This window comes from the organism of the source record quoted next, unplaced genomic scaffold, assembly GCF_019419815.1.
Source record: "Pyrus x bretschneideri cultivar Hongxiangsu unplaced genomic scaffold, Pyrus_bretschneideri_v1 Contig201, whole genome shotgun sequence".
Taxonomy (NCBI): domain Eukaryota; kingdom Viridiplantae; phylum Streptophyta; class Magnoliopsida; order Rosales; family Rosaceae; genus Pyrus; species Pyrus x bretschneideri.
In genome coordinates, this window is record NW_025999504.1 from 395,275 (window position 1) to 467,363 (window position 72,089).

At 38.6% G+C, this 72,089-nt stretch overlaps 2 protein-coding genes across 2 annotated transcripts; both read left to right on the forward strand.

The window, feature by feature from the left end:
• The first annotated feature begins 24,174 nt into the window (after positions 1 to 24,174).
• LOC125477231 (flavonoid 3'-monooxygenase CYP75B137-like) lies at positions 24,175 to 32,736 on the forward strand. Its single transcript, XM_048584185.1, has 2 exons — positions 24,175 to 25,432; positions 31,990 to 32,736. Exons 1-2 carry the CDS (start codon positions 24,479 to 24,481, stop codon positions 32,608 to 32,610), a joined length of 1,575 nt encoding a protein of 524 aa, XP_048440142.1. The 5' UTR covers positions 24,175 to 24,478; the 3' UTR covers positions 32,611 to 32,736.
• Positions 32,737 to 43,049: 10,313 nt separating this feature from the next.
• On the forward strand, positions 43,050 to 44,383 carry LOC125477230 (flavonoid 3',5'-hydroxylase 1-like). The gene has a single exon (XM_048584184.1). It carries the CDS (start codon positions 43,520 to 43,522, stop codon positions 44,066 to 44,068), a length of 549 nt encoding a protein of 182 aa, XP_048440141.1. The 5' UTR covers positions 43,050 to 43,519; the 3' UTR covers positions 44,069 to 44,383.
• Positions 44,384 to 72,089: the final 27,706 nt, after the last annotated feature.

The window sequence follows — 72,089 nt, forward strand, 5'->3', positions numbered from 1 at the left end:
GGCAAAACTCTAGAAGCGGAAGGCATCGGAGCGGAAGGCATCGGAGCGGAAGGCATCGGAGCGGAAGGCATCGGAGCAGAAGGCATCAGAGCAGGAGGCATCGGAGCGGAAGGCATTGGAGATAGAGCATTCGAGGCCTCAAAACTTGGCAGAACGCTGGATGACCCAGGAAAAAGGTGCCTCTGGAAGAAAGACGCAAGCCGTTGACGGTCACTTTGCATTCGACCTTGAGATTCTTGCATCTCATCAAGCTTCCTCTTCATGCCCGACGAATAGTTATTTGCAAGCACATGCAAACTTCTATTCTCGTACTTAAGCTGTTTGATCTCCTGCTTAAGATTTTCCACCTCCGCCATCAATGATTCAACCTGACGGGAGCGAGCAAGTAGGCGTTGGCCCATGTTGGACACAGAGCCAGCGCACTGAACACTGAGAGCCAGGGACTCTTGAACGGCCAACTCATCGGACCGTCCTGAAAGCAGCTGACTATCTTTGGGAGTGAGGAGGTTCCGAGCTACTATCATAGCTGTTGTTGCATCCGTCATCATGGAGTCTTCACCTGAAAGAGGACCGTTAGAAGATAAGAAGGAAGGGCGCCATACATTACCTTGACGGGGCGCAACTGGATCGCTGCTGAGACTCAAATCTAGGCACAGGTTTGATGAGTTAGTCATTTTTCAAAGGTGTTCAAAGAGAAGGGTTGGATGGAGTAAATTTTCAAAGGGCCGGAGACGATTTTCAAGAATGGGCAATCTTCAGAGTGTGTATGTTGGTGGTGATCGATACCTCTATAAAAAGCCAAGGCAACACGACCACCGATTCGAAGAGCCGGATTTTTTCTGCGTAAAGTTCGGCGACGATCTCTCGGCTTTTCAGAAAACGTGTTCAACTTTGTCAAAAGTTCTCTGACAAAGTTGAAAACACGTGGAGGCCATCATCGCAACTACACACTTTTACCGACAAGCGCAAAGTTCGGCGACGCTTTCTCTGCTTTTCAGAAAACGCGTGCAACTTTGTCAAAAGATCTTTGACAGAGCCACATCCGCACTACTACGTGTCGTTCAGAAAGCGAAGGGGCGTCGTTCAGAAATCGAAGGGGCGCCTGCTCAGAAACCGAAGAGGCGCATTCAAAGATCGAAGAGTTGTCACTATTTCAAAAAGCCGGATTTGCGGGATCAAAACGTTTGTCGACAACGGTAAAAGAACAGTACTACCACTTGCTATTGGGAAATCCCTATATATGTCGACCTTCATCTTTTATGGCAAGGCAAACCTGAAGATAATGCCTGATGCGAGAATTACTTGACACTCAAATTAAACCCTCGTTTGACAATTGTAGTAGAATGGATAAGTGAGGGATCGTTCTAGACCGGGGATTAGGAGGGCTTGCTAAAACCTTCTAAATTGACTTAAAAACATAAAAACACAATATAAAACACTATTTAATGCTCGAAGAAAGCAAAACTAAAAATAAGAAAGATTAAGACTAAGACTTCAACGAAATAGGGGGGAATTGGATTTGGACGAATTTAAACTAAAACGTAAAAACAATATAAAACGTTAAACTAGACTCAAAGAATGTGAAACTAAACGTTAAAACATTAAGACAAACCAAAAGACTCAAAATTCTTTTAAAAACACAAACTAAATTGATTTCTAACTAATTTGACAATAAAGTAAAGGGGGGATTGTGTTTGGACGAGATTAAATTAAATGGACAAATTGTAATTAAAGGAAAAACGTAAATATGAATGAGATGAAAATATGGATGATGGAATAGCCAAGGGGTTCTTCTCCACACATGTTACACTTGCATACAAGATTGATTCTCAGTTGGTCTTTCGATAAATTATGATTTCTCAACACCCCGGGTTAATTAGGTCCGCTTAAATTAACCGTCAAGTTTTCCTTAAGTTAATGAATTGGATGACATCATACTACAACCCAAAGCATTCTTCAAAAGTTCCTTACATGACATCATAATAAAGATACAATCAAAGATCATTACGTTCAATGAAAACTATAAGTGTTGACGAGGCATTCGTTACTATGATTGCATGAAACTTATGCCAAGAATTTGTTTAACGCGATTGTTTATAAGCAACCTCCACTACTTGTGAATATAAGTTCATAACGATTAGGTGAAATTCACTTATATTCTAGCGTCATATTCATGCATGAAAATTAAGCGCGCATTCTTAATAAACATACATAAATAAGTTATCAATCAAACGGTTAAACAAATTGAATCCACAACTTATGAAATTCCAACGAAAGTTAATCAATTCATATTGCAAACATAAACATAGTTTCGAATCACCCCCTAGCTAAAGGGGGTTTAGTTCCTCATAACTTTGAAATCAAAGAAACACCTAAACATTCCAACAACTCAAACTTGAATTGTATGAACGTTTAGGCACTCTTCTCTTCCATTACTCATATTACAAAACAAAGAGAATTGAATTTAAACATTGAAATCAAAGAAACGCGTAAACATTCCAACAACTCAAACGTGAATTGTATGAACGTTTAGGCCCTCTTATCTTCCTCTTTATTGTGGCACAAGGACTAAGGGATGTTGTTGGTGTGTTGAATGGATTGGGGGATTATGGAAATGGAAGAAATGGAGGAGAAATGGAAGGGAAACTCACGGCCAAAGGGGGAAGAATGGATGATTTTGAAGAGTGTTGTGTTGTGAATGAGATGATGAATGAATGAATGAATGCAAGGGTATTTATAGGAGTAGTGGAGGGAACATATAGGGAGAGAATGGATGGGAGAGCATGTGAATGATAGCTAGGAGAATGATTAAAGGGGTGTGAATGGTTGGAAATGCATGTGGGTGAATTGGTGGTGCAATGATGAAAGAATAAGTGCATGTGTGTGTTTTGTGTTGGAATGAATGTGGATGCATGATGAAAAGTTAATAAATAATGCATGTAGGGTTAGGAAATAAAATCATAATTTAAAGGGGGGATGATTAAAGGATGTGGCTAGGTTGGAAAGGTGTGGAAGATGGATGGAATTAGGGGGAATGCATGGCAATGATGGGGAGTTCTTTGGTGATGAATGCAATGATGAAGAGTGAATAAATAATGCATGTAGGGTTAGCTAGGTTGGCTTTGTTTGGGTGCATGTGAGTTAAAGAGGGAGAATGTGGTGAAATGATGAAGTAGGAAGGTGGAAATGCATGTGAATGCATGTGAGTGCATGTGTGTGTGAATGGGTGTTTCTTGATGGTTTTGGGGTTGTGATGCATGTGAATGCATGTGGCTAAGGCTTGTTTATTGGGCTAGAGGTTTTGCATGGCTCAAAGGATTGTTTGATTGGGCTAGGCCCTTTGTTTTATGTCCAAAGTGCATACAAGGCTTTCAAATTCGTCCAACACTTTGGCTCCAAAAATATGCTATCCATTCCAAGCCCAATTTTGCTCCAAAATGCTCCAAAATGCATCTTTTTGCTTCCTTAGCCATATGAACCTAAAAACACACGAAAATGGCTTAAACTACTAAAACAACTATGAATTAACAACATAGATGCACGAAAACAAGCTAAGTAAGTCGCCTAAATATGCTCCTATCAAATTCCCCCACACTTAGTTTTTGCTAGTCCTCGAGCAAAACAAAATAATAACAAACAAACAAAACGACACTAAACAAGTAAAACACAACCTAAACCTTCCAACAACCATCTTAGGGATTTCCAATGCACATGACATGTTAAAAATCATCATTCCCACAGATTTTAGTCATCTTCACACTTAAGTACATTCTTAATCATAGTCACCACATACTATTTCACAATTAAGCATTTAAAACCATGTTTTGAATGTAGTAACATGCCTTAGAGAATTTGCTCAATTCCTTACAAGATATGCACTCGATTTTCACTCAGATTTTCTAACTACACACCCTAATCTAGTCATATGTGAGAAGATTGATGTAAACATGAAAACGAACACTCACATATATGTATCACAAAGAACGCAATTTCTGGAGTTAATAAGCATGTTTAGATATGATCTCATGAATGGAATGCTACTACTTAGACGCGAGAACCAGTGACACCATATGCTCATACCAAATTCAAACTCCACAATTGAAATGCACAACACTCAAGATAGAAGTCAAGGGTTGTAACGGGGCTTGGAATATTGGCTCACAAGGAAAGGTAGGGATAAACAAAAGTTCTTTAAACAATAGCAAGCAAAGTAATGAAATTAAGGCTTAGAATTCACTTGGCATGCAGAAATCAACTTTTAGACATAAGGGGGAGATTCAACAACTCTTAGGGCCTAATTTATTGTTTTGGGCCCTTACTTCAACCAACAATACTTTTCAACTCTTTTTTTTTTTTTTTTTTTTTTTTTTTTCTTTTTTTCTTTCTTTCTTTTTGGCCGTGCCTATGGCACATCAACTCACATAAACACTCTTTCCCCCACACTTATTTTCTGCAATACCTTAATCAAAAGGAATTCATTGCTTACTATGCTTCAAGAACAAGGGTAATGACGGTCATATTCTAGGTTAGGTGAGGATAAAGTGGGTTAACAAAGAACATGGGCTAACATGGCTCAACGGGGGTAAAACTTACAACATATACGAAATATGGGAAGTGAGGCTATTTGGCTATGGTGGCAACTACACAACTTCATCTTGATATATGTTATGCAAATCAATAACATGCTTTGAATGAAATGGGCATGAGTTCTAGCATTTGGAACTATATGATGAAACGCTTTCTAAGTAGTAACCAAGCAAAGAATAATGAGATCATGCAACGACTTTGGAAAACAATAATGCACAGATTTTAACTCTCCAAAGAACGTTATAGGCTCAAGTCTTTCAGGGCTGTAGCGTTTGTTTGAGTTCCTTCCTTCAGGCATGTTACAAAAACGAATTTTTCTTTTATGATTGCATGTGAAGTCATACATTATAACCATAACCAAGCATATACCAAGAGTAAATCAAACTTTTCTCTATGTTTATAACTCTTTTTAACAGTCATGCAATTAGAAACCAAATCCTTATCATTGTGTTGGAAGGTGACCTACGACACAAAAACGACTTAAAACACTCTTTTTAGGCTTTTCAAAACATGTTTTTCAAATTTTTATGTGATTTTCAAATTTTTAAGTCAAAACACACTAAACACACTTAAAAACAGCGAGAAACAACATTTGAAGTTATGGTGGATAAAATCCTACGAATTTGCATTAAAACACTTTAGTAACTCCCCCACACTTAAATCAAACATTGTCCTCAATGTTAAAAACCACACTAAACACAAACAAACAACAATTAAACATACTAAACATGGCAGAATGTATTTAACAAAGAGAAGAGTTTAGAGATGCAAATCTGGTTATGGAGTTTTCGTTCCATCTTCTCCTTGGTGATTGCAGTGAGGCTTGGATCTTTGTGATTCCACAGGCTTACTCTTGAACTGCGCTGCTCCCATCGTTGATTTTCCTTTGTGCTACTCTTGAACTGGGCAGCAGGCTTCCTTTGGTCTCCCCCGAAGGTCTGAGCTTCCTTCTCTTATCTGTTTCTTTGTTCAATCTCTCCAATTCGTATTGAAGAGGGTTAGAGGATAGCTCAGCAAAGCTAGGTAAGCAACCAGGGAATAGAGTCTAGATAGACTCCAAGTGCCGGCTGATTGCTTCTTTCACTTTGCTATGCGATTAATAACAAAGACAAAGGAAAAGACAGGGAAAGAGCATGATATGGGATACTTTTGCTTTTGACCTTGATGATATGAGATACCTTTGCTTTTGAAGAAGCGGTGAATGAATCAGCACATGTATTTGTTGTGTTGCTTCCTCCTGGGTCATCTGTACTCCAGGCATCTGGTATCATCTTTGGGGAAGAAGAAAGAAGTGAGTGTTTCGAAAGGCTTTGCTGGGAGTGCGCCCTCAGAGGTGAGAAAGAGTTGGGCATTTTCTTCAGGTTTGCCTTGCCATAAAAGATGAAAGTCGACAAATATAGGGATAGCAAGTGGTGGTACTGTTCTCTTACCCTTGTCGACAAACGTTTTGATCCCGCAAATCCGACTTTTTGAAATAGTGACGACTCTTCGATATTTGAAGACGCCTCTTCGATTTCTGAGCAGGCGCTTTCTGAAAAGCAGAGAAAGCGTCGCCGAACTTTGCGCTTGTCGGCTAAAGATGTGTAGCTGCGATGATGGCCTCCACGTGTTGAACGCGTTTTCTGAAAAGCTGAGGGAGCGTCGCCGAACTTTACGCCTCAAATTCCGGCTTTTTGAATCGGTGGACGCGTTGCCTTGGCTTTTTATAGAGCTATCGATCACCGCCAACTTACACACTCTGAAGATTTCCCATTCTTGAAACTCGTTTCCGGCCCTTTGAAAATTTACTCCGTCCACCCCTTCTCTTTGAACACTTTTTTAAAAAAAATGGCAAACCCATCGAACCTTAGCTTAGAATTGAGTCTCCGCAGTGATACGGGCGTGCCGCTTCAAGGTAACGTATGGCGCCCTTCTTTCTTATCTTCTAACGGTCCTCTTACAGGTGAAGATTCCGTGATGCAGGACGCCACAACAGCTACGATAGTAGCTCGGAACCTCCTCACTCCCAGAGATAGTCAGCTGCTTTCAGGACGGTCCAATGAGTTGGCCGTTCAAGAGTCCCTGGCTCTCAGCGTTCAGTGCGCTGGTTCTGTGTCAAACATGGGCCAACGCCTCCTTGCTCGCTCCCGTCAGGTTGAATCATTGATGGCGGAGGTGGAGAACCTGAAGCAAGAGATAAAACAACTTAAGCACGAGAATAGAACTTTGCACGTGCTTGCAAATAATTATTCATCAGGCATGAAGAGGAAGCTTGATGAGCTTGATGACCGTCAACGGTTTGCAGCTTTCTTCCAGAGGCACCTCTTTCCTGGGTCATCCAGCGTTCCACCAAGGTTTGGGGCCTTGAATGATCTATCCTCGGTGCCTCCCGCTCCTATGCCTCCTGCTCCGATGCCTCCTGCTCCGAGACCTCTTGCTCCGAGAGTGTTGCCACGTAGTGGGGCCTCACGTACACAACCTTTGTAAAGGCTCCATCTTTCTGCCATGTTTAGATACAATTGTAATTTATCGAAAAAAATCAATGAACAAGCAAAAGTTTTATTTACTGTATTGGGTTGCCTCCCAAGTAGCGCTTGCTTTTACGTCTTGTAGCCGGACGAAGAACACAATCATGCCTTAATGGAACCCACGACATGGAGTTGATCATTGAATGGATGATGATACTTGAAATGTTCCGGCAATGGTTGAATTTCAAGAGTGGGTGCCCTAATCATTGACATCAACAACATATTAGTCAAAAACGACTTTGGATTTTGAGTTGGTGGCTTACCTATGGGCTGCAATATTGGCTCTAAAGTCGCAGCACATTCAACAAATGCACAAGGGATGTTTTCATTCAGATTGGACATTTTGAAGGTTGTGGCTATGTGATCCACTCCAATTTCCTCCTTGATGAATTCAAGATGCTCCTCAACCACTTTTTCCTCGTGAATTGTTGGAAAGGTGTCCAAGATGTCTTTCTTCCCCTCATCTTTCATGGATTGCATGAACCTGCCAGGGAAGGGTGCATTTGGGGGAACAAAGTTAGAAATAATTAAATTTGGAACAACCTTACTTGAATGGGGTGGTGTAGGAATATTGGGAGGTTGCGGCAAGGGTTGTTCTTCCCTTGCCGTGCCTTGTGCATCCTCCTCCTCTTCGAGCAATAGCAATTCATCCATGGGCTCATCTTCAACCATTTGTTCTTGAATTTGTTCCATGCATTCTGCATTCTGCCTAAATTGACTGTTCCACTGAGCCAACTTTTTTGCTTGATAGAAATCCTCAATTGGTCGCCAAAATGCGTCTTGTTGAAATGGTTGAGCTTCCCTGCCCTGCTCCACAGAATTCAGTTGTTGAATAACTTCATTATAATAATTTGATATACCTGAATTTGGATGTGAAGATTGAGGGGAAGGCTATGGTGGTGCATATGAATCCTCATATGGTTGCCAATATGTTTCTTGGTGAGTCTCCTTAGCTTGATTTTGTGAACCCTGCACCAAAGAGTTTAATTCATTAAGAATTTGATTATAATCTATTGACGAATTTGAGTTTGGTTGGGCATATTGAATATGAGGTGGCTCCCAATATCTTTCTTGTTGAACATTTTGAGGTTCCCACCACATAGAAGTTGAATGATCACTCCAATCCGAATTGTAAGTATTGGAAAACACGTTATTCCTTGATTGAAGATCAACTATATCAACGTTTTGCATTTGGGACCTTTCCATGAGCTGTGACAAAAGATAAGCATTATCAAATGCCATGTTGTGCTTCTAAAATCAACAAAATAAAACTAAAAATATATACACACAAACGAAAATAAAACAATCCAAGGGATTAGCAAAGTTGCTAATCCCCGGCAACGGCGCCAAAATTTGATGCGAGAATTACTTGACACTCAAATTAAACCCTCGTTTGACAATTGTAGTAGAATGGATAAGTGAGGGATCGTTCTAGACCGGGGATTAGGAGGGCTTGCTAAAACCTTCTAAATTGACTTAAAAACATAAAAACACAATATAAAACACTATTTAATGCTCGAAGAAAGCAAAACTAAAATAAGAAAGATTAAGACTAAGACTTCAACGAAATAGGGGGGAATTGGATTTGGACGAATTTAAACTAAAACGTAAAAACAATATAAAACGTTAAACTAGACTCAAAGAATGTGAAACTAAACGTTAAAACATTAAGACAAACCAAAAGACTCAAAATTCTTTTAAAAACACAAACTAAATTGATTTCTAACTAATTTGACAATAAAGTAAAGGGGGGATTGTGTTTGGACGAGATTAAATTAAATGGACAAATTGTAATTAAAGGAAAAACGTAAATATGAATGAGATGAAAATATGGATGATGGAATAGCCAAGGGGTTCTTCTCCACACATGTTACACTTGCATACAAGATTGATTCTCAGTTGGTCTTTCGATAAATTATGATTTCTCAACACCCCGGGTTAATTAGGTCCGCTTAAATTAACCGTCAAGTTTTCCTTAAGTTAATGAATTGGATGACATCATACTACAACCCAAAGCATTCTTCAAAAGTTCCTTACATGACATCATAATAAAGATACAATCAAAGATCATTACGTTCAATGAAAACTATAAGTGTTGACGAGGCATTCGTTACTATGATTGCATGAAACTTATGCCAAGAATTTGTTTAACGCGATTGTTTATAAGCAACCTCCACTACTTGTGAATATAAGTTCATAACGATTAGGTGAAATTCACTTATATTCTAGCGTCATATTCATGCATGAAAATTAAGCGCGCATTCTTAATAAACATACATAAATAAGTTATCAATCAAACGGTTAAACAAATTGAATCCACAACTTATGAAATTCCAACGAAAGTTAATCAATTCATATTGCAAACATAAACATAGTTTCGAATCACCCCCTAGCTAAAGGGGGTTTAGTTCCTCATAACTTTGAAATCAAAGAAACACCTAAACATTCCAACAACTCAAACTTGAATTGTATGAACGTTTAGGCACTCTTCTCTTCCATTACTCATATTACAAAACAAAGAGAATTGAATTTAAACATTGAAATCAAAGAAACGCGTAAACATTCCAACAACTCAAACGTGAATTGTATGAACGTTTAGGCCCTCTTATCTTCCTCTTTATTGTGGCACAAGGACTAAGGGATGTTGTTGGTGTGTTGAATGGATTGGGGGATTATGGAAATGGAAGAAATGGAGGAGAAATGGAAGGGAAACTCACGGCCAAAGGGGGAAGAATGGATGATTTTGAAGAGTGTTGTGTTGTGAATGAGATGATGAATGAATGAATGAATGCAAGGGTATTTATAGGAGTAGTGGAGGGAACATATAGGGAGAGAATGGATGGGAGAGCATGTGAATGATAGCTAGGAGAATGATTAAAGGGGTGTGAATGGTTGGAAATGCATGTGGGTGAATTGGTGGTGCAATGATGAAAGAATAAGTGCATGTGTGTGTTTTGTGTTGGAATGAATGTGGATGCATGATGAAAAGTTAATAAATAATGCATGTAGGGTTAGGAAATAAAATCATAATTTAAAGGGGGGATGATTAAAGGATGTGGCTAGGTTGGAAAGGTGTGGAAGATGGATGGAATTAGGGGGAATGCATGGCAATGATGGGGAGTTCTTTGGTGATGAATGCAATGATGAAGAGTGAATAAATAATGCATGTAGGGTTAGCTAGGTTGGCTTTGTTTGGGTGCATGTGAGTTAAAGAGGGAGAATGTGGTGAAATGATGAAGTAGGAAGGTGGAAATGCATGTGAATGCATGTGAGTGCATGTGTGTGTGAATGGGTGTTTCTTGATGGTTTTGGGGTTGTGATGCATGTGAATGCATGTGGCTAAGGCTTGTTTATTGGGCTAGAGGTTTTGCATGGCTCAAAGGATTGTTTGATTGGGCTAGGCCCTTTGTTTTATGTCCAAAGTGCATACAAGGCTTTCAAATTCGTCCAACACTTTGGCTCCAAAAATATGCTATCCATTCCAAGCCCAATTTTGCTCCAAAATGCTCCAAAATGCATCTTTTTGCTTCCTTAGCCATATGAACCTAAAAACACACGAAAATGGCTTAAACTACTAAAACAACTATGAATTAACAACATAGATGCACGAAAACAAGCTAAGTAAGTCGCCTAAATATGCTCCTATCAATGCCCAACTCTTCCTCTCCTATGAGGGCGCACTCCCAGCAAAGCCTTTCGAAATACTCAATTTTTTCTTCTTCCCCAAAGATGATACCAGATGATTGGAGTACAGATGACCCAGGAGGAAACGGTAGATTGAAGCATGTGGAGACAAGCACAACAAATACATGTGCTGATTCATTCACCGCTTCTTCAAAAGCAAAGGTATCTCATATCATCAAAGTCAAAAGCAAAAGTATCTCATATCATGCTCTTTCCCTGTCCTTTTCTTTGTCCTTGTTCTTACTCGCATGGCAAAGTGAAAGAAGCAATCAGCCGGCACTTGTGAAGGAAGATTTGTGAAAAACAAGTTCATTTGAGCAACATCAACAACATGCAATTAACAATTAAAAGGCGGAATCATGTTTATATGCACTCAAAAACAAAACTTAACCCATGAACTTCAAAGCCTAGTAGATAGGTGAACCAAGACTCAACTCAAAACAAAGTGAGTTGAGAAATCAATACCTTTGTAGATTCCTCTTTGCATAAGCAAAGGCTAATCACCCAAAGAGAGGGCCTTCATTCCTTGCATCTTAGATCCATGGATTTGGATGGATGAAAAGGTTTCTCCAAGTTCCCAAAATTGAGAACCTCTAAGTCTCCACACCAAGGCATATTGTAGAAGAAATGAGTGACCTTGAGGAAGTAAGATTGCTAGATGTTTTCCTCAAGGGTGGCCGAAATTTTAGAGAGAAAGGAGAGCTTGTGTTCTCATCCTTTCCCCCAAAAATTACCCTTAATAAATTTTGGCTATTAAGTCACACTTATACCTTAATTCATTTGAGTGGCAAACTTGTAAATAAGTCAAAACCCACTCCTTCTCTAACATGGCCGGCCATATGGATTTATTGGGCTATTTGGGCCTTTGTGAATCATTATTCATTAAGTTGTCACACAACTTAAGTCAATGGACTTGACGTTCGAAGCCCATTGGGCCTTAATGTCCAAAACTATCCCGTGGTCTTTTAACGAACTTATTCGTTTGATTAATAATCATATTAATTAATCCTTGCCATAAATAATTAAACCATTTAATTATTCTTACTCATCTCCATTGAATCTTCAATCTCTACCTTACACGGTGTACGATCCATTAGGTTCCTTTTAGCGAGGCAGTGGGCGATTAAAAACTCTTTCTAATCGATTGTGAATTGAAACTTACTTTCAATTCTCCCGTTAGTGATTATACACGTTTAGGGCTTCCACAAACCATGGTTGACGCCTAGCAGCATGTCATGGTTACCCAAGCTAATCAGAAGAGGTGGAGAACCTATTCAGTTTTAGGATTACAAATGCAATACGGTCTTTCTATAATACAATACTCTTGACCACATTGTTTGGTTTGATAGTTTATTCATGTCTACTATCCAATGTGAATCTTGTACTTATATGATTACTTTGAATGTGATCTGGAACGCATTCCAACATCTCATTCATACTCTGGCCAGAGATTCTAAATCATATCATAGAGTATTCTCCCTCAAACAGTTTGAAGGTTAGAGATCCCTTGTTGCGCATTCACTTGCCTCCATGGCTAAATGGCTTAACCCCGACGATGCCGTGGACACCCTGATAGAGTGACTTTGACATAATCAAAGATCAAGTACCTAACCACAAGACAGCTGTGATGCCTCAGGTCAAAGGACTACTTTGCATTATCCCAACCATGAGTTCTCATGTGACATGAATATGAGAACTCCTCGTTGATCGTGTTCAGTGAACTCATTCTCTATTGAGCACCTACATGCTTGTCTTGGTGTCATTCACACCAATGACTCGAGACTAGTCACTCTCCCTGAGAGAAGACATAGCACGTATTGATCTTAACGGACTGTCAATGCCCAATTGGCAATCCTATGATCAGGAACGTTTAGGATGTGTCTACGAAAGAATGGTCTCATGAATCTAACTTCTTTAGATCGCATTCTCCCAATCACATATTCCTTGGACTTATCGTTTAAGCATATAACATTTATATGAGACGGCTTAAACAATAATGTTTGCCCTTAATATTAAACTAGATTAGTTTAGCATGTGAAATGTCCATAAAGTATCATCATATGATTGGTTTTAGGGCACATTTCCAACAACTTGGAGTCAGTCTTCCGATCTGGTTCCAACTGCCTGGAATCCCTTCCCTGATTGCTTACCTAGCGTTGCTCTCAAATAGTCATCTTCAACGGTTGATACACTTCCAGAAAAGGGACCACTTCTGCAAAGGGGAGCAAGTAAGGCAAGTGAAAATGATATATTGAAGCATGTGGAGACAAGCTACAACTGCATATGCTGAGCTATCCTCTAACCCTCTTTAATACGAATTGGAGAGATTGAACAAAGAAACAGAAAAAAGGAGTAAGCTCAGACCTTCGGGGGAGACCAAAAGAATCCTGCTGCCCAGTTCAAGAGTAGCATAAAGGAAAATCAACGAGTGGAGGAGACCAAAAGAATCCTCCAGCCCAGTTCAAGAGTAAGCCTGTGGAATCACCAAGATCATGCCCATGCATTCAACAAAGGAAGGCCGAGAAAGCACTCCAATTCCAGATTTGCGTACCTAAACTCTTCTCTTTGTTGTTGATTTTGTTTATGCCATGTTAGGTTGTTAGATGTTGTTTTGTTTGTTTGTTTGTTATTTGTGTGAGTCTATGCTTGAAACATTGAGGACAATGTTTGATTTAAGTGTGGGGGGGTAACTAAGTATATTTGATGCAAATTCGTGGGATTTTATCACCCATAACTTCAAATGTTGTTCTTTGTTGTTTTAAGGTGTTTTTAAAGTGTTTTAGTATGTTTTGTTTTATAACTCCGAAAATCACATAAAAATTTGAAAAACATGTTTTGAAAAGCCTAAAAAGAGTGTTTTGAGTTGTTTTTGTGTGTTTGTGTCTTAGGGTACCTTCCAACACAATGATAAGGATTTGGTTTGTAATTGCATGATTGTTAAAAAAAAGTTATAAACATAGAGAAAAGTTTGATTTACTCTTGGTATATGCTTGGTTATGGTTATAATGTATGACTTCACATGCAATCATAAAAGAAAAATTCGTTTTTGTAACATGCTTGAAGAAAGGAACTCAAACAAGCGCTACAACCCTGTGAGACTTGAGCCTAAACGTTATTTGGAGAGTTAAAATCTGTGCATTATTGTTTCTAAAGTCGTTGCATGATCTCATTATTCTTTGCTTGGTCACTACTTAGAAGGCGTTTCATCATATAGTTCCAAATGCTAGAACTCCTGCCCATTTCATTCAAAGCATGTTATTGATTTGCATAACACATATTCAAGATGAAGTTGCGTAGTGACCATCACCAAAGCCAAATTGCCATGTATCCTACTTCATTATTTGTGTAAGTTAACCCCGTTGAGCCTTGTTAAGCCTTTATTCCTTGTTAACCCTCATTATCCTCACCTAGCCTAGTTTAGGACAGTCCACACCGTTGTTCTTAAAAGATAGTGAGCATGACTTAAATGAATTCCTTTTGAATTACATTATGCAAGAAAATGAGTGTGGGGGAAGGAATGCTTGTTCTTAAGTATGTTTTGAGATTCAAAAGAAAAGAAAAACAGAAAAAAAAAAAAAAAAAAAAAAAAAAAAAAAGAAAGAAAGAAAGAAAAAAAAAAAAAAAAAAGCTTGAAAAAAATGAAAGAATGAGTGATTGAAGAAAGGGTCCAAAACACCAATTCTGGCCCTAAATTGTCTAAATTCTCCCTTTTTGTTCAAAAGTTGAGTTTTCATTCAAAAGTGAATTCTAAGTTGATTCAAGTGCTTTGCTCACTATTTCTTTAAGAACCTTTGTTTTCCATATCCCTTCTTTGTTATCCACATGCCCCAAGCCCCATTACAACCCGTGACTTCAATCTTGAGTGTTATGTGTTTCAATTTGTGGAGTTTGAACTTGGTATGAGCTTATGGTGTCACTGGTTCTCGCATCTAAGTAGTAGCATTCCATTCATGAGGTCATACCTAAACATGCTTGTTAACTCCAGAAATTGCTCTCTTTATGATACATATATGTGAGTGTTCGTTTTCATGTTTAGATTAATCTTCTCACATATAACTAGATTAGGGTGTGTAGTTAGAAAATCTGGGTGAAAATTGAGTGCATATCTTGTAAGGAATTGAGCAAATTCTCTAAGGCATGTTAGTACATTCAAAACATGGTTTTAAATGCTTAATTGTGAACTAGTATGTGGTGACTATGATTAAGTATGTACTTAAGTGTAAAGATAACCAAAATCTGTGGAGATAATGAATTTTAACATGTCATGTGCATTGGAAATCCTTGAGGCAACGTTGGAAGGTTTAAGATTGTCTTTGGTTTGTTTTGTTCGTTTCGTTTTGTTTTGTTTTTCTGTTTTGCTCGAGGACTAGCAAAAGCTAAGTGTGGGGGAATTTGATAGGAGCATATTCATGTGACTTAAATGGCTTGTTCTCGTGCATTTACGTTATGTTTCTTTAGTTATTTTAGTCCTTTATGCTTCTTTTGTGTGTTTTCAGGTTCTAAGGGCAATGTATGCAAAAGGATGCATTTTGGAGCCTTTTGGAGCAAATTAGAGATTGGAATGAATATCATATGCTTAAAGCCAAGTAGATGGACGAAATTGAAGACCAAAGGAGGCTAGGAATAAATAAAGAGATGAAGAAATGAAAATGAAGAACAAAGAGTTCACATTCACCACCAATTCAACACATGCACCCATTCACCACAGAAAATTCCTTTTGTGCCGTGCCTAATTCTAGCATTCCACTCCTTCATTTCAGCCACACTCCCACATGCATTCATCATCATTCACCCTAGCTTTAATTCACATGCTTTCCCAACAAATAAAACAGCCATTCCACATGCATTTCCAACCCACATGCACCCTTTAATCATTTAACCTAGCTGTCATTGCACATGCATTCCTTTAATCCACATGCATCTCCATAAACCATCAACACATGCACCCATCACCCAACACTCCCCTTGCCGTGCACATCATCATAAACAATCAGCCATTCCACATGCATTTCCACCCACATGCTTCATAATCATTCAACCAACTTTGCACATGCATTCATCATTTAACCTAGCTGTCATTCCACTTTAATCCACATGCATTCCCTTCATAAATCAGCCACATGCACTCATAATCATTCAACCAACTTTGCACATGCATTCATCATCACAACCTAGCTGTCATATTCCCTCTTTTCTTCCTTCATTCACCTATAAATAAGCATCCATTGCATTCATTCTCATTCATAGACTCTTCCATTTCAGAAAATCATCCATACACACCAACTTGTGTCGTGAGTTCCCTACTAATCCAAACACCACCAGAAATTCAGCCATTCACCACTCCCTATCCTACCACCCCACTCCATTCTACATCATCCATAATCCCCAAAATTCACCTTAGACCTTGTGCTACAACAAAGAGGAAGAGAAGCGGGCCTAAACGTTCATACAATTCAAGTTTGAGTTGTTGGAATGTTTAGGTGTTTCTTTTCCTTTGAATTCAATGTTTAAATTCAATTCTGTTTGTTTTGTACGTATGAGGAACTAAACCCCCCTTAGCTAGGGGGGGATTCGAAATATATGTTTATGCTTGCATTTTGATTTGATTACTTCTAATTGCGTTTCATAAGTTGTGGATTCAATTTGTTTAACTGTTTGATTGATAACTTATTTATGTATGTTTATTGAGAATGCACGCTTAATTTTCATGCATGAATATGACGCTAGAATATAAGTGAGTTTCATCTAATAGTTACGAACTTATATTCACAAGTAGTGGAGGTTGCTTATAAACAATCGCGTTAAACGAATTCTTGGCATAAGTTTCATGCAATCATAGTAACGAATGCCTCGTCAACACTTATAATTTTCATAGAACGTAATGATTCTTGCTTGTATCTCTATTATGCAATCATGTAGGGGACTTGTGGGGAATGTTTTGGGTTGTCGTATGCAATCATCCAATTCAATAACGTTAGGAAGATTTGAAGGTTAATTAGTGCATCACGGTTAACTTGGGGTGTTGAGAATTCATGGTTTATTGAAATGCAATTGGAAATCTTTTTATTATGCAAGTGTAACATGTGTGGAGATGAACCCCTTGGTTAGCATCTATTCATTCCATTTCATCAATTTCATATTTACAATCTGTTTTAATTGCAATTTGTTCATTTAGTTTAATTTCGTCAAAACTCAATCCCCCTTTACTTTATTGTCCAATTTAGTTAGAAAGTGTCTTAGTTTGTGTTTATAAGTGTTTTGATTCAAGTTATTACACAAATTCGTCCAAATTCACCAAAGTGCTTAAAACTGCCCAGAAAGTGTTTTTAAGGCAGTTTTGAGTGTTTTGGGTGATGTTTGAGTCTTTTGATTTGTTTTAGTGTTTTAAAGTTTAGTTTTGCATTCTTTGAGTCTAGTATAGTGTTTTATATTGTGTTTTTACGTTTTTGAGTGAAATCCAAGTGATTAACAATCCCTCCTAATCCCCGGTCCTGAACGATCCCTACTTACATACTTACTACAATTGTCAAAAAGAGGGTTTAATTTGTGTGCGTATAATTCTCGCATCAATGATTTGGAGTTGGGTGCTATTATCTTTGCGTTGAAGTTGTGGAGACACTACCTTTATGGAGAGAAATGTAGGATCTTTACAGATCACAAGAGTCTCCAGTATCTTTTTACTCAGAATGAACTTAATCTTCGTCAATGGAGGTGGATGGAGCTGCTCAGCGATTATGATTGTACGATTGATTATCACCCTGGTCGTGCAAATGTAGTTGCTGATGCACTTAGCAGGAAGTCTCAGGTAGCTGAAGGTCAAGATGTGGCTTTACTTGCTAATTTTCAAGTTAGGCCAATCTTAGTTGATCGGGTGCTTGCAGCTCAGGTAGCTGATGAGCAGACTCAAGAACTAATTCAAGCTCGAGATCGAGGGAGGAGAAGAGACCTCAGAGTTCGGGATTCGGATGGCATGTTGATGCAAGAGGGAAGAATGTTCGTGCCAAATAATTTGGATTTAAAGAAGGAAATTCTCGATGAAGCACATATCTCGGCTTATGCCATGCATCCAGGAGCTACTAAAATGTATCATACCATTCGACCATTTTATTATTGGCCGGGTATGAAGAGGGAGATAGCTGAGTATGTGAATAGGTGCACTGTTTGTCAGCAAGTTAAAGCAGAAAGGAAGAAGTCGTTTGGGTTGTTGCAGCCGCTTCCCGTTCCAGAATGGAAATGGGAAAATATTACCATGGATTTTGTATACAAGCTTCCGCGTACACATAACGGTTTTGATGGCATTTGGTGATCGTTGATCGACTTACTAAGTCGGCGCATTTCATTCCAGTGAGGGAGAAGTATTCCTTGGGCCGATTAGCGGAGTTGTTCATTTCGAAGATTGTGAAGTACCATGGTGTTCCGGTGAGTATTGTCTCGGATCGTGATCCACGATTTACATCTAAGTTTTGGGTGGCTTTTCAAGAAGCTTTGGGTACGAGACTACTTTATAGTACGGCGTATCATCCTCAGACAGATGGACAGTCCGAGAGAACTATTCAGACTTTGAAGGATATGTTGCGAACTTCGGTGTTGCAGTTTGGTGATGCTTGGCACCAACGATTGGATTTGATGGAATTTGCCTATAATAATAGCTTTCATTCGAGTATTGGCATGGCGCCATTTGAGGCATTATATGGTAGAGCTTGTCGCACACCGTTGTGTTGGTCAGAGGTTGGAGAAAGAGTCTTAGTGGGTCCGGAGATTGTTGAGGAGACTACTCAAAATGTTCAGGTAATTAAGTCTAACCTGAAAGCAACCCAGGACAGGCAGAAGAGTTTAGCAGATCAGCATGTTACGGACAGAGTGTATGAGGTTGGCGATTGGGTATTTCTGAAGCTTTCACCGTGGAGAGGTGTTGTGCGGTTTGGTAAGAAAGGCAAGTTGAGTCCCAGGTACATTGGACCTTACATGGTCACAGAGCGAGTTGGTGAGGTAGCTTACAGGTTGGAGTTGCCTCCGGAGTTGGCTAGAGTGCATAACGTTTTTCACGTGTCTATGCTTCGACATTATGTTGCTGATCCGTCTCACGTGATACCTCTGCAACCCTTGGAAATTAATCCGGATTTGACTTATGACGAGGAACCAGTGACGATCTTAGATTGGAAGGAAAAGATTCTAAGGAACAAGACGGTGAGCTTAGTGAAAGTTTTGTGGAGGAATCATTCCGTGGAGGAAGCTACGTGGGAGACGGAAGATCGGATAAGGGATTTGTATCCCAGATTGTTCTTTGGTCACTAGGGGTTGTATTTGGTTGTTTTGAATTTCGAGACGAAATTCTATTAAGGTGGGTAGGCTGTGACATCCCGTCCAGAAATTTATCGAAAGCGTACGTGTGAAAAGACACTTTTACCCCTAGCTTGTTTCGTTACATTATTGGTTGTTTTGGGTGGTGTTGGCATGTGTTGGGCCACACACTCACACTGTCACTCTCCCAGCTCCCCTGTCCCTCTCCCTGTCTCTCTCCCGTGCTCCCATTTCTTCCCTTTCTTTTCGAACACGTACGGACACACACACAACTCACTCAAATTTTCACAGATCGAAGGAACCAAGTGCATCTTCGAGCTCGTGAGGCTCGTGGGAGTGCAGCTGTACCATTTTCAGGTAAGATTATCACCGTTTTCACGTCGATTCGACGAGGTTCGTTTTGGATACTATTCATGCAAACGTAAATACTCACGTTTTAAGGAAAATGGAGCTCGTAGGTAACTTGGTGAGGTCTCAAGGAGTCTCCGTGTGGTTCGTTTGGTGAATTTGGACGTCGAAATCGCCATATTCGAAGTTGGCCGGACTTGGAGTTTGGCGACAGGTAAGATCTTGTAGTTTTTAACCCTTAAAAGTTGTTTGGTCATGTTCCCCTAGTCTTAGGCGTCATTTTGGTACAAAAATCACAAAAATTGGTTGAGAAACGAGAGAGAAATCGAAGTTTGTAGGTTTGACGATTTTCCGGCGCCGACGACGTCGTCGGAGTCTCGTCGGGGAAGGAGACGGAATATTCCGTCAAGTCTGACGGAATATTCCTGACGCCGTTAACGGAATCCGTTAGAACTAACGGAATATTCCTAACGGCGTCAGTTGACGCCGTCAGCGTGCCAGGCACATGCCTGCGCATGGCCGGCGCGTGGGGGCGCGTGCGGCGGTGGAAAATTTTTCTAAAAATTTGGGTGTGATCCTAAGGTTGTGTAGAGCACGTTGGTATATTCAATTGTCCATTTTGAGCAATGTATGAGAAGTTATTACGAAATGAAGGTTATGCGCTTTAAAATTAACATTTTTATAGTTATTTCGCATATAGGTGAGACGTATCCCGAGGACGAGCGTGGTCACTCGAGGCAGGGGGGCTACGACCCTTCCACTTACCAGTGAGTGGGCTTTTGGTTTTCCGTATATACCTATATACTTATATTTTCCCAGAATTAATATGAATGTTTACTCGTTATATGCCATTTTCATATTGTTGGTCGTTATGCATGATTAGTTGCATTCATATATACATATATTTGTTCGTATGCATAATTGGTGCTGTGGATGCACAGGTAAGTGCCAGGTAAGCGTTATTTCATATTTTGCATTCAATAGTGATTAAAGATGCTTAGAGAGCTCATAACCTGCACCCCTGATGCGAGAATTATACGCACACAAATTAAACCCTCTTTTTGTCAATTGTAGTGAAGAATGTAAGTAGGGATCGTTCTGGACCGGGGATTAGGAGGGATTGTTAACCACTTGGATTTTGACTCAAAAACGTAAAAACAAGTTTAAAACACTATACTAAACTCGAAGAATGCAAAACTCAAAATAAGATAGATTAAGACTAAGACTAAACAAATATGGGGGGGGGGGGATTGAGGTTTGGACGAAAGTAAACTAAAATGGATAGATTGCAAGAAAACAAATTGCAAATACGGATTTGACGGAAATGAATGGATGAGATGGCTAGCTAAGGGGTTCATCTCCATACATGTTATACTTGCATATAAAACAAATCTAATTGCTTTTCAATAAACCATGAATTCTCAACGTCCCGGGTTAATTAGGTCCGCTTAAATTAACCGTCAAGTTTTTCTTAAGTTAATGAATTGGATGATTGCATACGACAACCCAAAGCATTCCTCACAAGTTCCCTACATGAATTGCATAATAGAGATACAAGCAAGAATCATTAAGCATCATGAAAACTATAAGTGTTGACGAGGCATTCGTTACTATGATTGCATGAAACTTATGCCAAGAATTTGTTTAACGCGATTGTTTATAAGCAACCTCCACTACTTGTGAATATAAGTTCATAACTATTACGTGAAACTCACTTATATTCTAGCGTCAAATTCATGCATGAAAATTAAGCGTGAACTCTCAATAAACATACATGAATAGGTTATCAATCAAATAGTTAAACAAATTGAATTCACAACTTATGAAACGTAATTAGAAGTACTCAAATCATATTGCAAGCATAAACATATATTTCAAATCACCCCCTAGCTAAGGGGGGTTTAGTTCCTCATACGTACAAAACAAAGAGAATTGAAATTAAACATTGAAATCAAAGAAACGCCTAAACATTCCAACAACTCAAACTTGAATTGTATGAACGTTTAGGCCCTCTTATCTTCCTCTTTATTGTGGCACAAGGTCTAAGGGATGTTGTTGGTGTGTTGAATGGATTGGGGAATTATGGAAATGGATGAGGATTGGTGTTTGGATTTTAAGGGAATGGGGACTCACGGCTAGGAAGAAGAATGGATGTGTTTGAGGGGTGTTGTGTTGTGAATGAGATGATGAATGGAATGAATCAATGGGGAGTGAATGAATGCTTATTTATAGGTAAATGAGAGGGAACATGACAGCTAGGAATAGGTGGAAATGTGGCTACAAGTTTGGTGAATGATTATGAGTGAATGCATGTGAATGTGGCTAGGTTGGAAAGCTGGAATTGCATGTGGAGTGTGCTGAAATGGAGATGTTTTGCACGGCAAAAGGGTGGAATATGTGGCTGTATGTTTGGGTTTGTTTAAAGGGTGCATGTGGGTGAATGTTAGGTTGGAAATGCATGTGCAATTGCATGTGTGTGTGCTGGAAATGGGATGGTAGCCACGGCAATGAGTGGTGTTTGGTGCTGGAAATGGATGTGGCTTCAATCTGAAAATGGGAGAGCATGTGCACGGCAAGGATGTGAATGATTATGGAGGGATGTGGCTGAAATAGCATGTGGAAGGAATGCTGGAAAGGTAAGGTAGGCCACGGTAATACTGATTGTTGTTGTGAAATGTGTATGAATGGAGTTGTGTTGTGTATGGTTTCAATTGAATTAAAAGTCACGGCAAAGGGGAGTTTTTGTGTTGGATGCAATGATGAAAAGTGAATAAATAATGCATGTAGGGTTGGAGAAAAGGTGTGTGAATGGGGTGATTGAATGATTAAAGGGACATGTGGGGTGTAATGCATGTGGCTAGTTTGCTTTCTTGGTGAGAGGATGCACGGCACAAGGGATAGAAAAGGGTTGAGTGGTGTGTGTAATTGCATGTGTGTGCATGTGGAATAAAGAATGAATGGTGGAAATGTGAGTGAATGATGTGCATGTGTGTGAATGCATGTGGAATTAAGAAGAGTATGGAAGTGAATAAATCATAATAGGGCTAGTTTAAAGGGCTAGGGTTTAAGTACATAGAATGGGCCTAAAATAGGTTGGTTTGCATGGCATAGAATGTTTGATTGGGCTAGAGGTTTTCCATGGCTCAAAGGATTTGTTTGATTGGGCTAGGCCCTTTGTTTTATGTCCCCAAAGAGCATACAAGGCTTCAATTTCGTCCATCCTCTTTGCTCCATGATTAAGCTATCCAATCCATGCCTAAAAGTGCCCCAAATAGCCTCAAAATGCACTTTCTTGCTCCCTAAGCCCTTAGAACCTGAAAACAAACAAAAGAAGCATAAAGGACTAAAATAACTAAAGAAACATAACGTAAATGCACGAGAACAAGCCATTTAAGTCGCATGAATATGCTCCTATCAACCCCCGGTGTTAGTGCTCCCGGCTAGAGTAAGGCACAGTCCTTCACGTGATGTTCACCTCCCGCACCACACGCTCAGCTTGGATCCAAGTTAGGTGCACAGCCCTGTCGTACAGACCACTTAGGGTGGTTCCGACTCGTAGGTGACCCGCGATTATTCGCACAGCCTTCACGTGATCGTAGCACTAAAGCGTTTATATGTATTACACCCAGGCCTGTCGTACAGACCACTTTAGGTGGTTCCGACTCGTGGGCAGGTTTAGTTACTGATATCGAGATTTGAGCTCTAGATGCAGCCGTACAGGTCATGTTAGGTGACTCCGGCTGCCAGATTGTATATTATTGATGTGATTTAAACCTGAGCACTTGCATTTTATTCTGAGGTTCCGTTATGGCCTATAGTTGAGCATGATTGGCATATTTATATCTACGTGCATATGCTTATTTTCTGGGAAGTATACAGGTTTTACAGCGAGGAGTTAGAATCTTATTTTTGAAATGGTTTTCGAAAAGCTTTGTTTTTGCCCACTCACGCTTTTGTTTTGCGCCCCTCCAGGTTCTAGCTGTTCAGTTGGTTTGGTGGTTTCCCAGAGGGCTTTCCCGGCATTTCTGACAGACGATCACCAGCGTATTTTCACCTTCGGGTGTACTGTTGTAACGTTATTTTAGTTTGGACTGGTTAGGGTTTTCTGCTCTGAATTTGTGTCTCACTTACGCTAGCACTTCTTACTTTGACCTTATGTATGCTAGTTTTTATTTATTCGTACCTTTACATTACTACTTTATTAGCTTCCGCACTATGCACTTGGCTACGTCACTTCCACGTGACGGCCAGCACGCCCTGATCTCGGTCGGGGTGTGTCACAACATCTTTCTTCACAATGATACAAAATATTGTATGTACCAACAACAAAACTTGCCTAACATAAGTACTTGTACATGGAAAATAATTTACCTATAACAAAAGAAATGCAGTTTGATGTATAAAATCAACAATATTATGTTCCACTCATGTTTATACAACAACAAAACATGTCTAACATATATAACAATACATAGAAAATAATTTACCTACAAGTTAGAGGAATGTTATTTGATTCAAAATATATAATATAGGTGTAGCATTTTTTTTTTAAAATAATTGGAACAAACTAATTTACCTACCAATTAATATGGATAAAATTGCTACAAAATATATCACGGAAAAAAAAAAAATTACTTCTCTAGTTTGACATAGATACGGTTAATGCAAACACTTTTTTCATTTTATTTCACTTTTTCTACTACTTTTAATTTGGCATAAATTTAGGAATTTGGAAAATGGACCATAAAGTATGAGTGGTATGAGTGTAAATAAATTGTATTATTATGTCAATAGTGTTCCTATATGTTTGCAAATTTTAAATTTGGACTTAAACTGAATCTTTAAAGATAGATGGGTTTTTATCTAGAAATAATGAATTGTAAGGGTCAAAATCTAAAGCATCCTATTTTTTATAAGTTTAGTCTTACCATCTAATATACCATGTACGGCCGGCCTGCCAACAAAATATTCCTTCACTTGAATATTATATTAATCCATTCCTGCATTCCCAATCAATTGCCGTTCCCAAACACTGCACCCAGTGTACAGCAATGGCTTCCGGTTCCCATTCCAGCTACCTGTACTCCCTCTGGTCTCAATCCCGCCCATCAAGTACTGACCAAACTTTGCTGACCTTCATCTCCGCCATTTTCCTCGTCTTTCTGTACCTCTGGCTGGTCAAAAAATCTAACAACCCGAACCCGCCGCTGCCACCCGGCCCACGGGCCTTGCCCTTGCTCGGGAACCTCCTCTCCCTCGACCCAGAACTCCACTCCTACTTCGCGGGCCTGGCCCAATCATACGGCCCCATCTTCAAGCTCCGCCTTGGCAACACCATCGGCGTTGTAGTCACCTCCCCTTCCTTAGCTCGCGAGATTCTCAAGGACCATGATATCACCTTCGCCAACCGCGACGTCCCCTCCGCGGGTCGGGCCGCGTCGTACGGGGGATCCGACATCGTGTGGACTCCGTACGGACCGGAGTGGCGGATGCTGAGGAAAGTTTGCGTGCAAAAAATGCTCAGCAACACCACTCTTGACTCTGTGTACGCGCTCCGGCGGAAACAGCTCCGACGGACCGTCGGGTACTTCTACGATCGGATCGGATCGCCGGTCAACGTGGGGGAGCAGATGTTCCTGAACGTGATGAATGTTATTACGAACATGCTGTGGGGCGGGACCGTGCAGGGAGACGAGAAGGCGGGGCTCTCGGCGGAGTATCGGGAAGTGGTGTCGGAGATGACGGTGCTTTTGGGGAAGCCGAATGTTTCGGACTTTTATCCGGGTTTGGCCAGGTTTGATTTGCAAGGGGTGGTGAAGAAGATGGGCTGGTTGGCCCGGAGGTTTGATGGGATATTTGAGAAGATAATAGATCAACGGCTGCGGATTGACAAGGAAGGGGAGGAGGGGAATAAGGATTTTTTGACGTTTTTGTTGAAGTTGAAGGAGGAAGGAGGAGATTCCAAGACGCCCTTCACCATGACTCATCTCAAAGCCTTGCTCATGGTAAGTAAATGTTTGACTTACTTTGAATTTGTAGCAAGCTTTCAGTTTTATTTTTCATATTTTTTTTTTTCACTATAACTTGTTTAGTAATGCATCATCGAATTATTGTTGGAAAAATTACAAAAAAAAATTGATATTTTTCTAAGAAGCAGGTAGACATTAGATTGAGGCGCGAGTATCTCACTCTCTATAAGAAGATTCAAGCTCACTGCAGTTTGACAATAATTCACGAATCGGTTCAGCAAAATGCTACATGATAAATGCACTGACACCATAAAAAAATGCTAGTGGGATGATAAATAAAAATATTATGGAGAAAATGCTACTAATTATAAGTTTATTATCACACCTTAGTGAATAGGGTAATAAACCTATAATTAACTATAAATAGAGTTACAAGAGTTACAATAGGTGAAAGGTTAAACAATTCCACTTAATTCCCTAGTAATAACAAATAATGGAAAATGATCCTCGTCGGATCCTTTTCCTAGGGATCCTAAGAATCCCGTAATCATGTTCATTTATCGTACATCATGCGGTCAGTTTTCGTTAAATACTATTTATATTTGAATTAAGAGAAAACCAAAAAAGAAAAAGGAGAATTTAAATTTACACAGGGAAAAAAAAAAAAGGGGGGGGGGAGGAAATGGAAAGAAGACAAAGAGGATGAGGTAAAGAAAAGAATAAAAAAGAATAGAAGTTTCCAATTTTCAAGGCGTCAAAATGGTTGGGGTGTCTGACCGTCTTGGCTGATGTGAGGCATGGGGACTAGGGTTGGAGGGAAGGGATCACACCACACACGTGGTGTTTTATGAAATGGGGAAGAATGCATATGCACCTTTTCAGAATTCTCTTTATTATGAACCACCCAACCCATGGGATTTTTACTTTTAATTTTTAAAAATTAGATATAGTCATTCAAAATGTTAAGTTATATGGTATATATGCTTAATGTGTTTTTAAATTTTGTACTTGTTGGATATTCTTTTTGCATTTTATCATTTTTTTTATTATCTTATCGATATATTTCATACAAGTATAATTTTTTATAAGTGTCAATATATACTTATTTACAAGATATACAAAAAATTTACCTAAATTCACCTAGGCCCCCTAGACCCCACCTAGCCTAGACGCCAGCCTACCGCCCGACTAACGCCTAACGTTTTTTAGAACATTGAAATAAAACAATGACAATTATAATTAATTAATATTAAAAATGTACATTTGAAAAAAAAAAATTAAAAATGCACCAACAATTATTAACTAAAAGTTGAAAGGTAAAGTTTGAAAACTCAAAAAATATAACTTCTAATTTTTGGTTTTCAGTTTTAGTTTGTCGCTATGAAACAAATATGCAAATAAAGTGGAAACAAAAACAAAGGCGATTCGGTTATCATTTTCTACTTGGAAGTTTATGCCTACCCAATCAACTGCATATGGTCCACCATCATTTTCTCAATGGACACGTGTGCCTACCCAACTTAAGTGCACGTGGTCCATGTGCAAGGATGGAGAACGGTTATAGAGGGTGGGTAACCATAGTTATTTACTCATAATCATTAAGTTCTTACACGTATAACAGTTTATTCATTGGATAATTGCATAAACAGTTATATTAGGTACATTTAACATGCATTTCCGTATTTTAATGTTCCAAGTCCTCAAAAAACTTATACATATTATTGTATCATTGATGAAAAATGTTACGACTGCCGTATGATGTCATGTAGGCCTGGAAAACGGGTCATGTTTGTCATGCTTCATGTTTTTTTGGTGTAACACTTATTATCTTAACATGTTATGTCGTGTACCACCCGTTATCTTAAGAGGTCCTTAATAGGTTATGTCACTTTACTCATCAGGTAAAAGGACCCAACATGTTATGACTCATTAAGAAAAATATTTTTTTTTCCTTAAATTTGCACATACCACGTTGCCACATAAATATTACTTCAAAAAATAAAAACACATTTGTTGTTAAGTACAACATCTATACTCTAAAATGAGAGCCTAATAAAAAAACACCAATACACTACTAGCCTACTACAAAATATCAAATGTGTAAGGATATGCAAAATGAAAGAGTTTTTATTTTCAAGGTTGTGAAGTCTTTCTCAGAATTTAAAACCTTGCCATTGAGGCAAAATGACCCAACCAGTTACATTAACGAGTCCTTAACATGTTTGGTCACTTTACCCATCAGGTAAAACGACCTGACCCATTAAAAAAAATATTTTTTTTTCTTCTTAAATTTGCACATAACAAATTGCCACATAAATATTACTTCAAAACATAAAAACACATTTGTCGTTAAGTACTACATCTACATTCCAAAATAAGAGCCTAATAAAACCAATACACTATTAGTCTACTACAAAATATCAAAATGTGTACGGATATGCAAAATGAAAGAGTTTTTCTTTTCAAGGTTGTAAAGTCTTTCTCAGAAGTTAAAATCTTGCCAATGAAACTCAAAGCTTGCATGATATTCATTTTACAAAAATTTTCAATTTTCCTCAATCTTCATGGGGTTGTATTGGAACTTTGGCTTGGTCTATTGCCTTCAAGAGTTATGTTGATGATGTTTTCAGTAAGATTTTCCACATCAGAACTCTGTTCTGCATAAATTAAGTATAGAAAAACCAAACATTATAAATCATTCAAATTATGAGAAGTTTACCAAAATTATTCTGAAAAGAAATAAAATAATAGTATTGTACCATATAAAAATAGAGTAAACTGTCGATTTACCCCCTGAACTTTCACTTTGCTTTTGATTTTCCCCCTGAATTTTTCTATTGGAAAATTAAGGACTCAAACTTAAGTTTTTTTAGCCGATTTGCCCTCTACCGTTAGTTTTTCATATATTCCATCCATATTTCTGTTAAGTGAGACCATGTGCATAACATGTGAGGGTAGTTACATCATTTCACTCTTAAAAATGATTAAAAAACTGAAAATAAATAAATAAAATAAAACTTTCCCTCTATTTTTGCCCGCTAATTCCTATCCTCAATTTTATTTTTCCCTCTCATTCCTATGTATGAGAAATGACATATGGTGTTATTGTCTTCATAAGTAGCTAAGCTAGTCTTTTTCTTGAAGCATGTACTACCATTTTTATTTTCTCTAACAAATTAATAATTTGACAAATGCTCATAGTGTTACTGTCTCCAAAGCTGTGCATTAATATAAGAAACATGTTCATAGTACTCATAAAAAAATGCTTAAGATAATTACATACTCTTCATAATGTCATAATAATCCCAATACAATTCCACAAATGATCCTTAAAAAGTTGGAAAACATAACACCCTCAACCTCAACCTCAACCTTACTCAGCCATCAGAAATGAAAATAGGCTTAGGTACAAGATTCCAACCAAACGAGGAAGGCCATGGATAGTGTAGTTGATCTCCATGTGTCATGTGTGTTTCGAGCAAATTGTTTGTGCTCTTGTTTTGATAACTAAAACCTTATTTTGCTTGTGTTTGCTTAGTGGAATGCCCATATTTTGTAATCGAGATTCTATGGATTATATACCTTATGGATGATAAAATCTCTTATGTTTTCCAACTTCTTAATAATCATTTTGTGAAATTGTATTAGGATTATTATGACATTATGAAAAGTATGTAATTATCTTGAGTATTTTTTATGAGTATTATGAACATGTTTCTTATATTAATGCACAGCTTTGGAGACAATCACACCATGAACATTTGTCAAATTATTAATTTGTTAGAGAAAATAAAAATGGTAGTACATGCTTCAAGAAAAAGACTAACTAAGCTACTTATGAAGACAATAACACCATATGTCATTTCTCATGCATAGGAATGAGAGGGAAAAATAAAATTGAGGATAGGAATTAGATGGAAAAAATAGAGGAAAAGTTTTGTTTTTTTTTATTTATATTCAGGTTTTTAATCATTTTTAAAAGTGAAATGACTTAACTACCCTCACATATTGTGCACATGGTTTCACTTAACAGAAATATGGATGGAATATATGAAAAACTAACGGTAGGGGGCAAATCGGCTAAAAAAATTAGTTTGAGTCCTTAATTTTCCAATAGAAAAGTACAGGGGAAATCAAAAGTTAGGTGAAAGTTCAGGGGAAAAATCAACAGTTTACTCTATACAAATATATAACCTTATTTTTCCAAATTTTCTAAGTATAATTTAACATATATATATATATATATATATATATATATATATATATATAGGTCTTTTAACAAGAGGGATTCCCATTTTTCTAAAAAAATGGGGATACCCTCTTAACCGTTAGATTGGCTTTAATAAAATTGTGTGGTTGAGATTAAATCACAGGCCACACAATCTCAACCGCACAATTTTATTAAAGTCAAATTCAACGATCAAGAGGATGTCCCCATTTTTTTAGAAGAATGGGGATCCCTTCTGTTAAAGGATTCCTATATATATATATATATATATATATATATATATTATACGTATGGGTTATAATATTATATATTATTATAGTATATAATATTATATATATAATTATTTTAGTATTTTTAGGGTTATAAAATTATAAAATTAATATTTTTCTTATCATGTATCGGTTTACCCATATGTATATCGGGACTAACTCGTTATTTTAATAGGTGCTTATTGAATTACCCGATAACTACCTGATTTGTTATCATGTTAAAAATTGTTAGGTCTAATGTCAAGCAAGTCGATCTCGTTACGAAACTTGTGTGGTTGACAATCAATTAATATCATAAGAAAAAGAGAAAATAAAACAAATACTGAGGCATCAAAATAGAACAAAGTGTGTCCATGAAAATAAATTCGGAAACAGTCTGGGACTCTTGCCTGGAGATTAGCCAGCAGCACCACAAACAATTGGGAGAGGTTGAACAATTTTAGAGCTTTTAGTTTTCTTTTTTAATTTTACATATATTAAAATAACCATAACCATCTATTTAAATTTCACGGTTAAACGATTATACTCATACCTGTTTGTTTGTTTAAACGACTACCTATAATCATAACCGAGAGTTTTAAATAGACGGGTAACCGCAATTACTCATGTTCGTGGGTATTTTCCCCATCCCTACCACGAGAGCCTCAATGGCTTTATTGTTTGTACATGATTGGCCTGCAATGGTTTTGTTGTTTGGTCTATTTTCATGTTTGTACTTACAATGTTGCTGTCCCTTCCAAACTCATCTTTCATCTCATCCATTTATTTTTTTCCCACATCATGCTTTCTTCTTTTCAAAAAGGTTTGTACATGACAAGTTTGTGGATAAACTCAAGTTCCGTATACCCGAGTTTATGAAGAAAAAGGGAAATTCTAAAACCGTCCAATAGTTTTTATTTATTTTTTTATTTTTTAACAAATGCTATTATCTACATTAAGTAGCTTTTTAATTTTTTTAGACAAACTATATCATCTACACTAAATGGGAGGGGACGAGCTTACTCACATTGGGTTAGCAATAATGTGGTTCAAATTCGCATTTGGCGAGAATCAAACCTAAAACAGTGGAAAAGCCATAATTTTTGTTAAGGAGGGTCAATTTTCTTCTTTAGTTCAGGAAAACTTTAGGAGATGGAGAATTTGATCACAAGAATTCGTCTGTAGGATCAAAAGTTCATCATGATTATATTACTTGATTTTTTTTTTTGAAGAACTATTACTTGATACCTACACCGTTAATTTGTTTGATATATTCAGATGACTAAACAATCACTAATTCAAATGATTTTTTCATAGGATGGTCTTCAAATGAAATTAAGAGGTTGAATGGTTTCGATTGTGAAATTTCTGTTTTGAAGATACATTATTTGCAAGTGCATAGATGAACTCATCTCTAAAAGGGAATGCAAGTATTATCCTTTGAATTATATTTTACATTTTAATTTATGGTTCTGAGTTTGGAATGATATAAACATACCATATGATGTCCATGATCCATATATCTTGTCAAATCAGGTTTGATTTAGTTGGAGGAATATAGATAATGTACTGAAGAAATTTATTTGTGAGAATGGTCGGGTTTTATATGGAACCAAATAAGTCTAAAGACAATAAATGATTACAAACTTGGCAAACGGTGAGGAGGGTCAGCTGATCATGCTAGGCATTAATTGGCTCCGCCTATGACCTATGATCCCTCACTTACAAGTACAGAGGAATAACCTTATAGCGTAGTAATAAGTGGCAAAACCGTCCAATAGTTTGATCACCAAATTCGTGAGTTTTCATTCAATGTTTCTGTGTGCATGAGGTTATGTCTTTCCTTGAAACATGATGCGTTGAGACAACCTTAATCTCAAATTCAGTCTCACTTATTGACATGGTTGATTGTTTTACAGGGTACGTTAAGTTTTAGCCTTAAATTGGCGGGCTAATGGCTTAGATTTTAGGTTTCAAGTTTCAGTTTTAGCTAATGGAAACTCTTGTACAAAGTACCTGACCTCCTACCTGTATGAAAGTTACTTTCCACATGAGGATTTGTTTTCCCTGGTTTCCAGAGAGCCAATTAGTATAGTAACACAACTTTCTATGGACAGGATATGGTGGTGGGTGGGACTGACACTTCCTCCAACACAACTGAGTTTGCAATGGCTGAAATCATGAACAAACCAGAGATGATGGAAAAAGTCCAGCAAGAGTTAGAAGACGTAGTTGGCAAGCACAACATTGTAGAAGAATCCCACATCGGCAAATTGCCATACTTACAAGCTGTGATGAAAGAAACTTTGCGCTTGCACCCAGCCCTGCCTCTGTTAGTCCCTCATTGCCCAAGTGAAACATGCATTGTGGGAGAGTACACCATTCCAAAACGATCTCGGATTTTCATCAATGTTTGGGCCATACACAGAGACCCTTCGATTTGGGAAAACCCATTGGAGTTCAATCCAGAGCGGTTCTTGGATAGCAAATGGGACTATAGTGGGAAAGACTTCAGCTATTTTCCATTTGGGTCTGGCAGAAGAATATGTGCTGGAATTGCAATGGCTGAGAGGATGGTGATGCATTCACTTGCTACACTTTTGCATTCTTTTGATTGGAAATTGCCAGAGGGAGAGAAGTTGGATCTTTCTGAGAAGTTTGGGATTGTGTTGAAGAAGAAGATACCTTTGATTGCCATCCCAACTCCAAGGTTATCAGATCCATCACTTTATGAGTAGAACAATGCTGCTATCAAATTCCTTAGAATACTTCACTTGTAATAATTAATACCAACTTAAGCCTAAAAATATTTCTCGAAAACTACATATTTACGATAATGTTCTATTGTGAGATATCGATATATATATATATATATATATATGTAGATTATGAATTTATACCAAACTTATGTTCCTAGAAATTTCTAGGTATAAGAGCATTTGTTATTGAAAACTTCAAGCTGTTGTCCCCTTTCTACGGTTTTCTTTTCTCAAGCATTTCCGGATTTGACTTGTTTTATTCTTCTCTGTTCAAATGATGAAAAGTGATATTTCAAATTGCTCAAGTCCGAAGGATAGGACTAATTCCCAGTGAAATCCGAAACATTACAATAAAATTGTGATATTGAATCGCCTACACATTAGGTTGAGACGTTGGTATCTCACTCTCTGTAAAGAGATTCACGCCCACTATGGTTTGACAAAAATTTTCGAATTGGTGCAACAATATATATCCTAACTTGTCCCCTCCAAAATATAACATGACTAAAACCTAGCTGCACAAAAAGGAAGAGTCCACAAAAACATCCTTCAGTGGCCAGTAAGTAAAAGATGGAAAAGATGGAGGCATGAAGAACAATAGATGTAGAGGAAAATGCTAGTGGGATGATAAATAAAAATATGATGAAGAAAATGCTACTAATTATTGTTTATTCTCACTCTTATTAACAATAATAAGAGCTACAAAAGTTACAACAGGTGAAAGGTTAAAAGACTCCACTCAATTTCGTACTAATAACAAATAACGACAAACAAACTTAACTCCCCCACTAGCAATCAAATAATTATAATTATAATTTATTTATTTAATATTAAAAAGGATTTTTATAACAAATGACCATTAGAATAAGCCCATCCCATCAAGATAGTTCCTGAAATTGAAAATCGATCCATGTCGTCCTTAAATATGGGTGCTGCAAATCAATGTAGTTATTCTGTAGTATTCTGTCAAATAATCTGTTAGTTTGTTGATGTGACACATTTACGGACCCATGTACCCTATTAAATAGCAACATGTGGATTATATCAAGCTATTATTTTTAAGAATGATCAAAATTCTGAAAACAATAAACCTGAGTAAATAGAAAGCAATAAACAAAAGTTTAGTCATTCTGGCTTTTAGGATCTCTCGACTCTCTAGTTCCTTCCACTGTTTTTGATCTTTTGGATCGTACTCGAAGAACCGATTCTCCCTCAGACTTGGTCCATCTTCTCCCGGTTTTGATCATGGTCAATGGAACAAGAGGGGTGATGTCAGCATGTGATTAAAATTTTAATCTCATTTTGTTATGAATCTTATTGATTTTGGTCTTTGTGTCTTATCAGACCAGATTATGCATAGATAACGAAGATTACAGAAAATTGTGGTATCTCTATAGCTATGGGATTACTGGCGATGTCTTTAAAAAAAAAAAAAAAAAAAAAAAAATCTTGAAAATCAAAACTGGAAATTGCGAGTGGGGGGTCGTGGAAGAATGCGGGGCGCCAGGGAAGGGAAGATGGGTGTGCGCAGATGGGAGGTTCGATCGGAGAGGGGGGGAGAAAGAAAGAAAGGGGAAGGCGTGAAAGAGGGAGAGAGAAGTCATCACGTTGTGGGGGACTTCTTTAAGTGGTTGGGGTGGCTGAGGCTTGCTGTTCCTTTTTTTTTTTTTTTTTTTTTTTTTTAAGCTTTGGAAAAAAATAAAAACTTATTTTTATTTAAAAAATAAAACATAATCCACATTAGAACTGATAATTTTTTATACGATCCGCTAACATGACACATAAACGACACAAAAATAACGGGTTTCGAGTTAACATTATAACGAATCGGATCATTATCGGGTCACACGATAATAACCCGTTAATAATGGGTCCTTAACAGGTTTACACGAAAGTGACACACGGGTAACCCATTTCGACACGATAAGAAAAAAGTTATTTTGATAATTTTAATTTTTTAAACTACTAAAAAAACTTACTATAAAATACAATAGATATAATGAATATGTATATATTGTTTATTAATTATTCTTCTATATAAAATTTAAAATTTAAGTTTTATTTATTTTTATAGTATATTATAGGCAAAGATTGAGATTAAAAATCATAAAACATATTAAAAATAAAATATCAAGTAATTTAAAAATACCAAAGACATTAAAAAAATTATAATAATTAATTAACATGTGTGAAAAATATGAAAAAAATATGCGAACACTCATAGTCGTAGTCGCATCCTCTACGCTTTAAGGATGAGTATATGATCGTTTGAATTTTTAAAACCATACAAATTCTCATGAATAGTATTTTTAAGGGAGTTCAAAATAAACAAAATTCATAATTATTAATGTATAAGTTTGAAAGATGTGAAAGCATAATAAACGTTCATAATTGCATCCTCAACGCTTAGACGATGGTTACATAGTCGTTTAGATTTTTAAAACCATGTAACATCTCACGCCGCCTAGGAGAGTGATCCTTAAATGTATATTTCCATCCCTATCTAGCATGAGGCCTTTTGGGGGCGCACTGGCTTCGGGTTCCGTAGGAACTCTGAAGTTAAGTGAGAAGGGGGCTAGAGCAATCCCATGATGGGTGACCCACTGGGAAGTTGCTCGTGAGTTCCCAAAAACAAAACCGTGAGGGAATGGTAAGTCCAAAGCGGATAATATCGTGCTACGGTGGTGGAGCGGGCCTGGGAAGTGATTCGCCCCGGGCGGGGATGTGACAATTTGGTATTAGAGCCTAACCCCGGTCGCATGTGTACCGACGAGGACATTGGGCCCCTAAGGGGGGTGGATTGTAGCATCCCACACCGCCTAGGGGAGTGATCCTTAAATGTATATTCCCACCCCTACCTAGCACAAGACCATTTGGGAGCTCACTGGCTTCGGGTTCCGTAGGAACTCCGAAGTTAAGCGAATGGGGGGCTAGAGCAATCCCATGATGGGTTACCCACTGGGAAGTTGATCGTGAGTTCCCAAAAACAAAACCGTGAGGGAATGGTAAGCCCAAAGCGAACAATATTGTATTACGGTGGTGGAGCGGGCCCGAGAAGTGATATGCTCCGGATCGGGATGTGACACTCCAAATCTCATGAACATTATTTTTTATTTGAGTGCAAAATCAATAAAATTAATAATAATTATTGTAGAAGTGTGAAAAATGTGATCGCTCATAATGAAAAGTTTTACAACTTTCATGAAGGGGTCAACTCTGAAATTTAGTATGTATATACTAATTTAGTATTATGTTTTACATTTTTTGGGGTCAAATTATGTTTTTCATTTTCATTTTTATTGATTTAAAATATATTTTTCTTAACGGGTAATAGGTTTGGTCATATTACCTAATAATATTAACGGGTTGATTTTGGGTCGGGTCATATTACCCGTTTACTTTAATGGGTATTACACAACACGACACGAACATGAGAAACACGACATGAATGCCAGTTCTAATCCACATTGTTCATTTTAATTGGATATATGAATTCATATGTGTGCCACATCAACACACTAACAGATTATTTGACAGAATTCTAACAGAAGGACTACACTGATCTGCAACACCTATATTCAGGGACAATATTGATTGATTTTCAATTTCAAGGACCATGTTGATGATATGGATCAATTTCAGGCTCCATTTGTGATAAAAACTCTATTAAAAATGCACCAACAAGCTATTTAGTACTATGGTCTAGTGATATTCCTTCTCATTTGTAAGTGAGAGGTTTTAAGTTCAATTCTCGCCAAAAGCGAAGTTGAACTACATTAGCTCATTGTAAATATTAGCTTACTCCCCCACCCCCTTACTGTAGATACTATCATTTGTTGGAAAAAAAAAAAAAAACAAAACAAAACAAAAAATGCACCAACAATTATTAATTAAAAATTGAAAGGTAAAATTTGAAAATTCAAAAAATATAACTTTGTTGTAAAATCGACGATGTGTGTACAGCGGAATAAATAAAACAAGACACAAAATTTATGAGGTTCCTCTATAGTCAGTGTGACTAGAGTACGTCCTCGGGCAGCAGTGATGCTTTTATTATAATTTGGAATAATAGGAGTACAAAGATAACTCTATGTATTCTCTCATCTCCTCTTCCTCTCTTTCTTTTTTTTGCTCTCAATTCAAAGCATACGGAGTGCTCTATTTTTAGAGCAACTCCAAGCACACATCTTTGACAATATAATCTCCACATATCAATATTCTGCCAAGGTTTTCAACACTTTGGCAATGTTTTCAATGTTGTGGCAGGTATTCAATACTGTGGGCATTCATTACCCACTAGTATTTTCAACACTCCCCCTTGGATGCCCACATATCAACATTAGTTGCCTCGTTAAAATCTTGATCTATTTTTGGATGCTCCCCCTTGATGAGTTTCTCCCCCTGATTTCAAATTCTTTAGGCTGATCATTGATCCAGCTGCTTTAGTCTTTTAGCGGTGATAGTTGCCGAATGAGGTGTTTCACTTGTTGTTAACTTTCCACAGGCTTGTTCTTGAACTGGGTTAGAGGGTCTTCTGCTAGACTTCCTCCAAAGGTCTGAATTTACCTATTTTATCTGGAGCTGAATTTGATTCAAGGGTGGTGGACACTTGATCTTGAATCGGACTTGTGATTTCTTCAAAGGCCATCTAGGCTTGATCTTGAATGAAATTGGATCATGAGGAGCTTCATGTGACAAGTGATCTTAGGCTTTGTCGGGGATGAACTGACATGTGTTTGTTGTGGTTGTCTCCATATGCTTCAATGTATCATTTTCACTTGCCTTACTTGCTCCCCTTGCAGAAGTGGTATTTTCCTTATGCAGGTTTGGCATCTTCTCTTGTAGTATTTGTCCTCTGATACAGGAGTGAAATGCAAACCTTGCATTTGAATGGACCGTCACTTCTTGGTGGCAGTGCAAGTTTGAGTGGAGGTTCCGACATATTGCTTTCTCTGTCCTTGTCTTGGCAGGTAAGAACAAGGACAAAGGAAAGGACAGGGAGATTACATGATATGAGATACTCTTGCTCTCGTCCCTGATGATATGAGATACTCTTGCTTTGGTGTGACTTGTTTGTAGAGGTATTCTCGGAGAGGAAGAAAACTGAGTATTTCGAGATGCTTTGTGAAAGATGCATTCTCGGAGATGAGGAAGAGTTAGATATTTTTCAATTCTACCTTGCCATGGAGGATAGAGGTTGACATATATAGGGATTTCCCAATAGTAGGTAGTAGTGTTATGCCTTTACTCTTGTCAGCAACTGTGGTGTAATTAGAACAGTAAGATTCACGCATTTTCAACTTTATCAGAAATCTTTAACAAAGTTGCATGTAATATCCAAGAGCTGAGATTGCGTCTGAGAGATGTTGACAGACGTCATGCAGGGAAATCCAGCTTTTGAGATTCGAAAATCGGTGTCTTTTCGATTTTTGAATAAGTGGTCCTGTTGCCCCTCCTTTTATAGAGATATCAATTTTGTTCAGAAACACTCAGAGAATTGTTGCCTGCAGAAATTTCCCTTTCTTGCACTTCTGAGATATTATCTGACTTCCTTCATCATTTCTGAAAATGGCTTGCCCATCTAACATTTGCTTAGATTTGAGTCTTAGGATTGATACAGACGAGCAGCGTCAGGATAACATATGACGCCCGTCCTTCTCATCTTCTAATGGTCCTCTTACGGTTGAGGACTCTGTGATGAAGAATAACATAACCGCTACAGTGGTAGTCAGGAATCTTCTCACTTCAAAGGACAACAGAATCCTTTCAAACTGGTCTGATGAGGCGGCCGTTCAAGACTCATTGGCTCTCAGTGTTCAATCTGCGGGCTCTGTATCCAATATGGGTCAGCGCTTACTTGCTCGAACTCACCAAGTTGAATCATTAATGGCTGAGGTGGCAAATCTTAAACAAGAGATTAGAGGGCTCAAGCATGAGAATAGAGTTTTACACATGCTTGCAAATAATTACTGTACGAGCATGAAAAGAAAGCTCGACCAGCTACTGGAATCCGAAGGTCGGACTCAAAATGACAATCGGGGGTTCGAGTCTTTATTCCAAAGACATCCATTGTCTTAGTTGTCTGGAGTTCCACCAAGTATTGAGACTCCAAATAATCAACTTCTGGTGTCTTCCCCTTCTGGGGTACTTCCGAGTACTGAGGTTTCACATGAGTAACCTTTGTGAAGGTTCCTTTCTGTTTGTTTGTTTTAACTCATGTGTATGTAATTTCTCGGAGATATTAATATATAAGCTTTATTTCATTCAGTGCATTGTGTTAAATACAATAAAGCATATATTTCACTAAGATGTGGTACTTCTGGACCAAATATCAATTTATCTTTACCCTCGCGAAGATAAATGATTATTCTTAGTGTCTAAATCATTTGAGTATTCAACTCATAATCTTCAATCCATATGATTCTTTAATGTCATAAACATCATGGATAAGATTCGTGTTGGCATATTGTTCGATTCTGCAGTTCGAGACAATATTTCTCTCAACACTTTATAATCTTTCTTGACTCTTCAGGAGTCCCAATTTAATATCATCAACTCTTACAAGAGATTTTAGTATGTTGCAACAATACCATAATGGATGTACTCATTAAGGCAATTTATACCATCCATTAGTATTGAGTACATATTTCATGCTTTACCCTTCTGGGGCTTTCTTCAAGCAATTTGAATCCTTCAGGGATTTTTTACATTTCATGACACATTTTCCTTTAGAATTTATACAGAGCAATTAGCTTTCATGTATATTTGAGGGATTTACTTATGGAGATATGATGTGGGTGACTCATAACCTTTCGTATATAATTCTCCATTCATATGAACTCCTTTACAACCTTGTGTCATCTCATGTGAGTATATTTCACAGTATTACAAATGCCCATATGTAACCTTTTAGGTTCAACATCTTTTGGCTATTTGTATTGTATCCAAATATATAGGTCTATTTTTCCACGTTCTTACAAAATTGTAATGGATTTGCCTTTATCCATTTTTAGCCCATAATTTTGTTGATGGAAAAAGAACGGGACTCAATATCACCACAGCTCATTGATGAATTTAGTAGCTACTTGTAAAAACCAAAATTACCATTGGTTATCATCAATCTGTGATCCTATATTCTCATGTGCATGCGCATGCATAAAAGCTTTTCATTTCTTTTGGATATCTATTGCCTCTTCAAGGGCATTACACTATCTCTTCCAGGATAGTCGTAATTTAGAGAATGCGGATCATAACCTCCTTTTGAGCGTTATAGAGCTTGGATTTTAATCTCCACTTCGGGAGTTGAGTCATTGGAACTTATACGTCTATTATGCTTCATGCATGAGACATCAATATTCCAATGTCCGCGGATTGACCTTTTCGGGACAAGTATCCTTGTGGCAACTGTCATGCGTCTGGCATGCGACAGCTACGCTTTGGGAATGCAATAATTCAGTAGTGCCATATTCTTCTTCTTTCGAATGACTGAACCTTTTGAGTCTGAGGGGCTGCCACGCTTCAGGCGTGCAACAGATAAATCATTTGCTGCCATATTATTTTGTCCAACAGGGACATTAATTCTTGTAGGCACATTTGCAGCAAGCATATGTGATTTTATCACTTTCGTTGCATCATTAAATGCATCTGGCATTTGATTTGCATATCGTTGCATCATTCAATTATTCTCACTTTGTTTGTATATTGATTACTTCATGAATCAAAATACGACAAATTCTCTTCGTTCTTCTGGAACGGTTTTTTCTCATCATTCTTCTAGAATGATATTTGTTCATTGTTCTTCTGAAATGAAGTTATTTTCTCCCTCTAACGGCGGGAAAATTGTCTTATCAAAATGACAGTCCGCAAACCACGCGGTAAATATATCCCCAGTCAAGGGTTTTAAATATTGAATGATAGATGATGTTCAACATCAATGCCTAATCCGCAATGATGCTTCATTTTAGTATGTTATGGCAGTGCAATAGGCACATAGATAACACAACCAAAAACTCGTAAATGTATAATGTTTGGCTGGTTCCCAAACATGAGTTGTATTGAGAAGTATTGATGGTTATCAACAGGTCTCAACCAAATCAATAATGCATCATGTAAAATGACATATACCCATGTAAAAACTGGCAATTTTATTTTCATCAGCAGAACGCGGGTAATTAATTTCATCTGCTTAATAAATACTTCTGCTAAACCATTTTTGAATATGGACATAAAGAACTTCTGGTCCTTATTTAATAGTCTGTAGACTAAGACTCTTATGGCTTTTATTGCAATTAAGTTGAGGCACTGCGACATTTCAAACTTAAGGTACTTATCAAGGAACTTCATGTCCTGATCTTTTTATTTGATGGAACTTCAGGTCCAATCATTTTTATTTGATGAGGATCAAGAAACTGCAGGTTCTGATCTGATCAAGGAACTTCGGGTCCAGTATGTACTCATCGTAACAAAAAGAAGTACAATGAATAAATTAAAGCAATAGGCGGTAATTCCAGCCATAATGAATAAATTGCATTTAAGTAAATAAAGCTTGTGACAAGGGCTTTAATTCAGCACCATTCACATAAATCAAAACTTAAAGCAGTAGGCGGTAAAACCGTCCATGATAAATAAATTACTTTAAAGGAAATAGAACTTGTGAAAGGGTTTTAAACCAACACCAATTCACATAAATAACAAGAAGTATTATACCTCCTTTTATTTATTATTTTTCTTTCTTTTGTCAGCACTTATTCAAACTTCATTATTGTTACTTTTCTTATTTCTGCAACATGGTGTCATGCACCAACAGAAACCTATTTATATCATTTTGACTAAATGGTGTCATGCACCATTCAAATCCTTTATATATATATATATATATATATATTTTTTTTTTTTTTCTTAGGTTGCAGTCAACATCCCTTTTTTTCTTCTTCACATGTGCCTTGCCATTCCATCAATCCCCCTTTTCTATTATTTTTCTTCCTTCTCTATCTTTGCCAGTCTCGAAACACAAAGCCAGCTGGGTAGTTATGGAGGTTGCTCAAATTCAATTTAATCCAAAAGGCTACTAGAGACTGGCGTTGTTCTTGCATGACCCAGGAAACATGTCATCGTTAAGCAAGAACTTCCTTACAGAGACATAAATGACAGTGGGGTTGATGGAGGCACAAGAGAGGGAGGCCTGTGTGGATTCATTCTTGCCATCACCATCTCAAACAACCAAGTATTCATGGGAGTTCTCAAGATCCGTCGAAAACAACATGATCTGGGTTTCCAAGTCTGATGAGATTCTTCTGGATCTCTGGAAACTAGTTGTCAGGTACGAGTTTTCTCATCTCGTGACGACTTCAGGTCGTGAATTTCAATTCTCACCAGAATTCGGTGGGGCGCTTCTGGCGCAGTGAGAGAGACGAAAAATGGACATACCTTTTATTCTGTGAGATTTTAGATGACTGAGGTGAGAGGTGGATAGTGCTTCATCGGATTTATGGCGTTATGCTTTCCACTGACATGAGAGCTTTTCGTGCTGATAACGTGTTGTAAAATCGACGATGTGTGTATAGCGGAATAAATAAAACAAGACACAAAATTTACGAGGTTCCTCTACAGTCAATGTGACTGGAGTACGTCCTCGGGCAGCAGTGATGCTTTTATTATAATTTGGAATAATAGGAGTACAAAGATAACTCTATGTATTCTCTCCTCTCCTCTTCCTCTCTTTCTTTTTTTTGCTCTCAATTCAAAGCATACGGAGTGCTCTATTTATAGAGCAACTCCAAGCACACATCTTTGATAATATAATCTCCACATATCAATATTCTGCCAAGGTTTTCAACACTTTGGCAATGTTTTCAATGTTGTGGCAGGTATTCAATACTGTGGGCATTCATTACCCACTAGTATTTTCAACAAACTTTTAGTTTTTGGTTTTTAGCTATGAAACAAATATGCAAACAAAGTGAAAACCAAAACAAAGTCGATTCGGTAATCATTTTCTAATTGGAAGTTTATGCCTACCCAATTAACTGCATATGATCCACCATCATTCTTTTCTAAATGGACGTTTGTGGCTACCCAATTAAGTGCATGTGGTCCATGAGAGTCTCCATGGTTTTGTTGTCTGCACTATTTTCATGTTTGGATTTACAATGTCGCTGTCCCTTCTAAACTCATCTTTCATCTCATCCATTTATTTTTTCCTACATCATGATTTCTTCTTTTCAAAAAGGTTTGTACATGACAAGTTTGTGGATAAATTCGAGTTCCGTATACCTGAGTTCAAAAAGAAAAAGGGAATTTTAAGACCTTCCAATAGTGTGCTTTTTTTTTTTTTTTTTTTTTTTTTTAAACAAACTAGATTATCTATATTAAAGGAGAAATGAGTGCGCTTAAGCTCATAATGTGGTTCAAATTCTCTTTTGGCGATAATCGAACCTAAGACCTGTCACTTATAAGTGAAGATGAATATCACTAGACTGTAGTACTAAGTGGCAAGACTGTCCAATAGTTTAACCACCAAGTTCGTAAGTTTTCATTCAATGTTTTTGTGTGCATGAGGTTATGTCTTCCCTCGAAACATTATGCATTAAGACAACCTAAATCTCAAATTTAATATCACATATTGACATGGTTGATTGTTTTATAGTCTATGTTAAGTTTTTAGCCTTACATTGGCAGCTAATTGCTTAGATTTTAGGTTTCAAGTTTTTAGCCCTACATGTATGGAAGTTACTTTCCACACGAGCATTTGTTTTCCCTTGTTTCCTGAGAGCCAATTAGTACGGTAACACAACTTTTTGTGGACAGGATATGGTGGTGGAGGGGGAGGATTGACACTTCCTCTAACACGACTGAGTTTGCACTGGCTGAAATCTTGAACAAACCAAAGATGATGGAAAAAGCCAAGCAAGAGTTAGAAGATGTAGTTGGAAAACACAACATTGTAGAAGAATCCCACATCGACAAATTGCCATACTTACAATTTATGATGAAAGAAACCTTGCGCTTGCACCCAACCCTGCCTTTGTTAGTCTCTCATTACCCAAGTGAAACATGCATTGTGGGAGGCTGCACCATTCTGAAAGGATCTCAGATTTTCATCAATGTTTGGGCCATACTCAAAGACCCTTCAATTTGGGAAAACCCGTTGGAGTTCAATCGGGAGAGGTTCTTGGACATCAAATGGGACTACAGTGGGAAGGACTTCAACAAATTTCCATTTAGTTCAAGCAGAAGAATATGTGTTGGGATTGCAATGGTTGAGAGCATGGTGATGCATTCACTTGATACACTTTTGCATTCTTTCGATTGGAAATTGCCAGAGGGAGAGAAGTTGGATCTTTCTGAGAAGTTTGGGATTGTGTTGAAGAAGAAGCTTCCTTTGGTTGCCATCCTAACTCCAAGGTTATCAAATGTAGCACTCTATGAAATTCCTTAAAATACTTCACTTGTAATAATTAATACCTTAAGCCCAAAAATATTTCTGGAAAATTGCATGTTTACGATAATGTTCTCTTGTGAGATATTGGTATATCAATTATGAATTTATACCAAACTTCTGTTCCTAGAAATTTCTAGGTATAAGAGCATTTGTTTTGAAAACCTCAAGCTTATGTTCCTCTTTCTACGATTTTCTTTTCTCAAGCATTTCCAGATTTGACTTGTTTTATTTGTCTTCTCTGTTAATATGATGAAAAATGATATTTCAAATTGCTCAAGTCCGAAGGGTAGGACTAATCCCCAATGAAACTCGGAAAAGCTAAGTTACACATGGAATGAATATCAAGAATCTTCTTAAATAGAATTAGTCGATGCCTCTATTAAGACGATTTTGAATAAATTGTTTCAGTAAAAAGGTTTAACATTAGGATTTGGAGGTAACTTGAATGTTGTTCAATGAATCTATTTGTTGGTTTATTGATGCGAAAATTACTTGACACTCAAATTAAACCCTCGTTTGACAATTGTAGTAGAATGGATAAGTGAGGGATCGTTCTAGACCGGGGATTAGGAGGGCTTGCTAAAACCTTCTAAATTGACTTAAAAACATAAGAACACAATATAAAACACTATTTAATGCTCGAAGAAAGCAAAACTAAAAATAAGAAAGATTAAGACTAAGACTTCAACGAAATAGGGGGGAATTGGATTTGGACGAATTAAAACTAAAACGTAAAAACAATATAAAACGTTAAACTAGACTCAAAGAATGTGAAACTAAACGTTAAAACACTAAGACAAACCAAAAGAATCAAAATGCTTTAAAAACACAAACTAAATTGATTTCTAACTATATTGAACATTAAAGCAAAAGGGGGATTGAGGTTTGATGAAAATTGAAATAACGAAACAAGTTAATAACTAGACAGAATGTAATTGATGAAATAAGATGGTTGGTGAATTAGCTAGAGGTTCTTTCTCCACACATGATATTTATGCATATGAATCAATTTCCAGTTATTCCTTCATTGAATTATGAACGACAATGCCCCAAATTAACCGTGACATCACTAGTTAACCCTCAGATTTTCCTTATATTATTGGATTGGATGGCATCATTCGACAACCCAAAACATTCTCAAAAGTTCCCTACATGTCATCATAATAGAGATACAATCGAAGATCATTAAGAATAATGAAAACCATAAGCATTGACAAAGCACTTGCAACTATGACATCATGTTACTCATGCTAAGAATTAAACTTAACGCGATCGTGACAAGCGACCTTCACTACTTTCAAGTATAAGTTAGTAACGATTATGTGAAACCTTCTTAAACTTTAGCCACATATTCATGCATGCTAATTAAGTGTCGACCCTCAATCAACAAACACAAATAAGTTAATCATCAAATAGTTAAGCCAATTGCATTCACGAATCAAGAGTTCATAACCGGAATTCATCAATTCATATTACATAAATAATCATGGTATTGAAATCACCCCTAGCCAAAAAGGGTTTAGTTCCTCATAACTTTGAAATCAAAGAAACACCTAAACATTCCAACAACTCAAACTTGAATTGTATGAACGTTTAGGCACTCTTCTCTTCCTCTTCTCATATTACAAAACAAAGAGAATTGAATTTAAACATTGAAATCAAAGAAACGCGTAAACATTCCAACAACTCAAACGTGAATTGTATGAACGTTTAGGCCCTCTTCTCTTCCTCTTCGTTGTAGCACAAGGACTAAGGGATGTTGTTGGTGTGTTGAATGGATTGGGGGATTATGGAAATGGAAGAAATGGAGGAGAAAGGGAAGGGAAGAAATGGAAGTGTTTGAGGGGTGTTGTGTTGTGAAATGAGATGAGATGTCCCTTTGTGTATGAATGCATGGGTTTTTATAGGGGGAATGGGAGAATATGTGGATGATTGTTTAAGAGTGAATGTGGTTGTTATGATGAAGAGTGAATAAATAATGCATGTAGGGTTAGGAAATAAAATCATAAATTAAAGGGGGGATGATTAAAGGGTGTGGCTAGGTTGGAAAGGTGTGGAAGATGGATGGAATCATGGGTAGTGTTGTTTGATTTGTTTTGTGGTTAATGGGAATGTGGTTGAATGATTAAATGGACATGTGGGGTGTAATTGCAAAGGGAATGCAAAGTGAATGAATAATGAATGCATGTGAGTTAAAGAGGGAGAATGTGGTGAAATGATGAAGTGGGAAGGTGGAAATGCATGTGAGATGTTGGAAAGGAAATGGGAATATGAGTAGGCCATGGCATGGGAGTTGTTTTGTTGGTGTAAATGTGCCATGGTTGCAATGATGAAGAATAAAGGGTGCATGTGGGGTGGAATTGAATGAATGCAAAGTGAATGAATAATGAAATGAGTTAAAGAGGGAGAATGTGGTGAAATGATGAAGTAGGAAGGTGGAAATGCATGTGACTTGTTTGTGGAATAAAGAATGAATGGTGGAATGATGAAGAGTTGCATAAAGAATGCATGTAGGGTTAGCTAGGTTGGCTTTGTTTGGGTGCATGTGTGTTAATGGTGGTTTTGCATGTGAATTGATGGATTGTTTTTGATGGAATGGATGGTTCTTTGCATGGCTTTTGAAGTGATTGTGGGCTTTGGAATTGGAAGGAAATGCATGGCCTTGGGGTTGGTTTAAGAGAGAATGGGCTAGGCCCTTTGTTTTATGTCCAAAATGAATACAAGGCCTTCAAATTCGTCCAACACTTTGGCTCCAATCATATGCTATCCATTCCAAGCCCAATTTTGCTCCAAAATGCTCCAAAATGCATCTTTTTGCTTCCTTAGCCATATGAACCTAAAAACACACGAAAATGGCTTAAACTACTAAAACAACTATGAATTAACAACATAGATGCACGAAAACAAGCTAAGTAAGTCGCCTAAATATGCTCCTATCAAACTCCCCCACACTTATCTTTTGCTAGTCCTCGAGCAAAACAGAATAAAAACAAATAAACAAAACGACACTTAAACACGTAAAACACAACCTACACCTTCCGACAACCGTCTTAGGGATTTCCAATGCACATGACATGTTAAAAATCACCATTCCCACAGATTTTAGTCATCTTCACACTTAAGTACATTCTTAATCATAGTCACCACATACTAGTTCACAATTAAGCATTTAAAACCATGTTTTGAATGTAGTAACATGCCTTTAGAGAATTTGCTCAATTCCTTACAAGATATGCACTCGATTTTCACTCAGATTTTCTAACTACACACCCTAATCTAGTCATATGTGAGAAGATTGATGTAAACATGAAAACGAACACTCACATATATGTATCACAAAGAACGCAATTTCTGGAGTTAATAAGCATGTTTAGATATGATCTCATGAATGGAATGCTACTACTTAGACGCGAGAACCAGTGACACCATATGCTCATACCAAGTTCAAACTCCACAAATTGAAACACATAACACTCAAGATTGAAGTCACGGGTTGTAATAGGGCTTGGGATATTGGCTCACAAGGAAAGGTAAGGATAAACAAAAGTTCTTTAAACAATAGCAAGCAAGGTAATGAAATTAAGGCTTAGAATTCACTTGGCATGCAGAAATAAACTTTTAGACATAAGGGGGAGATTCAATCAACTCTTAGGGCCTAATTTATTGTTTTGGGCCCTTACTTCAACCAACAATATTTTTCAACTTTTTTTTTTTTTTTTTTTTTTTTTTTTTTTTCTTTTTTTCTTTTTTTTTTTCTTTCTTTCTTTTTCTTTTGAATCTCAAAACGTACATATAAATTTAAAAACAAACTTTTACTCCCCCACACCCATTTTCTTGCGTAATGTAACTCAAAAGGAATTCATTTAAGTCATGCTCACTATACTTCAAGAACAAGGGTACAAATCGTCCTAATCTAGGCTAGGTGAGGATGATAAGGGTTAACAAAGAACATGGGCTAAACAAGCTCAACGGGGGTAAAACTTACAACATATACGAAATATGGGAAGTGAGGCTATTTGGCTATGGTGGTGGTCACTACACAACTTCATCTTGAATATGTGTTATGCAAATCAATAACATGCTTTGAATGAAATGGGCATGAGTTCTAGCATTTGGAACTATATGATGAAACGCCTTCTAAGTAGCAACCAAGCAAAGAATAATGAGATCATGCAACGACTTTAGAAAACAAGAAATCACAGATTATACTCTCCAAAGAACGTTATAGGCTCAAGTCTCTCAGGGTTGTAGCGTTTGTTTGAGTTCCTTCCTTCAGGCATGTTACAAAAACTAATCTTTCTTTTATGATTGCATGTGAAGTCATACATTATAACCATAACCAAGCATATACCAAGAGTAAATCAAACTTTTCTCCATGTTTATAACTCTTTTTAACAGTCATGCAATTACAAACCAAATCTTGAGGCAAGTGTTGGAAGGTACCTACGACACAAACACTCACACAAAAACAACTTTAAAACAATTCTTTTTGGGTTTTTCAAAACAATTTTTCAAATTTTTATGGGATTTTCGAATTTTTAAGTCAAAACACACTAAAACAGTTTAAACACACTTAAAAACAACAAGAAAACAATATTTGAAGTTATGGTGGATAAAACCCTACGAATTTGCATCAAAACACTTTAGTTACCCCCCCACACTTAAATCAAACATTGTCCTCAATGTTTCAAGCATAGACTCACAAAATTAACAAACAAACAAACAAAACAACAACTAAACAACCTAACATGGCAGAATGTATCTAACAAAGAAAAGAGTTTAGAGATGCAAATCTGGAATTGGAGTGCTTTCTCGGCCTTCCGTTGTTGAATGCATGGGCATGATCTTGGTGATTCCACAGGCTTACTCTTGAACTGGGCTGAGGTTTCTTTTGGTTTCCTCCGATCATTGATTTTCCTTTGTGCTACTCTTGAACTGGGCAGCAGGATTCTTTTGGTCTCCCCCGAAGGTCTGAGCTTACTCCTTTTATTTGTTCAATCTCTCCAATTCGTATTGAAGAGGGTTAGAGGATAGCTCAGCATATGCTTGTCTCCTCATGCTTCAATGTAAGGCAAAGGAAAATGATATATTGAAGCATGATATGAGATACCTTTGCTTTTGACCTTGATGATATGAGATACCTTTGCTTTTGAAGAAGCGGTGAATGAATCAGCACATGTATTTGTTGTGCTGCTTCCTCCTGGGTCATCTGTACTCCAGGCATCTGGTATCATCTTTGGGGAAGAAGAAAAAATTGAGTATTTCAAAAGGCTTTGCTGGGAGTGCGCCCTCAGAGGTGAGGAAGAGTTGGTCATTTTCTTCAGGTTTGCCTTGCCATAAAAGATGAAAGTCGACAAATATAGGGATTTCCCAATAGCAAGTGATGGTACTGTTCTTTTACCCTTGTCGACAAACGTTTTGATCCCGCAAATCCGGCTTTTTGAAATAGTGATGACTCTTCGATCTTTGAAGACGCCTCTTCGATTTCTGAGCAGGCGCTTTCTGAAAAGCAGAGAAAGCGTCGCCGAACTTTGCGCTTGTCGGCTAAAGACGTGTAGCTGCGATGATGGCCTCCACGTGTTGAACGCGTTTTCTGAAAAAACCGAGGGAGCGTCGCCGAACTTTACGCCTCAAATTCCGGCTTTTTGAATTGGTGGACGCGTTGCCTTGGCTTTTTATAGAGCTATCGATCACCGCCAATTTACACACTCTGAAGATTTCCCATTCTGAAAAATCGTCTCCGGCCCTTTGAAAATTTACTCCGTCCACCCCTTCTCTTTGAACACTTTTGAAAAATGGCAAACCCATCGAACCTTAGCTTAGAATTGAGTCTCCGCAGTGATACGGGCGTACCGCGTCAAGGTAACGTATGGCGCCCTTCTTTCTTTTCTTCTAACGGTCCTCTTACAGGTGAAGACTCTGTGATGCAGGACGCCACAACAGCTGCGATAGTAGCTCGGAACCTCCTCACTCCCAGAGATAGTCAGCTGCTTTCAGGACGGTCCGATGAGTTGGCCGTTCAAGAGTCCCTGGCTCTCAGCGTTCAGTGCGCTGGTTCTGTGTCAAACATGGGCCAACGCCTCCTTGCTCGCTCCCGTCAAGTTGAATCTTTGATGGCGGAGGTGGAGAACCTGAAACAAGAGATCAAACAACTTAAGTACGAGAATAGAACTTTGCATGTGCTTGCAAATAACTATTCGTCAGGCATGAAGAGGAAGCTTGATGAGATGCAAGAATCTCAAGGTCGGATGCAAAGTGACCGTCAACGGCTTGCGTCTTTCTTCCAGGGGCACCTTTTTCCTGGGTCATCCAGCGTTCCGCCAAGTATTGGGGCCTGGAATGCTTTATATCCTACGCCTATCGCTCCTATGCCTTTTGCTTCGATGCCTCCTGCTCCGATGCCTTCCGCTCCGATGCCTTCCACTTCTAGAGTTTTGACTCGTGGTGGGTCTTCACGCAAACAAAAACAAAAACAACCTTTGTGAAGCTCCATTTGTTAGATACATTTGTAATTTCTCGAAAATTAATGAAAAAGCTTTGTTTTATTCACTGTATTGGGTTGCCTCCCAAGTAGCGCTAAGACACAAACAAACACCAAAATGACTCAAATGACTCTAAAAACACATCTTTTTGGGTTTTTCAAAAGAATTTTTTCAAATTTTTATCAAATTTTCGGAGTTTTATGCCAAGACACTATAAAACACACTAAAACACTCTAAAAACGCTTAAAACAGCAAGAAACAACATTCTAAGTGATAGGTGAATAAATCCCACGAAATTCATGCAAAAACAAATTGTTTACCCCCCCACACTTAAATCAAACATTGTCCTCAATGTTTTAAGCAGAAAGTCACAACAGAGCAAGCAAATAAACAAATACGATAAGGAAAGCAAAGTAAAGGCAGTAAAGAAAAGGAAAGGAATAAAAATAAGTCTCTTAAAGGGGTTTCCAAGTTCTTCTCTATTCGGATGCATGGGTTGCCTCCCACGAAGCGCTTTCTTTTACGTCTTTCAGCCGGACGAGTACCCTCTTCAATCTTCATTTGAGCCCACGGAATGGAAAGGAATGTCTTCCACCACTTGCCCCACACCATGCTCGTAATATGGCTTCAACCGATGCCCGTTCACCTTGAATTCTACGCCATTCCTTAAGCTTTTTATGTGGACTGTACCATAAGGTAAAACGTTAGTAACAACAAACGGGCCAATCCATTTAGAACGCAACTTACCAGGAAACAAACGTAGGCGAGAGTTGAAAAGCAACACTTTCTGCCCAACTGTGAAGGTCTTGGTTCGAATCATTTTATCATGGAATGCTTTGGTCTTGGCTTTGTACATCCGGGCATTCTCATAGGCTTCATTCCGAATCTCTCAAGTTCATTCAATTGGAGCTTCCTATGAACTCCCGCTGCATCTATGTCCATGTTGAAAGTCTTCACGGCCCAATGTGCCTTGTGCTCTAACTCTACGGGCAAATGACATGGCTTACCATAGATGAGCCGAAAAGGTGACATCCCAATGGGTGTTTTGTACGCCGTACGATATGCCCACAGTGCATCATCTAAACGTAAGCTCCAATCCCTCCTTGTTGGTCCAACGGTCTTCTCCAAAATTTGTTTGATTTCTCGGTTAGACACCTCGGCTTGGCCATTTGTTTGAGGATGGTAAGGTGTGGAGACCTTATGGTTGACATGGTACTTTCTTAGCAACGCCTCAATGGTCCGATTGCAAAAGTGAGACCCTCCATCACTTATGATTACTCTCGGCATTCCAAACCTAGCAAAAATGTTAGTTTTCACGAAATCTGCAACCACCTTAGAATCGTTAGTACGGGTGGCTTTTGCTTCCACCCATTTAGAAACATAATCAACGGCTAGCAAGATATAAGTGAAACCATAAGATGGAGGGAAAGGGCCCATGAAATCAATGCCCCAAACATCAAAAATTTCAACATTAAAGACAGGGGTTTGCGGCATTTGGTCCTTGGTACCTATGTTACCCATTCGTTGGCAACGATCACAAGACATACAAAAGGTTCTAGCATCCCTAAATATAGTCGGCCAATAAAAACCACACTCTAGAACCTTGAGGGCAGTGCGTTGTGTGCCAAAATGACCACCACATGCATATGTGTGACAAAAGCTTAGAATTGAGTGAAATTCAGAATCATGCACACATCTACGTACAATTTGATCTGAGCAATACTTCCACAAATAAGGGTCATCCCAAACATAGAAACGTGCATCATTTTTAAGCTTATCACGTTGGTGCTTGTTTAGTTCATTTGGAAATTTTTTAGCCACCAAGTAATTCACTAAATCTGCATACCATGGTTCACTTACCTCAATGGATAGCAGCTGCTCATCGGGAAAAGTTTCAGGGATAGGTACGGCATGTTCATGCTCCTCGTGGATCATTCGGCTTAGATGGTCAGCCACTACATTCTCGCTCCCTTTCTTATCCCGGATTTCAATATCAAATTCTTGAAGAAGAAGAATCCAACGGATAAGCCTCGGCTTTGCTTCCTTTTTCGTGAGCAAGTACCTCAAAGCTGCATGATCAGAATAAACGATTACTTTAGTACCAATTAAATATGAACGGAATTTATCTAAAGCAAAAACCACAGCTAGAAGTTCTTTTTCCGTCGTGGAGTAGTTCAATTGGGCATCATTGAGAGTCCGAGAGGCATAGTATATGACATGCGGCCGCTTGTCTCTTCTTTGTCCTAGAACAGCTCCTAATGCATAGTCGGATGCATCGCACATGAGCTCGAACGGAAGGCTCCAATCTGGAGGTACAATAATGGGGGCCGAGACTAGCTTCTCCTTGAGTTGGTTAAATGCCGAATTACACTCTTCATCAAACTTGAATGGCACATCTTTTTGAAGCAATCGGCAAAGAGGGTTAGACATCTTGGAGAAGTCCTTGATAAAACGCCTATAGAACCCTGCATGGCCAAGAAACGAACGTACCTCTCTAACCGAAGTAGGAGAGGGTAAGTGACGTACAAGGTCTATTTTCGATTTATCTACTTCAATTCCTTTTTCTGAAACAATATGTCCTAAAACTATACCTTGTTTCACCATAAAGTGACATTTTTCCCAATTCAAGACAAGGTTAGTTTCAACACATCGTTTCAAAATTAAGGTCAGATTATCCAAGCAATTATCAAATGAACTCCCAAATACACTGAAATCATCCATGAAAACCTCAATGATCTTTTCAACAAAATCGGAAAATATACTTACCATACACCTTTGGAAAGTGGCCGGTGCGTTGCATAAGCCAAATGGCATGCGACGATAAGCAAATGTTCCAAAGGGACATGTGAATGTGGTCTTCTCTTGATCATCCGGGGCTATCACAATTTGGTTATATCCAGAGTATCCATCAAGAAAACAGTAAAAGGCATGACCGGCTAACCTTTCGAGCATCTGGTCGATGAATGGCAAAGGAAAGTGATCTTTCCTAGTCATGGCATTTAACTTCCGGTAATCGATACATACTCGCCATCCAGTCTGAATGCGTGTAGGCACGAGCTCATTCTCATCATTCTTGATAACAGTTACTCCGGACTTCTTGGGAACGACTTGAACTGGAGAGACCCAACGGCTATCGGAGATAGGGTAGATCACTCCGCAATCCAAAAGCTTGATTATTTCCTTCTTCACCACTTCCATCATCGGAGGGTTGAGACGGCGTTGAGCCTCTCGGGATGGCTTAGTCCCCTCCTCAAGAAGTATACGGTGCATGCATGTGGTAGGGCTTATTCCTTTAATGTCGGCCAAAGTCCACCCTATGGCCGTTTTGTGTTCTCGCAGCACCCTCACAAGCTTCTCCTCCTCCATTGCCGTGAGACTTGATGAAATGATGACGGGCAATGTTTCACCTTCTCCCAAAAACACATACTTCAAATGGTCCGGCAACGGCTTAAGTTCAAGCGATGGTGCCTGAACAACAGAATGTAGCATCTTAGTGGAAACTGAATTTGAAAGTGAGAGTGGAACCTTACCATATTGTTGTGGCAATGACTCAAGGGCTGCCACAACCTCAATTATTTCTTCACTAGAACCCATGGCAAAGAATTCCTTCTCCTTGCCGTGGCCTTGCATTGGCCCAAATCCTTCATTTTTGCACTCTAAGGCCTTAGTGATGGTTGTTTCCAGGGCGTCCTCGTTCAATTCTTCAAGGTATACCTGTGCCAAAGAATCGATAACATCAATGGAAAAACAAGAATGGTCATCAACGGGATATCTCATAGTTTCAGAAATATTAAAATCAATCACTTCCCCATCGAATTCCATTGTCAAGGTGCCTTTGTATACATCAATCTTCGTTCGGGCCGTCTTCATGAATGGCCTACCAAGGAGAATCGGCAAAGATGTAGAATGGGCTGAATCCTCCATGTCTAGGACGTAGAAATCAGCCGGAAAAATTAAATGGTTCACCTGCACAAGCACATCTTCCAAAACTCCTTTTGGATACGCGTTAGAACGATCGGCCAGTTGTATAATTACACCATCTTGTTTTAATTCACCCAAATTCATAGATGCATAAATAGAATAAGGCATGACATTTATGGATGCACCTAAATCAAGCATGGCATGTTCAAAACGATTATGTCCAATCACACAAGGAATCGTGAAACTACCGGGGTCTTTGCACTTGGTAGGCAGTTTACGTTGCAAAACAGCGGACACATTCTCGCTTACCTTCACTACCTCTTTGTTTGCCCTTCTTCTCCTTGTATTGCATAGGTCCTTGAGGAATTTAGCATACTTTGGAACCTGTTTGATTGCATCGAGAAGCGGTATGTTCACTTGCACCTTCCGGAACGTTTCAAGAATGTCCTTCTCGCTTTCTTCCTTTTTTTCTTGCATGAACCTGCGAGGAAAAGGTACATTGGGAAGATTAGGATGTGAAGTACATGAATTTGATTTTAAATTACCTGATTTGGCCGAGTTAGGGTGATTGGGGGCCTGCGGCATTGGGTTTTTCACTCTTTCTGTGGGTGAGCTAGACACTTCCTCAGGTTGTGTCGTCTCTTCATCTACTTTCTGGGCAGATTTGGGATTGTTTGGCTCGGTCCCAACTTCTTTTCCATCCCTTAGGGTGATGGCCTTGGCGGATTCGAATCCTCCATTTGGATTGACTGTGGTTGAGCTAGGAAGCTTTCCTTGCTCTCTAATCTGTCCAAGGAACTCAGAAATCTGCCCTATTTGTTTCTTCATATCCATCATCTCCTTCTCGTTATTTTCTATCCGGTTGTTTTGATTTTGCAACCCCTGCGAAATAGAGGTTAGTAATTGCATAGCTTGATTACTTTCCAAAGACGTACCTGAATGAGATGATGCCGAAGGTTGTTGGGATTGTTGGGGTGCATACGGCTTGGAATAAAAACCAGGGGGGTTTGGCCTAAATCCTCCTTGTTGGGCAGCTTGTTGTGGTTCCCTCCATTTGAAGTTTGGATGGTCCCTCCATCCGGCATTGTAAGTGTTCGAGTATGGGTTGTTTTGATTTTGTCCTTGGAAACCAATTGCATTGGCAGATTCCCACCCATCATTCTCGATTAGTTGAGGGCACTTGTCGGATGGATGCCCTTGAATTGAGCACACGCCACAAACTTGGTGTTCTTGTGCTTTTGGACCAATCACAACCTGAGAAACAAGAGAAGTAAGATTAGCAAGTTGTGATTGAATTTCAGAAATAGCACTCACCTCATTTACACTTTGTTGCCGTGGGGCTTCCCTTTGGCCCACTCCTTCATATTGTTGAGCGTTGAGCGCTCGGTTGGCTATGAGCATCTTGGCATCCCTTGGTGTTTTGTCCACCAATGCTCCTCCCGCTGATGCATCAAGCATTTGACGTTCGATAGGAAGGAGGCCCTCATAGAAATATTGAAGGAGAAGTTCCTCCTTCATTTGATGTTGAGGACATGAAGCTACAAGGCCCTTGAAGCGCTCATAATAAGCCGGGAATGTCTCACCATGATTCTGTTGAATACCACTAATTTTCTTCCGTAGGAGAATCACTCTCGAAGTAGGGAAGAATTTCTCCAAGAAAGCACGCTTCATACTCTCCCACGAAGTCACAGTTCCCGGGGCTAGTTCGTAGAGCCAATCTTTGGCCTTGTCCATAAGTGAAAATGGAAAGGCCTTCATCATCAATATGCTCCCATCCACAGTGACGGGGGTCATGCTCGAACAAACAACCTCGAACTCCTTGAGATGCTTGTTGGGATCTTCCATGGAAAGCCCATGGTATTTCGGAATGTGGTGCAACAAGCTTGACTTCAACTCGAATTCATCGGTCTTGCCTTGGGCAGCCACGGGGTATTGAATGCATAATGGGGCGGCATTGGCCAATCCCGAAGCGGAAAGCTCCTTGATTGTTCGGTTGTCTGCTGCCATGTCTTCTTCACCAACTGTTATCTTGGGTTCTTCTTTGGATTCAGAAACGGACTCGGAACTTTCACTTGATTCGCTAGGTTCTGAGTTCTTCCTTTTTTGTCTCAATTCTCGCTCGAAATCAGCGTTAAAGCTCGATATATGTTCACGAATCGGATGAGAACTCCGAGTCATAAACTAGTACCTAAAACAGGAAACAAAACAAGATTAAGAATTTGGAATAAAATAAAAACAAAAGAAAATAAAACAATCCAAGAGATTAGCAAAGTTGCTAATCCCCGGCAACGGCGCCAAAATTTGATGCGAAAATTACTTGACACTCAAATTAAACCCTCGTTTGACAATTGTAGTAGAATGGATAAGTGAGGGATCGTTCTAGACCGGGGATTAGGAGGGCTTGCTAAAACCTTCTAAATTGACTTAAAAACATAAGAACACAATATAAAACACTATTTAATGCTCGAAGAAAGCAAAACTAAAAATAAGAAAGATTAAGACTAAGACTTCAACGAAATAGGGGGGAATTGGATTTGGACGAATTAAAACTAAAACGTAAAAACAATATAAAACGTTAAACAAGACTCAAAGAATGTGAAACTAAACGTTAAAACACTAAGACAAACCAAAAGAATCAAAATGCTTTAAAAACACAAACTAAATTGATTTCTAACTATATTGAACATTAAAGCAAAAGGGGGATTGAGGTTTGATGAAAATTGAAATAACGAAACAAGTTAATAACTAGACAGAATGTAATTGATGAAATAAGATGGTTGGTGAATTAGCTAGAGGTTCTTTCTCCACACATGATATTTATGCATATGAATCAATTTCCAGTTATTCCTTCATTGAATTATGAACGACAATGCCCCAAATTAACCGTGACATCACTAGTTAACCCTCAGATTTTCCTTATATTATTGGATTGGATGGCATCATTCGACAACCCAAAACATTCTCAAAAGTTCCCTACATGTCATCATAATAGAGATACAATCGAAGATCATTAAGAATAATGAAAACCATAAGCATTGACAAAGCACTTGCAACTATGACATCATGTTACTCATGCTAAGAATTAAACTTAACGCGATCGTGACAAGCGACCTTCACTACTTTCAAGTATAAGTTAGTAACGATTATGTGAAACCTTCTTAAACTTTAGCCACATATTCATGCATGCTAATTAAGTGTCGACCCTCAATCAACAAACACAAATAAGTTAATCATCAAATAGTTAAGCCAATTGCATTCACGAATCAAGAGTTCATAACCGGAATTCATCAATTCATATTACATAAATAATCATGGTATTGAAATCACCCCTAGCCAAAAAGGGTTTAGTTCCTCATAACTTTGAAATCAAAGAAACACCTAAACATTCCAACAACTCAAACTTGAATTGTATGAACGTTTAGGCACTCTTCTCTTCCATTTCTCATATTACAAAACAAAGAGAATTGAATTTAAACATTGAAATCAAAGAAACGCGTAAACATTCCAACAACTCAAACGTGAATTGTATGAACGTTTAGGCCCTCTTCTCTTCCTCTTCGTTGTAGCACAAGGACTAAGGGATGTTGTTGGTGTGTTGAATGGATTGGGGGATTATGGAAATGGAAGAAATGGAGGAGAAAGGGAAGGGAAGAAATGGAAGTGTTTGAGGGGTGTTGTGTTGTGAAATGAGATGAGATGTCCCTTTGTGTATGAATGCATGGGTTTTTATAGGGGGAATGGGAGAATATGTGGATGATTGTTTAAGAGTGAATGTGGTTGTTATGATGAAGAGTGAATAAATAATGCATGTAGGGTTAGGAAATAAAATCATAAATTAAAGGGGGGATGATTAAAGGGTGTGGCTAGGTTGGAAAGGTGTGGAAGATGGATGGAATCATGGGTAGTGTTGTTTGATTTGTTTTGTGGTTAATGGGAATGTGGTTGAATGATTAAATGGACATGTGGGGTGTAATTGCAAAGGGAATGCAAAGTGAATGAATAATGAATGCATGTGAGTTAAAGAGGGAGAATGTGGTGAAATGATGAAGTGGGAAGGTGGAAATGCATGTGAGATGTTGGAAAGGAAATGGGAATATGAGTAGGCCATGGCATGGGAGTTGTTTTGTTGGTGTAAATGTGCCATGGTTGCAATGATGAAGAATAAAGGGTGCATGTGGGGTGGAATTGAATGAATGCAAAGTGAATGAATAATGAAATGAGTTAAAGAGGGAGAATGTGGTGAAATGATGAAGTAGGAAGGTGGAAATGCATGTGACTTGTTTGTGGAATAAAGAATGAATGGTGGAATGATGAAGAGTTGCATAAAGAATGCATGTAGGGTTAGCTAGGTTGGCTTTGTTTGGGTGCATGTGTGTTAATGGTGGTTTTGCATGTGAATTGATGGATTGTTTTTGATGGAATGGATGGTTCTTTGCATGGCTTTTGAAGTGATTGTGGGCTTTGGAATTGGAAGGAAATGCATGGCCTTGGGGTTGGTTTAAGAGAGAATGGGCTAGGCCCTTTGTTTTATGTCCAAAATGAATACAAGGCCTTCAAATTCGTCCAACACTTTGGCTCCAATCATATGCTATCCATTCCAAGCCCAATTTTGCTCCAAAATGCTCCAAAATGCATCTTTTTGCTTCCTTAGCCATATGAACCTAAAAACACACGAAAATGGCTTAAACTACTAAAACAACTATGAATTAACAACATAGATGCACGAAAACAAGCTAAGTAAGTCGCCTAAATATGCTCCTATCAATAACCATAACCAAGCATATACCAAGAGTATATCAAACTTTTTTTCCATGTTTATAACTCTTTCTTAACAGTCATGCAATTAAAAACCAAATCTTCATCATTGTGTTGGAAGGTACCCTAAGACACAAACACACAAAAACGACTCAAAACACTCTTTTTAGGCTTTTCAAAACATGTTTTTCAAATTTTTATGTGATTTTCGGAGTTATAAAACAAAACACACTAAAACACTCCAAATCAGCTTAAAAACATTTTAAAACAGTAAGGAACAACACTTGAAGTTATGGGTGATAAAATCCCACGAATTTGCCTCAACATACTTAGTTACCCCCCCCACACTTCAATCAAACATTGTCCTCAATGTTTTAAGCTTAAATTCACACCAAACAAAAGTAAACACATAAACAGCAACTAAACATACTAAACATGGCAGAATGTAACTAACAAAGAGAAGAGTTTAGGGACGCAAATCTGGTTATGGAGTGTAAATTCCATCTTCTCCTTGGTGATTGCATTGAGGCTTGATCTTGAGTTTGACTGGAAGATTTTCTGGTTTCCTCCAATCGTTGATTTTCCATAGGCTAATCTTGAACTGGGCTGGAGGATTCTGACACATGGCAGGCAAGCACGAGGTGGAGGTGATGACCTGTTTCTTTGTTCAATCTTTCTAATTCGTACTGAAGAGTACGAATTAGAAAGATTGATTTTTCATTGTCACTCGTCTTTCTCCAAGCAGATGTGGTCCCTTCTCTGGAAGTGTATCAACCTTTGAAGATGACTACTCGAGAGCAACGCTAGGTAAGCAACCAGGGAATAGATTCCAGGTAGTCGGTTCCAGAGCGGAAGACTGACTCCAAGTGCCGGCTGATTGCTCACTTCACTTTGCCATGCGAGTAATAACAAGGACAAAGGAAAAGACAGGGAAAGATCATGATATGAGATACCTTTGCTTTCGCCCTTGATGATATGAGATACTTTTGCTTTTGAAGAAGTAACGAATGAATCAGCACATATATTTGTTGCGCTTGTCTCCACATGCTTCGATCCACCGTTTCCTCTTGCCTCATCTGTACTCCAGGCATCTGGTATCTTCTTTGGGGGATACATCAATGGTTGAATATGTGTTCTCAAGGGAAGAAGAAAACTGAGCATGTTTGAGAGGTTTGGTTGCAGCTACATTCTCGGCCGAGAAGACAAGTCATGCATTTTTGGATGTATGCCTTGCCATGAATTTTGATGTATATAGGAATTGTAATGGCAAGTAGTAGTACGGATGCGGCTTTGTCAGAGATCTTTTGACAAAGTTGCACGCGGTTTCTGAAAAACCGAGATTGCGGCTTTGTCACCCACGCTTGTCGGCAAAAGTGTGTAGCTGGGATAAAGACCTCCACGCGTTTTCAACTTTGTCAGAGAGCTTTTGACAAAGTTGCACGCTTTATCTGAAAAGCCGAGATTGTGTCTGAAGAGTTGGCGAAATTTACGCAGGAAAATCCGGCTTTGAAGAGTGGTGTCTCTTCAATTTGAATCGGTGGTTGTGTCGTCTCTCCCTTTATAGAGGTGATCGATCACCTCTAACATGCACACTTTGAAGATTGCCCATTCGTGAAAATCATCTTCGGCCCTTTGAGATTTTACTCCATCCAACCCTTCTCCTTTAACATCTTTGAAAATGGCTAACCCATCTAACATTTGCTTAGATTTGAGTCTCAGCAGTGATCCGGTTGCGCCGCGTCAAGGTAATGTATGGTGCCCGTCTTTCTTATCTTCTAATGGCCCTCTTACAGGTGAAGACTCCGTGATGACGAATGCAACAACAGCTACGATAGTAGCTAGGAACCTCCTCACTCCTAAAGACAGTAGGCTGCTTTCAGGACGGTCCGATGAGTTGGCCGTTCAAGAGTCCCTAGCTCTCAGTGTTCAGTGTGCGGGCTCTGTTTCCAACATGGGCCAACGCCTACTTGCTCGATCCCGTCAAGTTGAATCATTGATGGCGGAGGTGGAAAATCTTAAGCAAGAGATCAAACAACTTAAGCACGAGAATAGAAGTTTGCACGTGCTTGCAAATAATTATTCGACAGGCATGAAGAGGAAGCTTGATGAGATGCAAGAATCTCAAGGTCGAATTCAAAGTGACCGTCAAAGGCTTGCGGCTTTCTTCCAGAGGCACATTTTTCCTGCGTCATCTAGCGTTCCACCAAGTATTGAGGCCTCGAATGATCTATCTTCGATGCCTCCCGCTCCGATGCCTCTTGCTCCGATGCCTCCCACTCCGATGCCTCTTGCTCCTAGAGTTTTGCCACGTAGTGGGGCTTCACGTAAACAACCTTTGTGAAGGCTCCATCTTTCTCTTTCTTTGTTAGATACATTTTTTTTTTTCGCACTTGTAATTTCTCGGAAATCAATGAACATGCTTTGTTTTATTCAGTGTATTGGGTTGCCTCCCAAGTAGCGCTTTCTTTTACGTCTTGCAGCCGGACGAGACCTTATTTTCTCACTTAGGACCCACAACATGCAATGAGATCTCTTCCACAACATGCTCAATCAAGTTCTCGTAGTACGGCTCAATGAATGGGAGGGGATAGTGATCCTCCCTGATTCTGCCGTTTGGATTCCTAAAGTCCCTGTAACTGATCCCACCACCTTGAAATTGATTGGGTACCTGCACCAAAGAAGGTAACAACCTATTAGTTGAAATGGGAATCGGACTTGGGATTGGAGACTTACTAGGATGTTGTGGTACTGCCCCAAGGGCAGCCACCTTCTCGCCAATTTTAGCACACGGCACGACCATATTGGATGTTTTTCGGGTAGTGGCATGCTCGTTGTGCTCCAATCCAATTCCTTCCTCGGTGGTGATTCTAGATGCTTCCTTCTTGATTTGTGCGGATCCTTTCGGCCCTATGTCCTTATGCACATCTATGACAAAACAAGAATGAACATCATTAGTATTCTTAATAGATTCAGAAACTTTGAAGTTAATCGTATCACCACCAAATTCCATAGTTAAGGTTCCCTTGGCCACATCAATCTTGGTGTGGGCTGTTTTCATGAAAGGTCGTCCAAGTAAGAGTGGCGATGGTGGAGAGTGGGTTGAATCGTCCATGTCAAGCACATAGAAATCTGCAGGAAAAATCAAGTGGTCTACCTGCACCAAGACATCTTCCAAAACTCCTCTCGGGTATGCATTAGATCGATCGGCTAATTATATAATAACCCTATCATTTTTAAGCTCTCCTAGATTCATAGATGCATAAACAGAGTATGGCATGACATTAATTAATGCACCTAAATCTAGCATAGCATGTTCGAACTTTGTATTACCAATTACACAAGGGATAGTGAAACTACCTGGATCTTTGCATTTAGGTGGCAACTTTCTTTGCAATATGGCAGAGACATTCTCACTTACATGTACCACCTCTTTTTCCCGAATCCGTTTCCTTGTACAAATCTTCTTCAAAAACTTCGCATACTTCGGAATTTGCTTTATTGCATCAAGGAGCGGGATATTGACATGCACCTTCCTAAATGTCTCCAGAATGTCTTTTTCATCCTCCTCTTTCTTGGCTTGCATAAACCTGCTAGGAAAGGGCACATTTGGTGGAATCACATTAGAAACATTTGAGTTTGGACCTACCTTACATTTGTTGAACGGCCTAGGAGCTTGAAGTGGTTGCGGTAAGGGTTGCTCCACCCTTGCCGTGGCCTTGCCCTTCCTCTCTTCCTCTTACAACAGCTTTTCCTCCTCGTCTTGGCTTGATTTTGGTGTTTGTGAGGTGGTTCCAACTTCCTTGCCACTTCTTAAGGTGATTGGATTGGCGGTTTCAAAGCCACCCTTTGGATTTACCATCGTAGTGCTTGGTAACTTGCCATTTTCACGAAATTGTCCCAAAAATTCCGCCATTTGTCCCATTTGCTTCTTTAGCTCATTAACCTCTTTTGCTTGGTTCTGCATTCCCTGTACCATTGTGGTTAATAATTGATATGTTTTATCATCATTCATAGACGTACCTGAGTTGGTTTGGGATGATTGTGCTTGAGGGGGTGGTTGTGGTGCCATTGGCCTTGGAAAGAAACCCGGGGGTTGTCGAAATCCACTTTGTTGGGCAGGTTGTTGTGCATCTCTCCATCTGAAATTTGGGTGGTCACGCCATCCTGGATTGTAAGTATTGGAAAACGGATCACCACGTGATTGGTATTGGTTGCCATATCCCACGGCATTGAGTGTCTCACACCCTCCATTCTCGATCAATTGTGGGCACGTGTCTGTAGGGTGTCCTTGCATGGAGCATACGCCACAAGAAGCTACGGTTTTGACTTTTGGACCTTCCACCACCTGAGAAAGCAACGTAGTAAGGTTAGCCATTTGATTTTGAAGTTCGGTTATGGCACTTACCTCATTGACTTGGTGTTGTCGTGGGGTACTCCTCTGTCCAACGCCTTCGTATTGTTGAGCGTTCAATGCTCGATTAGCAATCAAGACCTTTGTAGCCATGGGTGTCTTGTCCACCAATGCTCCACCCGCCGAGGCGTCGAGCATTTGACGTTCCATTGGTAGGAGCCCCTCATAGAAGTATTGCAGAAGCAACTCCTCCTTCATCTGATGCTGTGGACAAAAAGCAACAAGAGATTTAAAACGTTCATAATACGTAGGAAAAGACTCACCTTCATCTTGTTGAATTCCACTTATCCTTTTACGTAAAAGGATGATTCGAGAAGTTGGGAAAAACTTCTCCAGAAATGCCCTCTTCATGCTCTCCCATGATGTGATGGTTCCGGGAGCTAAGTCGTACAACCAATCCTTGGCTTTGTCCATTAAAGAGAATGGAAAAGCCTTCATCTTCAAAATACTTCCGTCGACGTTGACGGGAGTCATGCTTGAACACACTACCTCGAATTCCTTTAAATGCTTATTGGGGTCCTCCATTGATAACCCATGGAACTTGGGTATATGATGTAGCAGACTGGACTTCAACTCAAACTCATCGGTCTTCTCAGGGGCTGCATTGGGGTATTGGATGCAAAGAGGGGCTGCATTGGCCAAACCCGAGGCAGAAAGCTCTTTGATGGTTCGATTGTCCGCTGCCATGGTTGGTACTTCCTCTTCAAACCTTGCCTTGGCCTCCTCTTCAACCTCAACTTCTTGCTCTTCTACTTCAGGTTCGGGATTGCAATTTCTTGTTCTTTCTCAAAGTCCTCTCGCAATCGCCGTCAAAGTCGGAGATATGCTCACGAACAGGTTGTGAGCTACGGGTCATAAACAAAACACATACACACGGTGCAAAAAAATTAAAACAAAATAGAAACCAAACAATTTAAACAAGACTCAAAACAAGGGATTAGCAACTTTGCTAATCTCCGGCAACGGCGCCAAAATTTGATGCGTTACGAATGTGACACATAAATTAAACCCTATTTGTGACAATTGTAGTAATGATGTAAGTAGGGATCGTTCTAACCGGGGATTAACTAGGGGTGCTAAACACTTGACTCAAATAAATAAAACTACTCTTTAAACACTTAATTCACTTAACGAAAACTCAAAATAAGTCCACAAGACTCCAAATACTTAAAAACACAAAATAAGATAGATTAAGACTAAACAAAATATGGGGGGGGGGGATTGAGGTTTTGACGAAATTAAACTAAAATGCACAGATTGTAATTAAGGGCAGAATGTAAATATGAATGTGATGAAAATATGGATGAATGCTAGCTAGAAGGTTCTTCTTCACACATGTTACACTTGCATACAAGATGATTTTCGGTTGGTCTTTCGATGAAGTATGAAACTCAACACCCCGGGTTAATTAGGTCCGCTTAAATTAACCGTCAAGTTTTCCTTAAGTTAATGAATTGGATGATTGCATGCGACAACCCAAAGCATTCCCCACAAGTTCCCTACATGAATTGCATAATAGAGATACAAGCAAGAATCATTAAGCATCATGAAAACTATAAGTGTTGACGAGGCATTCGTTACTATGAATTGCATGAAACTTATGCCAAGAATTTACTTAACGCGATTGTTTATAAGCAACCTCCACTACTTGTGAATATAAGTTCATAACTATTAGGTGAAACTCACTTACATTCTAGCGTCATATTCATGCATGAAAATTAAGCGTGCACTCTCAATAAACATACATAAATAGGTTATCAATCAAACAGTTAAACAAATTGAATCCACAACTCATGAAATTCCAACCAAAGGTAATCAATTCATATTGCAAGCGTAAACATGGTTTTGAATCACCCCCTAGCTAATGGGGGGTTTAGTTCCTCATACGTACAAAACAAAGATAAGTAAATTTAACCATTGAAATCAAGGAAAAGAAACACCTAAAAATTCCAACAACTCAAACTTGAATTGTATGAACGTTTAGGCCCTTTTCCTCCTCTTTGTTGCGGTACAAGGTCTAAGGATAGGTTTTGGGGTGGTATTTGTATGGAGGAATGGTTGTGTGATGGTAGGGGAGTGGTTGAAATGGAAGGGTAGATGCTGGAAATGAAGGGGAGGTGCTGGAATGTGGAATGGTGTGCACGACTTTTATGTTTTCAGGATGTGTTTGTGTTGTGGTAATGGGAATTTCTGTGGTGAATGGAGGTGTAGAATTGTGTGTGTATGGGAATTAAAGCTAGGGTGAATGATGATGAATGCATGTGGATTAAAGAGGGAATATGGAAGAGAATGTGGTGCAATGATGAAGTGGGAAGCTGGAAATGCAAATGGGATGCACGGCAAGGGCTTATGGATGCTGAAATGGATGGTTTTGCTGGTTCTAAGGCTTTGTTTGATTGGGCTAGGCCCTTTGTTTTATGTCCTAAAGTGCATACAAGGCTTCAATTTCATCCAACACTTTGGCTCTAAGCATAAGCTATCCATTCTAAGCCCAATTTTGCTCCAAAATGCTCCAAAATGCACCTTTTTGCTTCCTTAGCCATATGAACCTAGAAACACACGAAAATGGCATAAAGGACTAAAATAACTAAAGAAACACAACGTAAATGCACGAGAACAAGCCAATTAAGTCGCATAAATATGTCAGTCGGAGTCACCTAACGTGCTGTATGGCTGAATCTAGAGCTCAAATCCCCAACTCATTAACTATACCTGCAAACGAGTCGGAACTACCTAAAGTGGTCTGTACGATAGGACTGAGTGTAAATAAATATGCTTAAGTGCTACGATCACGTGAAGACTGGGCGAATAATCGCGGGTCACTCACGAGTCGGAACCACCTATAGTGGTTTGTACGACAGGACTGTGCACCTAACTTGGATCCAAGATGAGCGTGTGGTGCGGGAGGTGAACATCACGTGAACGACTATGCTCTACTCTGGGCGAGAGCACTAACACCAGGGGTGCAGGTTATGAGCTCTCTATGCATCTCACATAACCACTAATTCACAATCATAAACCATAAACCTACTTGGCACTTACCTGTGCATCTGCATCACTAATCATAAATATATGCAACTACTAATGCATAAATAAATAGGCAAACGCAATGCATGGCATTTAAAACATATAAACATTCCATTTCATTTTTTGGGAAAAACCACAAGTATATAGGTATATACGGAAAACCAAAAGCCCACTCACTGATATGTGGAAGGGTCGTAACCCCTTTGCCTCGAGTGACTGCGCTTGTCCTCAGGATAGGTCTCATCTATATGCGAAACAACTATAAAAAGGTCAATTTAAAGCACATAACCAAAACTAGGTAATAACTTCTCATACAATGCTCAAATGGGATGTTTGGATATACCAACGTGATTTACTCAACCTCACGAACATCCCCATATTTTTAAAATAATTTTTCGAAGCTCCACGTGCCGCCACGTGCCGGCGAGGGCACGGCCCTACGCGCCTCAACGCGCGGCCACGGGCCAGGCACACTGACGGCGTTAATTAACGCCGTCAAGAATATTCCGTTAAACCCTAACGGAATCTGTTAAATCTGACTGACTGTGTTAGAATATTCTGTCCAAACTGACGGAATATTCCGTCATCTTCTCCAGCGAGTCGTCGGTCGCCGGAAACCTGGAAAAAACTTAAAACCCTTCGTTCTCACTCGTTTCTTCACCAATTTCTATAAAATTTACACCAATGGAAAGCTGGAGATGACTAGAACAACGTTATACCTATTTGAAACCTCAAAGATCATGAGATGTCGCCGGAGAAATTCAAGAAAAATCGGCCAAACTTGCAACTCACGATCCCGACGTCCAATTCCTTCCAATGAACCACCCCGAGCTTCCTAAGGACCTCACTAAGCTTCCTAAAAGCCTCAAATTCCCTAAACGTCAAAAATTCACATGCGCATGAACAGTGACCAAATTGGAGATTCCTGGTTCGACGTGAAATCGAAGGATTCCTTACCTGAAATTGGTATGGTTGAACTCGTATGGTCCTCACGAACACAAAAGTATTAATTTCCACTTCGATCTGCAACGTTTGCAAGGGATTTAGGTCTCGTCCATACAAAGGGAGAAGAAGAGAGAGAGACAGAGTGTTCGAGACAGAGAGGGATACGGGGAATGATGATGAGGATTAGAGTGTATGGTCCAGATGCAACCAACAAAACCACAAAACAGTGTATGGTCCAGATGCAACCAACAAAACCACAAAACAATCACCCAAAATGACAAATAACTACTAGGGGCAAAATCGTCATTTCACATCTACGGTACGAATAATTCGGGACGGGCTGTCACAGTAATAGTCTGTGAGTTTTTGCAGAAAGAAAAAGGGGCAAAAGCAATAGAATGATGCATCAACACATTTTGAAAAAGCATAAGACAAAATATTAAAATAAAAGGAAAAATGATGGTGCGTCAGACACCATGTGGAAACCAAGAAAAAAAAAAAGGCTTTTTGGATTGTTGCACCATGTGAATGAATAAGAAATAATAATAATAATAATAATAAAGGGGTAAAGGTTTTTGGATGGTGTTACACCATTTGCAAAGAAGGAAGGAAAATATATATTTATTTATGTGAATGGTGTTAGCTTAAAATCCTTTCACAAGTTCTATTTACTTTAAAGCAATTTATTTACCATGGACGGTTTTACTGCCTACTGCTTTAAGTTTTGATTTATGTGAATGATGTTGAATTAAAGCCCTTGTCACAAGCCTTATTTACTTAAATGCAATTTATTTACTATGGCTGGAATTACCACCTATTGCTTTAAGTTTACGTATTGTACTTATCTTTTGTTACGATGAGTATATACAGGACCTAAAGTTCCTTGATCAGATCAGAACTTGCAGCTTCTTGATCCTCATTATATAAAATGATTGGACCTAAAGTTCCATCGTACAAAAAGATCGGGCATGAAGTCCCTTGATCCTCAAGATCAGGACATAAAGTTCATTGATGAGTACAATAAGTTTAAAGTACCGCAATGCCTCAACTTAATTGTAATAAAAGTCATAAGAGTCTCAGTCTATAGACTGTTAAATAAGGACCAGAAGTTCCTTATATCCATACTCAAAATGGTTTAGCAGAAATATTTATTAAGCGAATGAAATTGATTACTCGCGCTCTGCTCATGAAAACAAAATTGTCAAGTTTTCTACATGGTGACATGCCATGATGCATTATTAGTTTGGTTGGGACCTGTCTCCAACCATCAATACTTCTCAGTACAACTCGTGTTTGGGAACCAGCCAAACATTATACATTTATGAGTTTTTGGTTGTATTATCTTTGTGCCTATTGCACTGCCACATCGTACTAAAATGAGGCATCATCGTGGATTGGGCATTAACGTTGAACACCATCTATCATTCAATATTTGGAACCCTTGACTAAGGATATGTTTACCGCGTGGTTTGCGGATTGTCATTTTGATAAGACAATTTTCCTGCTGTTAGGGGGAGAAAATAACTTCGTTTCAGAAGAACGATGAGAAAATATCATTCCAGAAGAATGATGAGAAAAGACCGTTCTAGAAGAATGAATAGAATTTATCTTATTTTGATTCACGAAGTGATCAATGAAAAAATGAAGTAAGAATAATTGAATGATACCACGAAAATGATGAAATCATATATACTTGCTGCAAATATGCCTACAAGAATTGATATCCCTATTAGACAAAATAATGTGGCAGCAAATGATTTATCTATTGCACGCCCGAAGCGTGGCAAACCCTCAGACTCAAAAGGTTCAGTCTTTCAAAAGAAGAAGAATATGACACTACTAAAACTATTGCATTCCTGAAGCATAACTGTCGCATGCCAGAAGCATGACAGTTGCCGCAAGGATACTTGTCCCAAAAAGGACAATTCGCGGACATGGGAATGTTGATGTCTCATGCATGAAGCATGATAGACGTATAGGTTCCAATGACTCAACTCCCGAAGTGGAGATTAAAATCCAAGCTCTATAACGCTCTAGAGGAGGTTATGATCTGTATTCTCTAAACTATGACTATCTTGGAAGAGATGGTGTAATGCCCTTGAAGAGGCAATGGATATCCAAATAAATAAAAAGTTTTTATGCATGCGCATGCACATGAGAATATGGGATCACGGATTGATGATAACCAATGGTAATTTTGATTTTTACAAGTAGTTACTAAATTCATCAATGAGCTGTGTTGATATTGAGTCCTATTCTTATTCCGTCAACAAAATTATTGGCCAAAATGGAGAAAGGCAATTCCATTACAATTTTGTAAGAATGTGGAAAAATAGACCTATATACTTGAATACAATACAAATAGCCAAAGGATGTTGAACCTAGAAGGTTACATATGGGCATTTGTAATACCATGAAATACACTCACATGATATGATGCAAGATTATAAACAAGTTCATATGAATGGAGAATTATATACGGAGGGTTATAAGTCGCCCACATCATATCTCCATAGGTAAATCCCTCAAATATACATGGAAGCAAATTGCTCTGTATAAATTCTAAAGGAAAATGTGTCATGAAGTGTAGAAAATCCCTGAAGGATTCAAATTACTTGAAGTAAGCCCCGAAGAGTGAAGCATAAAAATATGTACTCAATACCAATGAATGGTATAAATTGCCTCAGTAAGTATTATCATTATGATATTGTTGCAACATACTAAAATCTCTTACAATAGTTGATGATATTAAATTGAAACTCCCAAAGAGTCTAGAAAGAGTATAAAGTGTTGAGAAAAATATTGTCTCGAACTACAGATCGAACAATATACCAACACGAATCTTATCCATGATGTTTATGATATTAAAGAATCGTATGGATTGAAGATTATGAGTTAAATACTCAAATGATGTAGACACTAAGAATGATTATTTATCTTTGTGAGGGTAATGATAAATTGATATTTGGTCCAGAAGTACCACATCTTAGTGAAGTATATGCTTTATTGTATTTGGCACAATACATTGAATGAAATAAAGCTTATCTATTAATATCTCCGAGAAATTACATACACATGAGTTAAAACAAACAAACAGGATGAAACCTTCACAAAGGTTGCACATGTGAATCCTTAGTACTCAGCAGTACCCCAGAAGGGGGAGGCACTGGAGATTGATCATGTGACACTCCAGTACTTAGCAAAACACCAGAAGGGGAAGGCATCAGTTGCCTTCAAAATCTAGCAACGAACCTCTAGTGATCACTTTGAATCTGACTTTTGGATTCTTGTAGCTGGTCGAGATCTCTTTTCATGCTCGTCGAGTAATTATTTGCAAGCACGTGTAACATTCTATTCTCGTGCTTGAGCCCTCTGATCTCTTATTTAAGACTTGCCACCTCAGCCATCAATGATTCAACTTGGTGAGTTCGAGCAAGTAGGCGTTGGCCCATATTGGATATAGAGCCCGCACATTGAACACTGAGAGCCAAGGAGTCTTGAACGGCCGACTCATCATACCGTTTTGAAAGGATTTTGTTATCCTTTGGAATGAGAAGATTCCTAGCCACCACAGTAGTGGTTATGTTATTCTTCATCACAGAGTCCCCAACCTTTAGAGGACCATTAGAAGATAAGAAGGACATGCACCATATATTATCTTGACGCTGCTCGTTTGTATCACTCCTAAGACTCAAATTTGAGCAAATGTTAGATGGGCAAGCCATTTTCAGAAATGATGAAGGAAAATTGAGGTCAAATAAAATCTCAGAAGTGAAAGAAGGGGAAAATTTCTACAGATAGCAACTTTCTGAGCATACTCTTGAACACAATTGATGTCTCTATAAAAGAAGAGGCAACAAAGCCACTTGTTCAGAGATTGAAGAGGCATCGCTCTCCGAATTTCAAAAGCCAGATTTTCCTGAATAAAGTTCATTGGCATTTTTCAAACGCAATCTTAGTTTTTTCGGATATTGCGTGCAACTTTATCAAAGATATCTGACAAAGTTGAAAACGCATAAATCTTACTATTCTAATTACACCACAGTTGCTTACAAGAATAAAGGCACATCACCACTACTTGATATTGAAAAATCTCTATATATGTTGACCTTCGTTCTCCATAACAAGGTAAACTTGCAAGAATACCTAACTCTTCCTCATCTCTGAGAATGCATCTTCAACAAAGCATCTCGAAATACCCAGTTTTCTTCCTCTCCGAGAATACCTCTTCAAAACCAGTCACACCAGAGTAAGATTATCTCATATCATCAGGGACGAGAGCAAGAGTATCTTATATCATGAAATCCCCCTGTCATTTCCTTTGTCCTTGTTCTCACCTGCAGGATAAGGAGAAAGAGAGCAATCAGTCGCCACATGGAATCAAGCTCATGATTTGGAATTGATTGCCCGAAACCTTTGCCTGGTTGCTTACCTTGCATTGCTCTCAAGTACTCATTTTCAACTAGTGATATGATGT

Excerpts from the sequence above, each read along its gene's own strand:
- LOC125477231 (XM_048584185.1), top strand. The coding sequence starts at position 24,479 with ATGGCTTCCGGTTCCCATTCCAGCTACCTGTACTCCCTCTGGTCTCAA. Across the intron at positions 25,433-31,989 it reads ATCTCAAAGCCTTGCTCATG|GATATGGTGGTGGGTGGGAC; the intron begins GTAAGTAAATGT and ends TTCTATGGACAG.
- LOC125477230 (XM_048584184.1), top strand. The coding sequence starts at position 43,520 with ATGATGGAAAAAGCCAAGCAAGAGTTAGAAGATGTAGTTGGAAAACAC.